Source organism: Patagioenas fasciata, chromosome 4 (genome assembly GCF_037038585.1).
Source record: "Patagioenas fasciata isolate bPatFas1 chromosome 4, bPatFas1.hap1, whole genome shotgun sequence".
Lineage (NCBI taxonomy): Eukaryota > Metazoa > Chordata > Aves > Columbiformes > Columbidae > Patagioenas > Patagioenas fasciata.
In genome coordinates, this window is record NC_092523.1 from 76,799,306 (window position 1) to 76,869,185 (window position 69,880).

Consider the following 69,880-nt stretch of genomic DNA (forward strand, 5'->3'; position numbering starts at 1 on the left):
GGAATGAATATATAGCTGCAATCCCAAATTTTGGCAGAAGTGAGCTCCCGAGTTATTCTTATCATGGTTTGTAAAGGCATACTGGTAATAGTTATATTCATACTGACACCTCGCCTAGCTCTGTGAAATCGGTACTTTTCTCAGTATAAAACAGATCCTGGGGCTTGCAGTTCTTTGTTGCAGGTGACTAAAAATGAGAGCATGATTATTAATTATGCATTATTCAGTGATGGCTGTGCTGACTGTGTTACAAGCCGGGTTACAGTACAGGGCCCCCTTCCAGCTGTAAGCCTAAGTTACTTCTCCACAAAAATCAACTTACACCACAAGTAAAAAGTAAACCAGGTTGTCAATCTAGAGACAAATGATGGCTTTGGTAGCTGTCTCCTACCAACAAAGAAGAATTTGATCCCTTCCACCTGCAGTGACTTTGGCAAGACAAGGACAAGCTCCCCAGTGAATTTTCTCTCTGCTCTTCTAAGGGGCACATTGGCATCTGCTTTTCCTTTCATCTTTGTGGAACAAAGTTGTGAAGAACCATTTCCCGCTCCTGCAAAGGGGCATTTTGACTGAAAACCTGGAATAAGCCACTTTCAGGAAAACACAATTTTCTTTCCCTTTCTTGAATCGCACGTTTCTCTTTCCCTCCTGCATTGGTGTGGTCAGGGCTAGAGGTGCCCAGATACTGCACCTCAGTGGAAAAGTGGGTGACAAGCGCTGGAAAAAGAACGTAAAGAGTTAATAGGACAAAGCTGCTGTTTGGGAGAGATGGTGATTAGACTGAAGTCCCACAGAGAACAGAAAGGTTTTCTTTTCTAAGGATTGCACTGAAAACCAGATGCGAACCACTGCCGTAGTCCTATTTGGTTCTTCACTTTTGCTACTCTTTGTTCCAAATTAACTGGTATGTTCTAGTGAGCAGACTGATTGAAGAAACACAATTATTGAAAGAATCATATCGTATAAATCCTTGAAAGAATGAACCAAAATAAGACATGCTTATAGCACACTGGCCATTCAAACTAAACGCGGTGACTTCACCACCTCAGACATACACTGTTTACAATGTAGGCTTAGTCTGGGAGTCGTGCTGGATTAAACAAGAAGCGATTGGCCCAAAAAAGGTTTTCCAGGTTGCTTTATGAAGAAAATAAATTGGCATAACCAAATTGCTACAACTGATAAGAGCCTATTTACTTACAATGTCCTCTGGACATAGGTATCACAGGGCAAATTAGATCCATCTTGAGAATTCCTCATCTTGGAGTAGATCCTTGCATATGGCTTTATAGCACAACACAAAATATTACATAAATATTACTTCAGTTACCATACTGAACAGAGCTCAAATATGGGTAACAGGGAGGACTGAGGCCTGAAGCAGCAACAAGAGAGAGGGGGAGGATGAGTTTCTGCATGAGACGGTGGGAAGGATGAGGATAGGGCTTTCTGGCCTCTCACAGACCTTTGTTTCCTTTTGCCTAACTGGCTATGGCTTCCTTTCACAGCTGGTTAAACAAGAGCAAGATAAAAATCCACTCAGACTAGTCCTTATGACACCCTTAATAGCAGATACAAGAGCGTACAATGGACACCAGTGTAGATACACGGGCAGTCCAAGTCTCTCTGAGATCAGTATGCAAGCATTAACCACAGATCTATTACAGAGACGTGCAAAGCTGTTTCCAGATACCAGATTAACAAATGTGTCTGTTAAACCAAACACTTGCATCCATTCATCACTACGCACAGCACAACAGTGCAACCGGAGAGGACGTGATCTTCCCGAACCCAAATACAGCAGCCGGCAGGGAAACCCAACCGAGCAGAACCCTGTTATTTGATAGAGGTTCTGCAAAAGGGCAGCAGGGAAGCCCTCAGCATGGGGGCAGGACCCCAGGGGCAAACACAAGCCTGTACTGTAATCGATCTCACCATAAAAATAGAGTCTAAACGAATGCAAGCAGTGGTTACAGATTTTTTAAAATAGATAAATAAGCAAGCAAATAAATAAATAAACACAAACAAATCTACATTATTCACCTAAGGGGGAGTTAGGCCAAAGCTAGGCATCCTAAAAACTGTATATTAAAAACCAAGCTGTCTCTGCTTAGCTGTCACCTAAAGCAAATTAATTTCCCAAATGCTTTCCCCTGTGTGGCTTTGAAGTTCCCCAGATATTCAAGTTTGTATCCCACGAATACCACGGCAGAGCTCAGCAGCTAGGTGTGTATCTCCCATACAAACTCGATCAGGATCCAGAATGTTCCTTGAGGAATGTGATAGAAAAAGCTTTTTGCGAGCACTTCATACATTTGTCTATTAATGGAGATGATCTGCACCATTTCTGCAGAAACTAAAACCCTGCAGGAAACAAATTCAGGAGAGAGTCCAAATAATACCAGGTTCATGAGTTAGTGAAGGGTAAGAAATAGTCTCTGCTTTAGAGAATGTGTCCGTATTTTGGAGGCAGGTAAAAATGAGTGTTAGTCTCCAAGGAAATCATATTAAGTAGTAGACAGAGCAGAAAGGAAAAGCAGCACTACACCCCAATTCTCAGCACATCAGGATTGCCTGTAATGTGCTACAACAAAAGGAGGTCAGTCACAGGATTCCTAACACAGATGACAGTTTAGTACAAATACAGCATCTTGCAATGAGAAGCATCAGAGAAGCGTAATAAAGCAGTGGCACCAAGGGCTGGGTAAATGATGCAAAGTCCTTCATCACTGTGGCCTTTCAGATAATAAAAATATAGCCCAGCACACTTTGTCACTGAGACAACAGGGTGTGAAAACCATTACACAAGTCCAGCTATCAGCAATTCCCTTTTTAGACCCACTGAATACTGCACCTTTCCTCACTAGGTTCCTTTTAGAGGGATTTTTTCACCTCTTTAAAAGTAGCTACCAATGTTAATTGGACCGATAAAAGCCAATTACTGTGCTCTGTCCCCCTTGAAGCATATCTTCTGTCTCCCCCATGAGGTCGTTACGTTATAAAAACTGGATAATACACTGGGGTGGTAGGCTTGGGGTACTGGTTTCGTTAGGGAGATAGAGGTGAAAATGTATGTGAGATTGAGGTTATTCGTGCTCACAGCTAAGGTTGAAGTTGCTTTGGGGTTGTTCCTGCTATACCTAAATCAGCCAAAATGTCTCTCTTTAAATAGCAGGGCAGGGGGGGAGTCCAGGTTGTAGCTGTTAGAGAGGGTTGTTTACCAGCATAGGGTGACCTGGCACTAGCTCTGTGTTCTCTACCTGCCACATCTCTGACCTGATCTATTTGGTAAATACACACCTTTGCATTAGCACAACCTTTGGCGTTAGGCTGCCTTGCCCGCCTAATCCCAGGCCTAAGGAGCTCCGAGCAGCTGGAAGCGTGCAGCCTAAGCTCACGTGGGAAGCAGGGAACATCTGTGTCTGGGATCCACTCCATCTGCTAGGAGGCCTTTTTGTTCCACTCCTAGCACTCCTGTGGACAAAAAAAGGAAGGGGGTGGTGAAGGGGGGAAATAACTTTATCTCCTCCTACATCTTGAACACTGTTCCCAAAGGGCTTCATGGCCCGCAACTTGGTTTCTCTTGCCTGTGAGGAAAATTTCAAATGTATCCTTGCTGCAGACACTTCAGCCAGAAATAATTTTTAAATAGCAGGTTGGATGTAACCTTATCTTCTGCGGGGTTCTGTAAAATCTAGAGGTTTGTTTTTAAACAGTAAAAAAAAAAAACAACATAAACCTTCTTCTTTCTTGCTGAGGAGAGCATAAACAGCTAATGCTTCAAACAGACAGAGGCACCAGACAGTTATATAAAAACAAACCGCTAGATTCCTGCATGTGGGAGTGTGTGCTCTCAATTTGGTGCCTGTGTCTGGAAATGGGTCTCCCACAAAATGCCTGAACCAGAACTTGGGTGTTGAAGGCTTGGAGGACATGGCCTTGGGTTGTCTGGGGGCTCAAGCAAAGGGTCCTTTGTAACCAGGGGATCAAGGATCTGGGGTCAGCCGTGGGAGTGGAAGAGCCACAAAGTTTTACATTTTTACTATTTTAGTAAACAGCTGAAAAAACCTTGAAGAGGAGCTCTAGGGATCAGCATGTACCCTCCTATCCTAGAGCTCTGAGTATTGTGCTTGTTGTAGACCTGAAGAAAATAAAAACGTTACAGCAAGCAGAGTCTCCTCACAACTTTATCGCCCATTGAATGTCTATCTGCAAGAGTAGTCATCATGCTGGGTACCCTTCAATATAAACACATTCATTAACACCTACTAAAGTGGTGTTTTTATGGTCAGATTGGTGAAGCACATGAGAGATTGAGCCAGTCTTCCCTCTGAAGAGCTATTCAGCCTTAGAAGGGCCAAGGTTTCTCCCTGAGCTTGTTCCATACTCAGAGATGGCCTGGGCGTCTCTCAAGATCTATTGAGTTCTGGAGTAGCGCAATGAATTGTTACTTTTGTGGAGATGAAAGAGGTAGATTCACTGAGCTCTGAGGTTAAATGGATAGCCTGCCTTTTATTTTTTTTTTTTCTGAAGTAGAAATAACTGTGCTGTACTGAAAATGGCACCTAAAAATGGGGATAAGGCTTCATTTCAGGGAAATACAGTCAGGGATTTGAAGTGCTCAAGCTGAGGACATCTACACTGCACTAACTAAACATTACATGCAGAACTGAATTCGTGACGGGCAGGTTTTAACCACGGTTTCTGACACATCCAGTGAGAGAAATGGGTCTGAGGCAGGGTTGCCCTTGGTAATCACGCATCTCTTGCGCAAGACGGAGGTAAAAATAAAAACCAGAGCACGTGTGTGGAGTTGTTGGCCACACACCCAGTGCCACGATGAGCAGATGCCACATCATCCTTATTCAAACAGCACAGGGCAGACTCCTGTCTTCGCTAATACAGTCTAATAGTTTCTGATCCCAAGCCCTGAACATAATCTCCTTCAGGCTGGTTCTGAGGTGCTTTGGACGCTAAGTCAATTAACTTTATTGGAGAAAGCTTCAACCAGCAGCATGGTGGACCTAAAGCAACTGGAGCGAAAGGCGAGGCAGAGCTCAGCTCGATGCAGGAATGGGCCCTGGCAATTGATAACCCTTCATGAATGAGTCGGGGCACTTGGTGACTTGTGGCAACCACCTCTGACACCGCAACACTGGCCGAGGGCGGTCGGCGGGTCTCCGGGCCGGGCAGCTCCACCAGGGAACGCCAAGCGGAGCCAGGGCGCTGGCTGCGGCACTGGGGCAGCCCGTGGTCAACACTCCCCGCGCTGGGGCCGCCGCCGACCGCGATTCACCGCCCCCAGCCCCTCGTCCTCTCCTGGGCCGTCACACTGAACCACCCCCCGCCCAGGCGCTTGTCCCTTTAAATGTGGGCGTGGCCTCTCCCGCACTGCGCATCGTGAGGCCGGCACCGCCCCGCCCTGCCATTGGTTGTCGCTGGGGGACAGCGGCCCGCCCCCGCCCGCAGCCATTGGCTGGGGGCGAGGCTGGGGTTCCCGGATGCAGGCGCGCTCGGCGGTTATAAAGCGCCGGGGGAAGGCGGGAGCGGGCGCAGTTTGAATCGCGGTGGGTCGGGGCAAGTCGGCGTTGCCGCAGGGGCGACGTGCGTGTGGGACGCTCTTTTTCTTCTCTCTGCACCTGTGCGGCGCTGCGCTGCGGTTCGCGATGGTGAGGAGCGTCTGGGGCCCGGGATTCGGCTCCGGGTGGGGGCGAGCGGCCGCGCCGCCGGGGGGTGTGAGGGGCTGAGGTGATGGCGGCCATGGGGGTGAGGCGGGAGCGCGGGAGAGGGCAGCGCGCGCCGGTAGGCACGTTACCTGCCGGTTGGCGGGGAGAAGGGGGCAGGGTGGAGGGGGGGTGAGTCGCACGCGCACTAGCGCAGCCGGGAGAGGGAGTGGTGGGCGCGCATGCGCATGTGGCGCTGGGTGCAGCGGGAAGCGCGCATGCGCTTGGGCAGTGAAAGGGGAGGGCGGGGCGGAGCGAGCGCATGCGCGGGAGTGGCGCTGCCCCCGTGGGGCCTCGGCTCTGACCCAACTCTCTGCCAGGCCGGGGGTAAAGCTGGGAAGGACTCCGGGAAGACCAAGACCAAAGCGGTGTCCCGTTCTCAGCGGGCTGGATTGCAGGTGAGTGGGGTATGGGTAAAGAGAAGTCATGTTGGTCTTCTATCTCTTGGTTGGTTGTACTGTGTGGAAAGTGCACAGTCTGCCTTTTGTCTGTTGTGCAGAGTGTTGTAAGGATCTGTTTGACCCTTGAGTGTGTTAATGTCTGCTTTGAATGTTTTTAGACCTTTTGTGTGGGAGGGAAGAGAATTCCCTTGTGGCTGTTGCTGGTGGTTAGAACTGTGGAGCTGCTGATGTGAATCACAGCATCACAGAATGTCAGGGATTGGAAGGGACCTCAAAATCCCCTCCAATTCCCCTGCCAGAGCAGGAACACCAGATGCTGTTACACAGGGTGGTGTCCAGGTGAGTTTTGAATGTTTCCAGAGAAGGAGACTCCACAACCCCCTGGGCAGCCTGTTCCAGGCTCTGCCACCCTCACTGAGAAGTTTCTTCTCAAATTTAAGTGGAACCTCCTGTGCTCCAGTTTGTACCCATTACTCCTTGTCCTACCATTGGTTGTCACTGAGAAGAGCCTGGCTCCATGCTTGTGACACCCACCCTTTAGATATTTAAACATTAATGAGGTCAACCCTCAGTCTCCTCTTCAAGCTGAAGAGATTCAACTCCCTCAGCCTTTCCTCATACAGGAGATGCTCCACTCCCTTCAACATCTTTGTTGCTCTGCCCTGGACTCTCTCCAGTAGTTCCCTGTCCTTGAACTGAGGGGCCCAGAACTGGACACAACTTGGCACACAGTCTTATTAGCTGGGCTCCTGAGTGTTTAAATGTAGCCTTGTTCCAGTTGTACTTCTGCCACTGGGATTCTCTTGCCCAGTGTGAGGTTTGGAGTAGTGCCTTTCTTTTTCTGTCTCTGTCACAGCCTGTTCATACTTCTGTTATTTTCCAGTTCCCTGTTGGCCGCATCCATAGGCATCTGAAGTCTAGGACTACCAGCCATGGGCGTGTAGGAGCGACCGCCGCTGTGTACAGTGCTGCAATCCTGGAGTACTTGACAGCTGAGGTAAAGCTCCTACAAGGGGTGCAAGCAAGTTGGTTGACTCTGAAATAGCATCATGACCAGAGCCTGCCATATTTTGCCAGTGTGGACTAGGCTGTGAACCATTCACTTCCTTTGAGCTAGTTTTAAGTTGTGCATCATCAGGAGACTGTGAAGCACATGAGACCTTTTGCTCTGCAGTTTGTGTAGATCAGGTAGCTGTGATGTGCAGGAGAGATGGGAGGTGTAAAGTGTTTCATGAAATGTGGTAACAGTGTGTCATATTTGTCGTAAACACTCATTGGGAAGACTAAATGAAAGGGAAGAACTCTTTCAAAAGAGGCATTGTTTGCTGACTTGGTATTGCTAATAGTGTATTTATCACAGAGAATAGGATAGCTTAAGGCCATGCAGTTGGTCTCATTGACTTTTATAACTCAGTTTAAAAATTATCTTGTCCTCAGGTTCTTGAGCTGGCAGGAAATGCATCCAAAGACTTGAAGGTGAAACGCATCACTCCCCGTCACCTGCAGCTTGCAATTAGAGGAGATGAAGAATTGGACTCTCTCATTAAGGCAACAATTGCTGGTGGTGGTATGTAAATTGCTCTCTAACTGTTAGAGCTGAGTGGCAAGAACTCTGACATGGCACAGGTTGCTTAATGCTGTCATTTGTTTGCAGTGCAAAGTTTAGAAAAATTAAGAGAAATAACATGGTCTTAATTGTTCTTTCTTAGGTGTAATACCGCATATCCACAAGTCTCTCATTGGGAAGAAAGGACAACAGAAAACTGTCTAAAGGATACCAGGATTCCTTGTGATCTCAGGACTCTAAGTACTTAATTGTCCAGTGTTGGTGATTCCAGTGGACTGTATCTGTGAAACACAATTTTGCCTTTTTGTAACTTTGAGAAGCTTTGAGCTTTCTAACAAACCAAATTTCTGCATTGAAGTCTTAACTGTATTTAAGTGTTACCATGGCTTCAGAGAAGCTATTGTATTTGTAGTGGGTTTTGGTTGAGCTGACTGCTTTTGGATTGGCTTAAATAAAGGAAATGTTTGGTTTTGTACAGACTTTTCATCCACTAGAGTGGAAATATTCAATAAATGTTATATCAAGACTGATGGTTTCTTGTCCTCTAACTGAAAAATGTTTCGACTGTGCAGCTCAGAGTTGTTCCAGGAACATGTGACTCAGACAATCCTACCAGCTGTGCTTGGGCTGTCTGGAGACACAGTCCTAGAATACTGCACTTGGCAACTGCCATCAAGTGTGATGGTATGGGGGTTTTATCCTGCAGTTGTGTGACAGTTGCCTATAGTAGCAGCTATGCTATTTAAAGCCAGTTTTACTTGATGTCAGCCTTCACAGAGGGAAGGCGTCTGTTATGAAAGAGGAAGAAGGTAAACTGAGGGGATGTTGAAGAACCAAAACTGATTTTCGTTGTGGCAGAGCCTGACTCCTTGCTGTTTTTTCTTAGAAAATATCAGAGAAGTGCATAAAAAACAGGCTGTACTGCAGCAGCCTCTGCTAGCTTGTAGGGTATGAACTTTTAAAGAATCTAAAACTGTTTCTAAGGTCGTAGGCAAATGGCTCTGTCTTGGTGAGGCTTTTCCATGGGTGGGCTTTACTAATGTTGGTTGTAGGGATCTGAACTTGGTTTCTGTTAGTGGTGAACAGCCCAACTACACAATTAAAATGTAAGAATGGGGTGTTACAGTTTCAACTTCTGCTGTATAGCAGCAGGTAAAAGGGATTCTGGTCACATCTTCACTTGTGCTTCTCCAGCTCTCTGCATGTTTATCCTTCACAGGGAAGGCCTGGCTGTTGCTTTGGTGAGGAGAAACCTCATCCTTGTGGTGAGGTAGAAGCTGTCAGGCCTGGGGCTGGGGGCAGCAACATCCAGAACTGCCCCTCCAGCAGTTAGATGCTTCCAATAAAGCTGCTTCTGCATTGAATAGGCTGATGTGTTTCTAAAGCCTCTTTCAGGTGATAATCTCTGCTGCACCACTCTGGCTGGAAGGTGTTGACCTAGATCAGAGAAACAGGCATTCAAAGATATAGGAACGATCTCAGATCCTTCATCTAGTTAGTCAAGATAATACATCATGGCGATTCTCAAATTTATGGGAGAGGCTCATTTCCTGGCCTCCCAACCTAGCTTGGCTACAATCTTTATTTACAGCTTAGCGGGAATATTAGTTTTAGGGATACTGGTCTGTATAATGACAAGGTGTTTCTTGTGGTGTTACCAGAGTACTGGAGATACTTATAGCAACTGGAAGAAACATCAGAAGTTAGAATCTAGTAAGTATTTTGCAAAGACACTAAATAAAAATCATCATATTAGTGAAAGAATTTACTAACCTCTTAGAAAAGGGGGGATTGATACAGGGAACCTAGATCAGAGCTGTTGGTTAGACCCGTATTAACTGCACTGGGGCAGCACCTGCGTGCTTTCCTCCCAGCAACGCTTTCTTTGCCCGATGCAACTGATGTTGCTAATTATAGTGAGTGGTTAAAAGGTGCTGACAAATACCTCAAAGCACAGTTTTAAGTGACGACGCGTGGGCTTCTGCCCCCGTGCCCGGGCCGCAGGGAGGCCGGGCGGCGCGGCGCTCCCCGGCCCGCAGTGCAGCGCAGCGCTCGCACACGGCGGCGCCCGCTCGCCCGGTACTTTTCCACCGCACCGGCTCCCTGGGGCGGCTCCGGGCCGGGACCAGCCCGGCACGGCCCCTTTCCGGGGCAGCTGCTGGAGCCCCGGGGCGGGCGGCGGCGCATGCGCGGCGGTGCCCGGAAGCAGGCGGCGGGCCGGGCTGGCTGCCGGGGCTGCGGTACCGGCGGCGCGGAGCGGAGCGGGATGAGCCCTGCGGAGTGAGCGGAGCCCCCGGCCGCCCTCCTGCCCGCTCCTCTCCGCTCTCCGCCCCGCCCGGCTCCGCTCTGGCTTCAGGCCCCTTCTCCCTGCGCTGCGGCGGGCGGAGGCGGCGGAAGGAGAAGCCCATGGAGGGGAACCGGGACGAGGCCGAGAAGTGCATCGGCATCGCGCGGGAGGCGCTGGAGGCCGGGAACCGCGACCGTGCCCTGCGCTTCCTCGGCAAGGCCCAGAAGCTCTACCCGACCGACACGGCCCGAGGTGAAGCCCGGTCCCCTCCCGCACCTTGCGGCCGCCCCTCCTCCCCTTCTCGTTTGGGGGCCCGCGGGCGGAGCGGGGTGTCCCCCGGAGCGGGGTGTGCCCCGGAGTGGCCGTCACCCGGCGCGGCCCCGCGGGATGAGGCGCTGAGGGGACCCAGCGGCGCGTCCTCCGCGCTGCCCCCGACCCGGCCCGGGGTCCCCGGCGCTGTGCGGGGCTCGGCGGGGAAAAAAGGCCCAGGAGGAGCGAGTAGGGTTCGGGGAACTCAGTGTCAGTGGTGGCTGTGGCGATGGGATTGGGGTTGGGGTTGTGTCCTGCCTTACCGGAGGGTTTCCCTGAGGCCAGCCCAGCTTCTCGCCTCAATTCCTCCCCTTTAGCCATCACTGTAAGCGTAGTCTAACAGACTAGGCTTAGACCCGATTAACAGCAGCACACGCCATGCTGGGTTGGCTTCTTTTCTGTCACTCCGAATTACCTCTCGCTCACAGCTTGTGATAAGAGCTGCTTCGAACTGGGCAGCACCTTCATCCTCTAACTTTCTTGTGGCGTGGGTTTTCACAGCTTCGTTTCCCATTTGGTTGTACAGTAGCTATGTAAGAATTGCACACGGGTTTAACTTGCTTGGAGAAAATGGGATTGGTGGCTCCTCCTATGACTTAGTCGGCTCTGTGGACACTTGCTGTATTAAGACTTGAAAAATAATTAGCATCTTTGTAGCATAAGGTGCTCGCAAGTTATTTTTTTTTAAAAGAAACAATAGTAAGGTTTGAGTGTATGTAAAGTTGTTACCCGTCTTGGAGTCTGTGTCACAAGGTACCTCAAAATACCTTTGGATGCATCAGTGACTTGTTTACCATTTCTGGAACATGACTTTGGGGTGAAATCCTGACTGGAAGTGGTCTCTGCTCCATTCTATTCTATAGTGAAGCCTTTAAGTCAGGTGAGCTGATTCGGTCAACATTTTCTGCCCTCTTATTTCCTGACTTTATATGCAAACAATAAGTGAAAGCCTCATCAGTGCTTTTCTTTGTAGCTTTTTTGGGTGGTTTTGGTTTTTCCTTCTGCAAGACAGGATGGATGTTGCTGGTAAATCTCTTGGAAAATAACCACTGCTTTGGATCAAGAATGTGGCACTGTTTGTTTTCTTGCCACGCTGCATACTTTTCTGAAGTAAAAACAAGCAGAAATTTGCCATATCCCTCTAAATTTTTCTGGCTTAGGAAGATGGCATGAATGAAAATACTTTCACCTTTTTGAAGCTGTGTTGATCAATAGGCAGGAAAGTTGAGGGTTTAAATTCAGCTTCTTCCACCAAAGAGAGTGAATAGTTTTGCCTGCTTCACATAACTTATTACAGTCTTACACCTCGAGAATAAGTTATAGGAGCTCTCAGGGAAAAAGTCTCCATCTGATTTATGTTTTGAGTGCTTTTGTTTTGTTTTTTTTTTCTTCTTAAGTAGGACTGCTACTACATAACCACCATTGTAAAGAACTCAGTGCAAGAAATAGATGGCTAATTAGGCTATTGTCTGTAGGACACTTGTTTTATTCACTGTGGAAATTAGCAAAGTATGTCACAAATGAGGTACAGATACCGTGAAAAAAACGGTAGTGTTGTGGTAGTGGCCTGTGATCTGGGGAACTGTGTACTGAAACTGAATGCTTCACAGGATTTCTCTGTGATGTTAAATAAGTCACTTGGCTTGGTTTCTGTCAGTGGCAGCTAATTGTTTGTGCTTCATTTTTCAGGTATTCAGCTTGAAACAAGGGCCTGATTTGTGGAACTGGTGGGCAGTTAAAGCTCCATCTGAAGCTAGTGAGAATTGCAGATGCCCTAATACCACTGAAAAAAATCAGGCCCTAGGCCTGATTTGAACTAGGTACTTAGAAATTAGGAGACTCAGGTAACTCGTAATGTTTCCATACTTCAGTTTTCTAGCTGTAGAGGTTGGTAATTCTTTTTAATTCTTCCCATTTCCTCCCAAAACAACACAAATTCACTGATTTTATTTTTCTTTAAGTTTGAGCCACTTAAATAGCCCCATTAAAAGCATAGTAAGCTGCAAGGACACAGAATGTCCTGTTTCCGGGACAGGAACTGTAAGGTGTGCGATAAATTAGAACTGGAATTTTACACTGAAGAACAAATGAAATGACTGCTTCATCATCTCATTGTAGTCTTTTAGATCAAAAGTGAGGAGTACACTTAAAAAAAAAACCCACACAACATTAATTCATTAGATAATTAAAAATATGTTGTAGCACATACCCAAGAGAAGGAAACAGTTAAGGTTTTGTAAGCTCTCTTAGTTCTGACACAAATTATTTTACAGCCGTAATGTGTTTGGTTTATATGGCGGTAGGACAATGGGGTGCAGCCCTAGTTGTCACTGTGCTCACTAATTTTTCTCTTCAGGGTATGGATTAGAAGGTAGTTCGTATCTATTTGTCACTGAAGTCAGGGATGGTTTGTTGTATCTTTGTTATCCTTTTGGGAACAATTGCCCACCGTTTCACAAATGATGTTCCATCAGTGATAAAAGCAATGAGAACGGTAGCGCTCAGTCTTTTACTGATGGGAGCTTCTTCCTCCTGATGTTATAGGGGATTGCGAGCAGGTTTTAGCTATTGTCTCGAACACAATACTATGTGTGGTTTGGTGTTGATGATATTTGCATGTAAAGTGCATTCAGCACTAGTTCAGTCATCAGTGAAGTTTAGTTTTGCTAAACAAAGCTTCTGCCTGAAATACGCTGACTGCAGCAGTGCTATTTTAAGGCTTTACTAGTGTGAAATGTGAGGTCGGTGCTTATTTAATGATACTTCGCTAATGACTTCATAGCAGCAGCGTTCATGCTGACATCATTCTTTGCTAGAAGACAGCTTTACAATTCAGCTGTTCAAAATATCGTTTGATTATGATTTTTCCTAATGATTTGTCTTGCGACTGAATGGAAACTAAATTGCTTTGTCTGGAAAAGATTTGTAAGTGTGGATTTAAAGATAGCAAAGGACAAGATCTCAGTTTAAAAATTAGGTACTGTTCTTTCTGGCGTTGAAGGCAGAAAATGACGTTAAGGACAGCTTTATTTTTTCAGTACTGCTTAAGAATTTCTTGCATTATTTCTGACGCTGCCTGTAAAACCAAGCTTTTCAGTAGTACGTGAGCTTAGTTTTTAGGGTGTCGTGTCAGCGTGAATTCTGAATTCAGCCGTTCTTCCATTAGTGAAGGCGAGGTCATGTTCAATGCATAATGGAATCAAATGCACTGCAAGGATCTTTCATTCATCAGCAGGTAACAGTGCACACAAGAGAGCCTTCGGACACATTTGGAGATAACATTCATTGTCTTACCTCCTAACAAAATAAGTCTTTGGTTCCTGTATGTCCTATTTTAAAATACCTAGATGTACAGGTGAAATTTTCTTTAATACACTGTTAGTACTACAGTTCTAACAGCTGGTTTTAGCACCAGCACTTCACGGAAGAGTCAAAGTTCTTTCCGAATACCTGAACTGGATCTTTTATTTGAAAAAAGCAATGGCCCCTGAGCCTTTGTATGGTTTTCTTTTTCAACACAGAACAATAGCACGTTTGTATGTGCTGTGTCTTGCTATCTTAAGAAGTTAATACTTATGGATTTTAATTTGTTTTTTGCAAGTGTCATGCCCTGTCTTCTCAGCAGTGCAGCTCCATTATGGGGACAGGAGGTCTCAGAAAGTGATTAGGAAGTAGTAATTTAACAGTGTAGTGCAGCCAAACCAATTCATTGAAAGATTTACCAACTAAGCTTGCTGTAAATGAGACACTGGGTGGTAAAAATGTGAATTGTTGCCTATACCTGTGTTTCTACCATTATTGCTACTACAAGCATTAGTGCAGGGATGTGGAATTTCTAGAGCAGGATTTGCAAAACTGTCAAGTAAGCATTTCTAGAGGAGAAGTCAGAGTCACATGTTTGATAGGATCCCACATGATACTGTGGTTAAATATCTAATGTCACTGAACAGAAAAGGAGTAATTTTGGTTTCGGTTATCACTTGTCTGGAGCACATTCAGACAGAAAATGTTTCATTTCGAGGGCGCTGTCTGTTCGTATCTCTGTTCTTGATCAGTCCTTAGCCTGCACACGCAGTCACCTTGTTGGAGTTAATACTTCATTTACCTCAAAACTTTAAATGCCATAACGGATAACATCAGAATAAACTGTTGCAAATACTTGGATGTGCTTCAGCTGTAACCCATAATGCAACTAGAAGCTCTCCTGTTTTCCAGAGCTTCATTTGTGGTGAAAACATCCTCTCGGTGTACATCCCAGTGACTAAACATTAGCTTTTTCTTTGTTTCTGCAGTAAAAAGCCTGGTCTGATGGATTGGGGAATCTTGCCGAGGCAGGCGCGAGCACAGGACCAGCACTGAAGTCTCATGACTTTCTTGTTCAGGCCGAGTGTAGCTTTTCATCTCCAGCACTTCAGACTGCTGTGGCTGGCGGGTAATAAGTGAATTAATAAGTAAAAGCAAATACTGGAGGGATTTTAAGAAGCACATCTTAGGGAAGTGGTTCTTCTGCTCTTAAACAAAGCTCCGCTTTCTTTTCTTGCCCGTGCTTCTGAGAGATATGAGCTATAATGTGTAGGTTCCTGATTTTCTGCTGCTCTGTGGGAAACCACGATAGTCAGAGGAGACGTTTTAAAATTAGATATAGGAGAAGAACTTGCAGGCTGCATCTCACTAACTTCTAGAATAAAATATGGGTTTTTTATCAGTAAACTGTAACGTGCTTTCACAGCGAGTGGGACATTTTTCTTTAGGAGTTCTTATTCAGGCATTTTTTAATGCAGATGGTAACTCTCAGTTGTTTATGAAGCAAATTTGGCCTGTGTAGTTTGCCACCTTGCTCCAGAGGGATCTCTCTTCAAGAAGGATAGACGATTTAATAATCTTTGATCCACATTATGCTTCATGTGCAGTCTCTTAAGTTAGAATGGTACTGTTTCTTATTCATCAGTAAGACACGTACCCCAAAATACAGGCCTGTATCCCCAAAGAAAAATACAAATTTGTGTTTGATGATGTATTAAAACTGCTAAATGTGAGATTTGTTGGAACGCGGAAGGAAAGATGCTTTCAGGATCTAGCAAATGCATGCTGGTTTTCAATATCCAAGTCTCAAGAGTTGGGTATAGTTGGCTGGTCCTGACTTACCTGTGGCGTTTAACAGTAGTTTGAATTTCAACTGGTGTTGCCTGCAAGAGGTATAGAGCATCAGTTTGTGTCCACTAATGGCTCAGGTTACAAATAGTGATGCACTGTAGCAACCTAAAAGCGCTTAGTCTCCGTATGGAATAATTTGTAGGTTCTTTAGAGTGTTAGTTTAGTTCTTATTTTCTATTTACAGTTGCTTATTCGGGTATTCTGATGTTTTCACCCCAAAGAATGGATTCAGTGCCTCTAAAAATTATGTAGAGATGAAGGACCTGGACAAATTCTCTCCAGTATTAAATTTCGTTGGCAGAGATGGAGGGGAGTCCAGCCACTAATTATGAAACATTTTTCCATCGTTTTGCCATGAAAAGGAGTTTCTAGGCTGGCTTCGGAAACATTTGCGTTACAAAGCGGCGGTCAACAGGGAAGGAGAACGTAGCAGATAGTCTTCTACAATGTGGTGCTCCCATTTAAAATACTTGCGAGCCCCGACTTTATCACTAATGCCTATAATGATACTATGATATACTGTTGTTTTATAGTTTTGTTGGAAGCTATTATGAAGAATGGAAGTACTGCTGGGGGAGGCGCTTACTGCCGAAAACCAGCCAGTAGCAATGATCAAAGTAAGCCCAATAGCACGAAGGAGAGCAATGCATCTGCTGCAGGTGAGAGTGGAAAAGGCTACACCAAAGACCAAATGGAAGGAGTATTCAGGTATGGACTTGCTTAAATACATCACTGCTTTTTGTTCTGTGTATCATGTGCTTATGCTTTCAGCTCTAGCAACTAAAGAAGCGATGGAAAAGTCAAGGTTAGCTGAGAGGGTTTACTTGTACTGAGCTGTGACTGCAAGGAAGAGAAGAGTTTTGCTATGTTTAAGCACAGTATGAGACTCTGTCACCTTCTGCTAGAACAAGGATACTCGGCTTTATATAAAGTAACCTCGATGGTTTAAAAATAAAGTACTCAAAATAATTATTAAGTAGATCTTCTTTTAAATAGAAGAAGTGGTGAAAATTCTGCAGCGCAACTTGCGGGACAGTGTTTCTTTTCCGAAATATTTTTTTGTATTTGTGATATCTGAGTTAACATGCTCGCTCCTGAAGTTATTTTCAAGCTAATCTTGCCATACAGGCTGGTCTTAGACCGATGTTAAAATTATTGCCTTCTAGACATACAGCTATCTGAGAAGCACTGAAGCACATAGTCTAAATTGCGTTATAAACTCTGTCTGAACTTTGTGCAGCGTGACAGTATTAAGATGGGGTAATATCAGGAAGGGAGGATGTGCAAAAAGAAACAAAGATGGATAAAAATGTCCTTTTGAGGCAAGTAACTTATGTTATCATTACAGACTTTTGGGCTGAAGGAGTGAGAAAAATATTGTTTGGTATGTGCCCTGATTTCTGCTAAAGAAATATGAATACAGCCAATTTAAAACTGCACACCTCCAAACCTGCCTGTATTTTCAGATAAACCTAGCCCAAATAAAGTGAACTCAAGAGATCCTCGTCTCCTCGTTTGTGTAGGTTGGGTGGACTGCTGTGCCAAACAGAAAATTGTGTGGGGTTTTTCGTGTGTGAAATATGCGTTACTGTTCATATTATCTTGGGATCATTTCCTGAACTTGAGTAATCTGTTCATCTGTGCTAACAGTGAGGAAAAAGCAGCTTTTCGTTGTTGATACAGCAGCTCTGCATTCAGGCAGGTAGACAGCAGCATCTCTGACACTGTTATCCTTTCCATGTTGCTATTTAGTAGAGCTTTTCATTTACCATCATCTCTGCTTAATCAATGTTATTGCCCTTCGTGATATATCTGAAGTAAAACCTGAATAAGCATGTATGTTTTTTCGCCACCTTGAAATATTAGCTGTTAAAGCGAATGCAAAATGTGTGTGCACGCTTGTGTGAGACAAAATATCCAGAAGGAAGTCCTCTGTAAAACGAGACGTAGATCAAATTAAGACATGTAACGCATTCCCAGAAAGCTGCTATATAAGGCAGGTTTGTATCAGTGCCATTCCGAGCCGCAGTCTGCTTTCACATCAGGCTCCCTGCAAGTTCTTTCTTGTTGTTGTTTTTCTATTACCAGAAAGTCGTGTCGCCTACTTTTCTCACGAGTAAAATGATGCTGTAGAGCCAGCTTTTCTCCATGGTGTGCTCTCCTGGTATGGGGTGTTGCTTCCTTGAAGGAATTCGCTAGATGCCAGATATTACAAAATTAATCCAGTTTGTTGAGATCAGAATCAGAATTAGGGGTATTCATGAAAGTTGCATATTAAGGATAATCTCAATGCGACATTGCTTCTTAGTACCTATTTCAACAATCTGCTTTGTGGATATAAAATTTGAGTTTTTAAAAATTACCCACATGTTTGCAAATATGTTCTGCAGGCTATTACAATTGCTTATTTGTTTGTAATTTACACACCATTTAGAAAACCAGCTGTTAATATCTTGACCTTAGCTTGAGTGATGCTACAGTCCTTTGGTGTATCAGTTTATAAACCTTTGGAGAGACTGAATTTCGGGTTAGATGTGCAGTAATCAACAGAACAAGTCCCCAGTTCTTATTGGAACTTCTGTGAAGTTTGTCATGGTGTCAGTCAGTGACATCAACGCGCTACGTAGAAAATTTGTGGTTAGGAATTAAAAGCACGTGTGCCTCGCCAAGGAGAATAGGATTAAATAGAATACAAACAGTGGGCTAAAACTTACTGGAAAAATATTGCATGTTCAGTGATGATAGCTGAGGGAAAGTTTGTGTTTAAACCACAGCGAGAATGAGCTTTGTAGTTGGAAACATGGTGGGCTGCATGTGTTACTGCTTCAGGCTTTTCCGATTAAATAAAACGCACCCTCTGGGGAGGGAATTCTTCAGAGTAGAGCTTGTCACCACCATATCCTTCTGCCATACCACACTGGAATGGTTTTCAGGCCTGTGAATTGGTTAAGGAAATACTGTGTGAAAAGTGGTGATTTTAAATAGATTTTTTTTTTTCCTATAAGGGAAGAAATTTCTAGATGGCAAGGCAGCGAAAGTGACAGCTTTTAATACATTCTGAGCCTTACGATGAATTTGACTCTGTCAGACTAAGTTGCTTTGTGTGCTTATGATTTGAAAGGTGGTCATTATCCTCAGGTATTCTTCCCTCTAGCAGTTTTTGGTTCTATATTAGTAATTGAATATAGACTGAGAGAAAACATTCCCGATCTAACTACACATGCCTTTTCCAACCCTTTTTTATAAGCTCTGGTGAGCGGTCAGACTGACTCGGAGGTCTGTGACTTGGATCACTCACGAGTGTTCCTGGAGTTGTCTGGCTGTCTTGAATTTGCTTCTGACCACAGATTTAAGAAGCGTAGTGAAGACACACTTGGAGCACTACAACTAATTTAACTGCATTAATTTGTGTCGAGGTGACTCTAGTAATGCTGGTAGGTCTGAGTACAAACAACACCTCTGTGCTGTCTATTTTTTCCGCGTACACAGGGGACAGTGATCACTAGCAAGCTACCATAACACTGCTGTCGAGCATTACGTGAGCTTGCAAACAAGTTGCTCGACAGGGAGAAGTGGGAGATGCAATGTCTTTCCACTGATTGCATAAGCACTGGGTGATGCTTTGTGGGAACCAGCGCTATTTCAGTGTGGCACTTTGAAGCTTGGGAGATCAAAAACCACTTTGTTAGTTTTGAATTGAAATGCTTTGAAAATACCACCTGTGGCGCATACGTCCTGTTCTTAATGATGCTTATCTTTTCACCAAGGGCTGGGTCAAGTTGCCTTAATGCTTCAGGTGACCTGTGTATCACAGATACTGACAGGAGACCAGCAGAAATATATGTTAGGACCCATGATAGACTTATGTCTCTTCAGAGCAAGTGCCGTAGAAGTCTGTAGGCAATCAAATGCTGTTTGAGCAATGTCAGCTTAAGATGAGTGCACGGGAATCAAATGCACGACAAAAAAGGGTGAATTTGCTTTTGGGATGCTGTGGTCTTTGCTTTAAAGCGATTCCTTCACTGTTTGATGTAGGTTATTGGCATTTTCTTGCTGAGATAAATGAAGTATTTGTATAAGAAAGAAAATTTAAACTTTTTTTTTCCTTCTAGTTCACTTAAAACAACTGAAGAAGTGCTCATCAGTATTATAGTTAAAGAGTTCTTAATTTCCAACATTCTGTTTGTCATATCTGCCTTCTCATACCAAGCATGCAGACCTTTTGGAAAGGTTTTGTGGATTGTCATGAAATTGAAATAAAAAAATAATCAGTTACCTGCTTTGTATTAATCTTTCCCACTTCTTTTTATGCTGTCAAGGCTGTATTATCTGTTGTTTACTACAGGATTAAACAAGATAGTTTTGGAGATATAGGTTGTACACTTTACACAGACTCCCTTTAAATGATCTTAAAATTCATGTGGTGTCTGATGTCCCTCTTTAGTAAATAAGGCATAGCATAAATTCTATATAACCTTTTGGATATCTGAAAGATAACCACCATCTTGAGTAGTAGGCTGGATTTGGATTGCTGCCTTGTGAACACTGTGGTGTAATATGGCTTTTCCAGGGCCTGCCCTGAGGAAGAGAGCACAAGAATGGAATTTTGTGTTTGGGCCTCTGAGCTAGAACCAAACCAATAGAGGCATGAGGGCTGTAGCAACCTTGCAAGGCAGGGTTAAATGTCATCCAGTAGTGGTCAAGAATAATCAGCAGTTTGATTTGAATTGATGGAGTAAACCAAGAATTTGCCTCTACACATTTCATGGATCAAACTAGAAGGAGCGTCAGTTACGTTAATTTTTCCAGGCCTCCTGCTGAGACTTCTGCAAATTCAGCAGAAGTTATACCATTACTTTAACTCCATGTCAAGAAGATAAATAACTGGAAGTGGAATACTAAGAGCAATCCACATGTGCTAAAATGGAGGGAAAAAGGGGGCAAAGAAATGGGGACGTGGCTTTAATTAGGCTGGTAGAACTGCTGTGAATTGTTGAAATATTCGGTTGAATGCTTGAGAAAGTCAAGGTGGAAATCACAGTCATAGAGCCTGTCATGGAAAAGTGGCACAGAAGATACAGTGAACTTAATCAGAAAGCTCCTGTCTTTAATCCACACTTCTTACAGCTAAAATGAAAGCTTAAGTATGCTGATGTAAACACAGCCGTGAATAATTCATGTAATATACACAGGAGAGACAAACTGACCAGGCACACCCAGGAGCAAGGTAGCACACCAAACACCCTAATGTGTTGTTGAATCTTCCAGTAAAACAGAGACCCAACATTTCTGGTGCATTTGTTGCAGAAACTGTGGGGGTGCTGGTACCAGCTTGAGTTCTTCAACAATACTGTAACTCTTCCAATTTGGAGCCCTTTGCGCAGAACATACCTAGGTGATCCAAACTGTGACTGGCACATTTCCCAGTTCACCTGCAAGATGCCATTTGGCATCACTGGAAACTTGAGCCTACGTAGAAATTGATGCACATTTTACTGTGTTTTTCTGCTTGGCTCTGGGACCAGAAGTCAGCGTAGGTTCCTCCTGCTCAGCTCTTTGTCACTAACATCCACATTGCTGCTCAGCCATTGCTTTGGGTTGAGATCTGAAGACGCCAACAAGGCCGAACACCGAGCAGGGGTTGTGTGTCTCGGCGTTGATCCTGTGCAGAAGAAAGGAGGGCAGTGTAAATGACCTAAGGATTGGTTACAGCTCTGCAGGCAGCGAGCCCTGAGCGTGCCCATCCTGACAAGAACACACAAGGGCGAGTAGAAGCTGGAGGTGACCGTCATAAATTCACAGGGGCTTCTGTGTTTGAGACTGTTCAGCCTAGGGCAGCAGGTCAGGGTATGAGGGGGGTTGGAATATTGAATCCTAGCTTCGTACAGAATTAGCAATGTATGTTTGTAGAATATTTTGCTTATCAAAGCAATTGCTAGCAAAGACTTAAGTAGAAATGTGTTACGCCTTGGTAGAACACTTGTTTCTTGACAAATGTCTGATGAGGAGCGGCTGAGGGAGCTGGGGCTGTTCAACCTGAGAACAGGAGCTGAGGGGAGACCTGATCGCTGTCTGCAACTGCCTGGAAGGAGCTTGGAGCATGGAGGGGTTGGGCTCTGCTCCCAAGTAACAAGTGATAGGACCAGAGGAAGTGGCCTCAAGTTGCGCCAGGGGAGGTTTAAATTGAATATTAGGAAAAAATTCTTCCTGGAAAGGGCTGTCAGGCATTGGAACAGGTTGCCCATGGCAATGGTGGAGTCACCATCCCTGGAGGGGTTCAAAAGGCGTTTAGATGAGGTTCTTAGGGACGTGGGTTAGTGCTGGAGTTCAGTTGGGTTATGGTTGGACTCGCTGATCCTGAGAGTCTCTTCCATCCAAAATGGTTCTATGAAACAACAAGAGCTCATTTGTGGCCCAGGTCCAGGACAGCTGTTATGTGGTGACGTTCACCCCTTTGGGGGACAGGAGCTGTGCACCCACCAGGCAGGTTTCTCCCTGCACGTCCCCACCAGGATGTGGCGCTGGTTTGATGCGCTGGCTCTGAGCAGATCCTGGTGTGTCATGTGCTGACTTGGATGTCTTCTGCTTCATACCCACCATTCCCGCTTTTCCCATGAGGGCTTCCCAGTGGGGGTTTTTCACTGGTTGCCAATGGGAAGAAATTCTGGGGTGAGTTTTTGAGGGTTAGAAGAAGAGATTGGCATTTCTTGGGTTGTTATTTTTTCTTCGGTTTTATTTTCTCTTCTGCATCCTAGAGTTGTAAATAAATGCTTATCAGGTGTGTAAAGAAGTAAGCTTTTTTTTCATGTTTGCTACTTCCATGAGAAATGACCATATGCGCTTGGGGAAAAAAGTTGTTGAGGACGCACAGCGCTTAAAAACACTTGAACTAACATTTAACACTATGGTTTTAATGCTAACAACGTAACTTTGCTAAACATGGGTGACTCACTACCTAATTTTATATCAACTAAAGTTCTGAAGAGTCTGGTCCACAAACAGATAATTCAGATGCTGAATTATTGACGATGAACTTAGATTGGCTGCTGAGATGGTGATTTCTTGAAATAAAAGCTTAGTTTGATACTGTTACACTTTTAAATAAAGCTGTCTGTTCTTGATACAGTTCATAACTAATCCAGTGTTTGAGGGTAAGGATGAAGATGTTTTTACACTATCAAATTATATTTCTTATTGTACAAATTAACAAACAAAATTTTCCAGTATTTAGAGTATATTTAATGTGTTTTCTTTCTGTTCTGCCTTGATGATGGATTCGCTGTGTTCTTTTTAATTAGCTCTATCAGTTTCCTAACTGGTGCTTATTAAATGTTGCTTCAATGTAATGAGCTATATTTATTTCACAGGATGTTTGCGTTGGCAGCTACCTGCATACATTCACTTCAGCATTACAGCGAGACTTCCATAAAAGCTCGTGTTATTTGAACACAGGAAAAGGGAGCCCTCAAATGCAAGTGGATTTGATCAATCTGTGAAGGACCACAGGCGATGGTGGGGTTGTATTTTTCATGTTAGCATTACCCTAATTACAGGGTACCCATTCTTCTTTCATGAAAATGCTGAAAGCTCGCTTACCCCTTTTTATTTTTTCCACTTGGCTGTGTATAAGTCTTTGTAACATTAAACCCATATTTATGTAGAAATCTGTGCATTTCAGAGAACGTGGACGCAGTTACAGCCATGTGAATAAACTCACATAAAGTTTTTAAAGTATTTATGGGTGTAGTTCTGTTTCTTGCTGAGACCAGCCCTTTTCTTTTGGGATGCACCCAGCATCAATGTGCCTCATTCCTGCAATGCAAGGTTGTCATTCGGCCTTATATCTGAATTCTTTTTAAGGTGTATTTATTGGTTTGGTCAGCATTCCTGCACACATAAAATTAATGCTCTTTCCACCCCTGTAACTGCTCTTTCTCTCTTCTGAGTATTGAACAACTTACCCAACTATTACCCCATTTCCAGATTTTGCTTTTCCTGTCTGACTAGAGGAAGAATATTTCTGACTTTTTAAAATTGCTACATTGAACATATGAGGTGAATCTGTAATTGCTGGAGCTGTTACTGTTCTCTGGATTTATATAAATGCTGACAGAAGGTTTGTTAAGCTCCAGGTGTGTTCCCAGCAGCAGAGGTGTTCTCACCTGCCTTATTTCCTTAAAAAGTGAATGTTTAAATGGTGTTAATGCAGAAGGGGAGGTGTCATTTGGTTTGTATCATGCATACCAAGGTGCACTTGCAAAGTGAATTTGGAATCTTCATTTTATGTATTATTAACAGCAATATTCATAGAATTGGGGCTGAGGAAATGCTACAGTAATCATAAACTGAAACCTTTTATTGCAACTGTAGTGGTTCTAACTGTAGAAGAAATATAATAAATGTATATAGTAACTGATTTTGAGTGCAATAGTTTATTGTGCTTAATAGCGAGTTTATTATGAAAAATTGCATTCTTTGTTTCTAGAGTGCAATTTAGATATATTTTAGATTGAAAGCAAGAGATGTATTGCATCAGCACGATGTGTTGCCTCATCCGCAGCTGTGTTCTAACATACTTTTACATCTTCTTGTTGACAATATTTTGCTTCATTTTCTTTTGCAGTATAAAGAAATGTAAAAACTTTTACGAAGTCCTTGGGGTGTCAAAGGATGCAGGTGAAGAAGACCTCAAGAAGGCCTATAGAAAACTTGCTTTGAAATTCCACCCAGACAAAAACCACGCACCCGGAGCAACAGAGGCTTTTAAAAGTAAAATACTAGTTTTACTTACAATTTATTTTATGGTTAAACTTTGTCAGATTAAAAGAAATTCATCTGCGTTGATCACTTGTCTTTTTACAAAAACGTGGTGCTTTGTTGCTAATATTAAACTGACATTTTTATCCAATAGAATATTTGACCTTTATTATCTTAACATATACCTAGAGGTATAGATAAATAATGAGGGGTTTTGCAGTAGGGTTCAGTTTGAGAGGACCGACTGTAATTTTCAGGTACGGGGGGCAAATACTTGATCTGTGAAACCCAATTGCACTTTATTACTGTTGTTGACTTAATGTAGCAAATTGAATCTTACTATCTTGAGCTTGAGAAAACCAGAGTAATACTTGATAGCAAAACACAGTTTTTACTGAATTATGTGCCACGCTACGTTACCTTTTCCTTATAATTCCTTGTATGTATGTGGCTTTAATACTTTTTCCATACAAAACCATTTGGTTTCAAACCTGGCCTTATTAATTAGTTGCCTTTGACCGTTTCTTAGGTAAAATTTACAGCCTAATTTGACCTGATCTAAGGCTGCTCAGCTTAGCCCTGCACAAGGAGAATTGTTGAGGAAAAGCTTTTTAAAGAAAATTGCCCCTTTTTCTCAGATACAGATGAATTAAGATGTGAATCTGCAAGAAACGATCATGCATAAAGAAGTGTTCATGCATCGATAAATCAGACAAAACTCTTAAATTGCATAAGGGGAAAAGGGGAAAAAAAAGAAGTCCTGAGCAAGTCTGTTGATGCAGATTTTAAGGCGTAATTGTAATAATATATTACTAATTCCAGATGAAAAGTAGATAGAACACAGCAGGAAAGTTGATTGCTAATGATTGTTTTAATACAGCTATGTGATGGCTTTATCTAAAAAAGAGATTATTCTTACAAAATTGTCTCCAGTGCTATGAATAATTCTTCTTTGTTAATAGCATTTTAAATAATCTTTAACGTGTAAGAAATCAATTTCTCATTATTTAATGTTTTATTTAACACAAGCACTTTGTACAAGTTTGATTTCTTCAGCTTAATTTCATTATCTGGCTCTTGGCCAGATGAGTAAACAAAAGGAACATATTGGAGGGGAATCTTGTTGGCTAAAAATTAATGAACTCCTGCATTTTTCTTGCCTTGAAATTATTGAATTTTTATGATCTAGTTTCCCTTTAAATGTGTCCTATGAGTTTCTAACATCCAGCTGAGAAAAGGAGGTTCATAATAAGTATTTCATAACAATCTTTTATTTTAAGGAAAGGTCCCATTAGAAGACAGAATGGAGTTTGATGTTAGGCAAGGTACTTACTTAGATCTCAAGCTACCTTGGACTCTTCTGTTGTATTGTCTCCCAGAGGTTATATTTTAGATTTAAAAGTTGTGCAAAACTTTATTTAATGAAAAATTTCTTTAAAGAAAGAAAATTATGTTTGAATCAAATCTGTTGTGAGTTGGCATCACATAATCCAAAGCAACTAGTCAAAAAAGATTGCTGACCGTACCGTACCAGTGTGGTGTCTTCACTTTATGTGCATTCACCTGATTTATGTCTCTCTAAATTCTTAATTGTTGGGAAAAATGTCAGTTTTTACTATCAATTTTATCCTTGTGCTGAGTAACAGAGGGTTTTTTAGCAATATTTGGTGTCAGTAGTGTACATCATGCTCTCAGTGCATATTACCAGGCTTCATTTCTTTCGGTTCTCTTCTCCACTCAAATCACTAATGATTATTTCTAAGAGCATTTTAAAAGGCACAAAGCTAAGGCTTGACGTTTTTTTCTTAGATTGGATAATGTTGAAAACATTAATTATGCGAAGTCATAGCCTAATCTGCCTGTGTTGAGCTTATACTGTTGCACCTTTCACAAAGTTTTGATGACTGATGGCTTTTCAACACTGAAAAACACGATCCCTGTGCCTTGCGTTGGCTGCTAAAGCAGCTTTTTGTTGGAGGGGCCTGGAGGAGAGAGAAGAAAAGGAAACCTGGACGGGTTTAATGAAGAACTGACTGAGTGAGGATTGTTCACACTCTTTTAGACAATAAAGCTGATGTATTTGAAGTCACCACTTAGTAAATGAAACCAGAGAAAACCTACCGAGTCTTACGATGTCTTTAAGCTAGGCTGCTAGAGCAAGTGTTACTACTGTAATGTAACAGTAAAGGACACAATTTGCTGCCTATTCTTGACTTTGAAATTGCAATTTTCATACTGGAATTCATACCATTAATACTGTTCATTTATGGGAGTTGTATTTTATCCCTTGCTCCAGAGATCGGACACGCGTATGCTGTGTTGAGTAACCCGGAAAAGCGAAAGCAGTACGACCTGACGGGCAGCGAAGAGCAGACCTGCAGCCACCCAAGCAATGGCAGATTCAACTTCCACAGAGGCTGTGAGGCAGATATCACTCCAGAGGATCTATTCAACATGTTTTTTGGAGGGGCCTTTCCAACAGGTATTGGTATAACCATCGGGATACTGCACAGAGCGACATCAGAGTTTGTGACATTATAAAACAGTAAAATTACTCCAACCCGCCTTGGGCCCCAACTTGTCAGGCTGCATCACAGTTTATTTTGCCCCAAGTGTTGCTAAACCCCAAAAATGTGAACTCAGTTCTTTGAGGGGTGATTCTGCAGTACGTGAAATAACAAACCAGTTGTCTTGGTGCTTAAATATTTCTTTTAAACAACTTTGAAATTGTAAGATATCTTAAAGTTGAGTTACTTTATATTTTTTACGTTACTTAAATGTGGATATTTCTTTCCTTAGGTAGTGTACATTCATTTTCTAACGGTCGTGCTGGCTACAGTCACCCTAATCAGCACCATCAGAGCGGGCATGAGCGGGAAGAAGAGAGGGGTGATGTATGTTTAAGCACCATTGTCTTTAAACTGTGGATTGTGAAATTTGCTGGTAGTGGCTTTCAGTGATGTGATTGTGCTCTGTGCTGTAGAGGAGGATTTGTACGTGCCAGTTACGTATTTTTAAACTTTGGCAGGTCTTACTGATGGTAAATAGACACACAAATTCGAAACTGTAATAGCCTGGGTTTGTAAATCTATTGTTGTATATCACTAGCTTACTAGTGACTGGTAGTATTAGCCTAAATAGACAACTGGTTCTTGTCACTAATCCTTGTATGCGTTTAAAAATCATTTAGGCCGAGGAATAAATTGTACTTAAGGCTCAGTATTCATATATATGAATTATATATAGTTGTGCATAATTACGTATCACTGCATAGACGAGGCCAAATCACGGCATACAATGTAACTGAATCCAGCTGTTAATTTGATTGTGGTACGTGCCAACCTGTCAACTCCTGCAGTCCGAGCACTCTGTGAATATTGTGTATGCATTGGAAAGTTAAGATAACATCACAGCGTTGGCAGCTTTGTGGTTTTAGTTTTCCCAGCAGCTTTTGACACTTAAGGCAGAAAGTCATGCTAAGCATTAAATCTTGTCAAATTTACCTGTTTACCGATGCTCTTTATGAAATACCTGAATCTATTTTGTTCCTTAGGGAGGCTTCTCTATGTTCATTCAGCTGATGCCTATTATTGTGTTGATCCTCGTCTCCTTGTTGAGCCAGCTGATGGTATCGAACCCTCCTTATGCCTTATACCCAAGATCGTAAGTAATGCTTAATTACATCAGCTTCAAACACGAGGTGGGATATTGGAATCACCCTCTCCCGCTTAGAAGCGTTTAGAGAGGCTTCCGTTAGTTGGTCCTTGATTTCCCACAGTGAGGGAAGTGAGCAAAGGTATAGATGAAGCAGAAATGAAGCATAACAAAACTTCAGAGTTATGTACTAAGAGCATCCTGTGAGAATGTTGCGGAGAAAAGAGGTCAGCGATACCTGGAGTTCGGGGGGTCTTCTAATACAAGGCAGTGGGTCCATGCAACGTAAAGGCATTGGCATCTCCAGCAGATTTAATAAAATCCTCAAACCTGCTAAGGCTCGTTATTCTTTTAGGAGTCATCTGTGCTTGTAGCAAGTGAAGTATTTGAAAGCAGCTTTCTCATCTGTAGTGGTAGTAAATTCGACGAATCCAGACGCCGGCATAAGCTCTTTGATCGAACGGGCGGGCCGGGCGAGAGTAAGGAGTCTAATTCAATGTGAATTTACCATCCGTACTCTTTAATGAACTCTTAAACAACACTGAATATCAATGTCCCCGAGACCACGTTTTTTCCAAGCCTTATATACTCTATACCAAAAGGCCATGCGGCAAGTGCAGGCTACAATTGGTTACACTCACAGTCACTCATCCCCCCCACTATGGTGATTGGCTGCAGGGCACTGTTCACAGACTGTTCATGCGCAGCGGCAACGCCCCTCCTGCAGCCTGGGTCGAGGGCAGAGCAGCTTCTGTTTACTTTCCTTTTGTCTCTGGTGTCTCAGGGAAATCCTTCCATGTAGCACAGCCGCATCAAGCCCTGGCTTGTTCACAGCACACAGCCAGAGACTCTCCACAATTCCTCCTTTTTTTTTTTCTTTTTGGACAAGCCAGGATTGATTAGCTGTGTGTTCTAATCCTTTTTTGATATGTGATAAAAAACAACTTATACATAACATATAAATAACAACAACAATCAACGTAAACAGTGCACTTTGCAATAAACCTGAGGTATTCCATTGCCGTTTAAATATCGCAATGGATTGATTAAACAAATTCCAAGAACTTTGGTTTAAAGATACTCAACTTATAACAAACGACGTGCTGGGTGTTGATAAACTTACTCAAGAGGTAGTGGTGTTTAAAGATCTACTTATATAACTATAGTACGCATACATGTCACAGCTAAATCAATGCAAAGGTTACACCTCACTCTGTGACCTCCGAAGGTTCTGCTGCAGGGAGTTGACTTGGTTGAGTTTGTTTCAACTCCGGCTTTACTGCTCGGCTTGGAACCCACAATGGACCTTGATCTGTGGAGAGACACAATATACCCTCTACCATTAAAAATAACAGGTACTGGTCCCTTCCACAATCCAGTGGTGGGATCACGATATCTCACCATGAATTCCGGTAAAGTGTTTTTCCTTCCTAGTCTGATCTGATAATGATGAATGATCACAGGAGGCTCCTCATGATCTCCAGTTAGACATAAATAATTCAAGGTAAACAACACCTTTGCTAAACGCTGTTGACAATCTAACTCTTCCTGCTTCTGTTTGCTCAAATACCCTTTAATCATTTGATGTGCTCTCTCGATGATTCCTTGGCCTGTTGGGGAATGAGGTATACCTGTAACGTGTTTCACTCCCCATTTCATTAGAAAAGTTCTAACTTTCTGGCTAACATAGGCAGGGCCATTGTCTGTCTTAATCTTTTCTGGGACACCCATTACAGCAAAACAAGCTGTGAGATGTTTACATACATGTAGTGCTTTTTCTCCTGGTAAAGCAGTAGCCCATATCATTTTTGAAAAAGTATCAATTGTGACATGCACATATTTAAGTCTTCCAAATTCTGGCACATGTGTCACATCCATTTGCCATACTTCTAAGGCTTTTAAACCTCGAGGATTGACACCGATTCCTATACCTAACATCTGGCTTCCACACTGAGGACATGCCTGTACAATACTTCTTGCTTCATTTAAAGTTAAATCGAATTGTCTTTGGAGACCTCTGGCATTCTGATGAAAGCTCTCATGACTTTGTCTCGCTTGTTGGAATTTATCTGTTGGAGGCATGTGCTGTACTGAACTTACTAAACTATCTGCAATTTGATTTCCTTCACCTAGACCAAGATTCCATTGATGACTGCGGATGTGAATCACACAACAGGGTTCTTTTCTTTGATTTAAAATAGCTCTCAATTGTACAAACAATTTTCCTAATCGAGGATTATTCGATTGTCTTAACAGGGCATTTTCCATTCTGGGTATTACACCTGCTACATACAAAGAATCTGTGACAACATTTAAAGCAAATTTCAGCCAATTATTTAAGGCCCATATTACTGCTGTGAGCTCTAAAGTCTGCAATGAATCCTCTTTTGAACCTTCAATTAAATGCTGTTTCCATTGACTATTCTCTTGCCAGACACATGCTGCCTGGTGTCTTTGTTTTCCTGCATCTGTATATACTGTAAGGCCTTCAACAGGTTTTGCTTTTACTTTGCTTCTCTCTAACCACTGATTTGTTCTAAGGAATTGCCATAGTTTACCTTTTGGTTGTCGTGAATGTACCTTGCCTATAAATCCTAATAATGCATTCTGTATAGGCATCGAATGTCTCAGCCACCATTCTAAATCGGCTCAATTTATCGGAATACTGATGTCATCTGGTTCCTGACCGCTAATTTCTAGTATTCGAGATCTTCCTTTTCGAATCAATTCTCCAATTGCTTCTGGTCTCGTTTGAATACTGAATTTTGGTTGGACACTAAGAAAAATCCACTCTAATAATTGCAAATCATTTTCTGTTTTCAATCTGACAGTGGCACAAAAGGAAGAATCTGTAGCAACATCTATGGGGAATTCCCCGTTTTTGTTTTGCCACTGGCAGATGATTGCACACGGATGTTCTAGAGTGCTAATAAGGAGGGAAATTGGTCGATCAGAAAGTCTTCGGCTAGACCAATTTGTCTGTACTTTTTGTATAATATCAGAAAGACATTTGAGATGCACGGACTCTAAGCTTATTTTCTTAGCTGGATCACCTCCTTTTAGAAGTGAAGTAAGAGGTGCTATATCATTGTTAGTAATGCCTACGCAATTTCTAATCCATTGTATGTCCCCTAATAATTTTTGGACATCATTTAATGTCTGTAAATCAGTATGTAATTCAATTTTTTGTGGACGAATCTGTGCATCACAAATGGACCAACCAAGGTATTTCCAAGGTGCAGACTTTTGAACTTTCTCTGGAGCTATGACCAACCCCTTTTCTTTGAGTTTGATTGTAATTTGGACTATGGAACTTTCTGTGAACTCAGCTTGTTGACAGAACAGAATATCATCCATATAATGATAAATAATTGTTTGTTTCCATGATGCACGAATAGGTTGAAGTGCCCATGCAACATACATTTGGCACAGTGTAGGAGAATTTTTCATACCTTGCGGTAGCACTACCCACTCATACCTTTTAGCTGGTTCCGCTTTGTTTACTGAAGGCAGTGTAAATGCAAAACGCTGTGTATCTTGCTCATGTAAAGGAATGGTAAAGAAACAATCCTTTAAATCTATAATTAGAATATGCCAATTTTCTGGTAACATTACAGGTGATGGTAATCCAGGCTGTAAAGCACCCATGGCTTGCATTTGATCATTTACCTTTCGCAAGTCATGTAATAATCGCCACTTTCCACTCTTTTTTGGTATTACAAAAATTGGGGTATTCCATGGACTAGTAGAAAGCTTGATATGGCCTGCAACTAATTGCTCTTCTACTAATTCACGTGCCTTTTGCAGTCACTCTTCTGTTAATGGCCACTGGTCAACCCAAACTGGGCTATCTGTTAACCAGGTCAATGGAGGGTTGGGCAACTGCTTTCCAGTGACCACTAAGGAAAAGGTGAAGTAGTTAACACGGCACCAAGTTGCCCCAAGACATCACGGCCAATAAGCGCCTCAAGGCTGCTTGGCAATTCCATTACATACACCCTAAGGGTAACACATTGACCTTCAGGGAAACTAATCGAAATGGGATCAACACTTATATTTGGAGTAGTTTGACCCCCTACTCCAGCTACAGTGGAAGAGATTGATTTTTGAAGTTTCCAATTTCGTGGCCATTTGAATTGACTAATGATGGAGACATCAGCTCCAGTATCAAGCATTGCATTTACATCTACAACAACAGTAGAATCAGACTGAAATAGTTGCACACGTAACATGGGACGCTGAGTCATTGATGAGGTGAAGCAAACTGCAGGACCTGTCGATCCAAATCCTTTATCACGCCTTTCTGTTGAGGATGCTGGAGGGACTCCTGGAAGCATTGGTAGGCAGTTTTCCAGTGCTACTACCTGAGCTATTCTACTCCCAGAAGGAATAAAAATTGGCGGATGCAGAGTGTAGGCCAGGATTTGAACAGTTCCTGTGAAATCTGCATCAATTATACCTGGTATTACTATAAGACCTTTGATACTAGCAGAAGAACGGCCAATCAATAGGCCTCCAATGAGACTATCTTGTCGAAATAAAGGTCCTTTAGCATTAGTTGGTATTCTATGAATTGCAGTATTGGTCAATGTTATATCTACTGCTGTCTCCACATCAACTCCGAGGCTTCCTGCGGTGCTTGGCTTGTTGAGGTGAAAGAAGCCTGGTTCACGGTTGGTCGCTGATTGTGATACAGGTTCGGAGATGTTCTTTGTGTCCGGTAGCTGCTGAACGTATACCATAGTTTGTGATTATTTGTTTTGCTTGTTGCAAAATTTTCCAGTCATGTGGTTCCCATACCGCTGTCTGAGTGTTCATATTTTGAATTACCGGTAGGGCTAATTTTGCTGGAGACCAATCACCTTCTAGGATGGCATCTTTGATGACCCCTGACCATCTGCCACGTCGGGGCTGCGGCTGGTCAGTAGAATCTATAGGCACCTTTGATTGCATTGTTTGTGAAGGGCAAGCTGGTTTTTGAAACTCAATTTGTTCCTTATTTTTCTCTACATTTGACACTCTTAAGTTGTTCAAGCTTGTTGGTAATGACTTGCAGTAACTGCTCTACTGCTTGGGGTGAGCCCAATGATGTAGGAGGAGGCTCACAAAAAACTTCCGCGGGTGCTTGCGGAGGCAAAGTTTGAGGCGGCCCCGGCCCTGGCGGCGGCGGTCCGGCCGGTCCGGGCCCGGTCCCCACGCTTTTCTCGGAGGGAGGTGGGGCGTCCGGCTCGGGGCAGGCCAGAGGCGGAGCGGTAGGAGGAAGGCGGCACTCAGGGCCTCCCACATCCGCCTTCTTGGCACATTGCCCCAGAGACTCGGAGGGGGAAACTTCCGGTCCTTTGTTTACGAGCTGCAAAGTTTCTAATCCGCGTTGCAGATCGGATTGAAAGTATTGGCTGAGCCGGGACCCCGCGACCACCCCGAACGGCAGGCAGACCCCACAGAGTAGCCCACAGGCCCCTCTTTTCTTTTGGACAAGTTTTATCAGTCCAGGTTTGTTCTGGGACAAGCGCCTCCGCGGCTCTTAGGGCGGCACGTTGTTCCGATTTCATAATTTCTAATGATTCTAATACGGTTTTCCACAATTCTCTCACAGCTTTAATTTCTTTCTCTTCTTCCCCTCTGATAGTTTTGTCCCACATAGTGTCCGCCACTGATCTCCATTCCGTTGGGGAAAACAAAAGTGGAACTTTTCGAAAGTGTCCCCACTTCTGAGCTAAAAAAATCAATGTGATTAGCTTTTCCTGTGACGATTCAATACCTCTCTTAGAGAGAATAGTCGTCAGCAGTGCCGCGGCTGTTTCAATATCCATTATCTTATCAGCACGATCTTAACGTAGGATGCGAGTGGCCAGCTCGACAGGTGTTTTGATATCGGACTAAGCACACTATCCCACACCCCGGCTTGGCTCCGTTTTTATGAACGCTGCTCACCGCAGTAATGTCGATCCGGAGCGTTATGCTTTGCTAACGATCCATCCTCTGCTACCAATTGTAGTGGTAGTAAATTCGACGAATCCAGACGCCGGCATAAGCTCTTTGATCGAACGGGCGGGCCGGGCGAGAGTAAGGAGTCTAATTCAATGTGAATTTACCATCCGTACTCTTTAATGAACTCTTAAACAACACTGAATATCAATGTCCCCGAGACCACGTTTTTTCCAAGCCTTATATACTCTATACCAAAAGGCCATGCGGCAAGTGCAGGCTACAATTGGTTACACTCACAGTCACTCATCCCCCCCACTATGGTGATTGGCTGCAGGGCACTGTTCACAGACTGTTCATGCGCAGCGGCAACGCCCCTCCTGCAGCCTGGGTCGAGGGCAGAGCAGCTTCTGTTTACTTTCCTTTTGTCTCTGGTGTCTCAGGGAAATCCTTCCGTGTAGCACAGCCGCATCAAGCCCTGGCTTGTTCACAGCACACAGCCAGAGACTCTCCACACTCATCCTTATGTAAGTTTTGAACTAGATGAGGGCTGGGGAAATTGTCTGTTCTTTGCTTCTTTCCAGGTGATGGTAAAATAGTTTATCTTCATTTTTCAGCACGGAATTCTACTAGTGAAACTCACCTGGTTTGTACAGTAGGATATATAAACCTTATTTTCTCGAGAGAAATACAGAACTTTAATCAAGCATGCAAGTAGGCTTAACCAACTCACCACAACTGCTTTAAAAGGCCTTAGTTCCTTACAGAGCTCTCAGCCCCACAACAGAAAGGTTTTTCTCCTCTCTTATTTTTCAGAGCTCTTTATTTCCAGTGTGGTGTCTTTCCCTCCTGCAACTAAGCTGTAACGATGCTTATAAACGCTTCTCTGCCAACATGTTTGAATATCTTTGATATTCAATCCACAGAATGCCAGCAGGAAAATGGATTTGTCAGGGCTGGTAGACAACACTTTAGAATGGAGATGCCAGTATTGGGTTGCTACAGAATAGTGACCTCTTTGTTCCTTCTGTTGAGTTTGAATGTAATTTTCTATTAACAAAGCTTATATTTAACTAAAGAGGTATGAAACAAGTCAAGTGTTTTACTGAAGTGTTGATTTGGTCTTTTGGTTTTCGTTGTTTTTTTGCAAGATCAAAGGTTTAAGCAGCAGTAGTTGAACGTTTAGGTAAATGTAGTAATTCTATTCTCTGCCAGATTATATAGCCATTCATTGCATTACTTGCCTTGAAATGGCAAATTCAGTGATGTGCTGTTCTTCTGGAATAGCAATGTTTTTTTAAAAGTGTATTTGTAGTGCAAAAATAAAATCAAATAAATATTTAGTCACTCTTTTCCCCCTCCCTGTTTTTTGCAGAAGTACAGGGCAGACCATAAAAATGCAGACAGAAAACTTGCACGTCGTTTATTATGTCAACAAGGACTTTAGAAATGAATACAAAGGAGCCTCATTACAGAAAGTGGAAAAGAGTGTGGAAGAGGATTACGTGTCCAACATTCGTAATAATTGTTGGAAGGAGAGGCAACAAAGTAAGTTTGGTAATACGTGTAATTTCATGCACGCACGCATTCTTCATTCAGGAAAGAATGAAGTGCTTGTATTATTCAAATATCCGAATAAGAAAGCAAGTGTAGGGTTTCCTGCTGTTTCTCACTTCTAAAAGTGTCCCCAGTGTCACTTAATTTCTGTGTTTTACTCGGTGACCTAAAAACCATCTGCAAATCATCAGCAATTTTAACCCGCTTCTCAGAAACTTGAACACTACAGTGAATTGCTAATGAGAAAGAAATTGCTCTAAGTTAAGGATGAAAGCTATGAATTCTAATATCTTCTACATTATTTTCTCATGGCAATACTTCATTTCTCTAAGTGCTTTTATGTAGATAAATAAAAAGCTTACATAGGTGTTTCTGGAGAAGGAAAAAACTAATCTGCCTTGGACCACCGTACATACAAATGCCGCTTTTCCAAAGCATGTGCTGTAAAACTGCATAAGCTGTAAATCAGTGCTTAATCTTTTGCTAATGCTGAGTCATTGTTCTTCCCGGGCTTGGTACTTTGGCTCTATCAGACCTCAGAAACAGGTTTGTTGGGTTTTTTTTTAGTTTACCATCTGTTTAATTTAATATTATACAAGGAGCTATTTTCTCTCAGAAGCCTAAAATTCAGTGTGAAAGCACGAGAGTGCTGAATAGCGTCAGGAAAGAACTGTGGGCAGAAACCTGTGCCGCTGGGTCACACGTACACAAGAGAAACACCCAGTACATTGGGAGACAACTTTGAGATGAGTGCCAAGAGTACTACGTTTGATCAGGACAATTTTCCCCAGATTTTTCAAATAGAGCAAAACCATCAGAGAATTTTTGGGTAAAATTCATAAGCAAATATACAGAAACTTGTATTTTTCCAGCCAGGTTGTTCTTCCATCTTGAAAAGTTTGAATATTTATTGCTACTATTAATGAAATCAATACCTAATTTTTCAGCTACAAGATGAATCATTAGTAATCTTATAATAAAACAGTTTACAAAAATGATTGTGCTTGTTAACAAAAAATGAAAGACAAGATATAATCCAGCACAATAAAAAAGCACATATTCTTTATACATTTTTTCAGCAAAGTGTAGATCTGGAAGGATATTTTGCTTTTTTTGAGCAATTTGTTACACTTAGATTTACTGACATGACATGTTTGTGTCTCCTGTAACATATTTACTGTGTAAATACCTTTGAAAATTTTTAGTTGATAAGTAATTTCTATCTGGGGATGAAAAGAGGAGAAAGAACACCCTTCCCATTTTTCAGCATTTATTCCTGATACAACCACTTTAAGCCTGATCGGAGTCCTGGACAACGCAAAGAGGCCCACGATTCCATATGTACATGTTTAGTGGGAAAAATGTGATTACTAGAGAAACATGTCACCCCGATATAAAGCAAAAGAATAACCCAAAGGTGGTGACTGCCGTGTTGTTTGCTATTTGCAATTTCTCAGGTTGTGAAAACTACCCAAATTGATTTTGAGAAAGCGGCCCCTAATAGATTTTTCTCTATTTATAGAAACAGCTGATTTTGCAGGTTTAAGGATTCAAAATACCTGTTGTGTGTTTGATCTCCTTGACACTCACAATCTTTCCAGCGCTGATTGACATTTAAGCATGCCTCGCTAATCCATTCTGAGCTGAAGGGCTGACAAATATTTCACAAAATTAAAACGTTCAGCAACGTCAAGCTGTTGAGCTCCAGTATAACACAGAGAGGTCTTTCATTAATGCCTCTGAGCAGCGGCCGTCTGAAGCAGCATGAGTCGAAGTAATGGGCTTAATATTCAGAGTGGATTTTTGGGCACAAACAAGATGCTGGAGCCGTCAATAACACGCACAATCACTGAGCGTGGCCTATGTTTGTATTGTTTAATGGGGTCTGGCATGAGTTTTTTTGTTTGGTTGGGTTTTTTTAAATCAGAGACAGCTCTGAGCAGGAATGTATCATGTGCGGAGTATGGCGTTTCTAACCTGAAAAATCTCTCTTCTCTTTTGTTCGTTAAAGAATCAGATTTACTTTATGCAGCAAAAGTGTATCGGGATGACCGTCTCCGAAAGAAAGCAGACTCCATGGCCATGGACAACTGCAAAGAACTAGAACGGCTGACCAGCCTCTATCGAGGAGGATGAACTACAATTATAGACATACATCTTTACATATGCCCTTATCTCTTGTAAATTAAGAAGAGATTTAGTTTCACCATGAATGCTGGAGAAGAGGGGTGGATGTAAAACTCTACTGTGTAGCTGTTTCCAGAAACCTTATGCTGAAATATCATTTAATGGCTTCTTTACCTACTGTGAAATATAGGTAACTTTAATTGTCTAGATTTTACTTCAAAGCTTCTGTGAATTCTTTCAGCAGAGAGAATAGCCCAGAAAGGATGCTATACTTGTAGAGACTTAGTCATAGTGGTTCTCCTCTAACATATTTGCCATGTAAATATCTGTGGAAAGAACACTGTGTATATATGAGTTAAATTACTTTCTATTTAAAATCTCAGAAATTTAGTTCCATACAACATTTTGTCTCACTGATGGAATAAATAGTATGATTACATCACTCCTATTCAGATGTCAAGTGTGTGGAGTTGGAATAAGAATTTTTAATATTTTATCTCTATGTAAAATCTTCTAGGTTTACCAGCTTAGAGGAATTTGGTATTTTTAAATATAACGGCATATATTCCTAAATATCTGTTTGGGTCTATTGATCTGGTGTAGAGTAGCAGTTCGCTGTTGTAGTTTTTAGCGTTTCTAAGCAATGCTGAGAAGACTAAGAACTACACTGATCTCTTTTCAAAGTAAATATTTGCACACGCTGTACAGACCATTATACGCATTGCTTTTAGTACTTTCAACAGTTTACAGCAGCTCTACCGTTTGGTATTCCAGTGGTAGTAAGTCCATACGTATGGCTGACTGTACAGACCATTATATGCGTTGCTTTTAGTACTTTCAACAGTTTACAGCAGCTCTACCGTTTGGTATTCCAGTAGTAGTAAATCCATACATATGGCTGACATGCATCCATAGCTTCCTTAATTTCGCTGGAAAGGTAAAGGAAAACATGCAATAGTAAAATCCTAAAGCTCAACAAAGAAAAGGCAACCTAATTTTTTTCCTAAGAGGCTTCCATTTTCATACTATTTTCTTATTTCAAGCTAAGTCCCAATCAATGGGCACCATAAGCGGAACAGGGAGATATTGCTAAGGACTATGTGCCTTTTTGCCAACTGTTTAAATGCTTCGCTAGTTCGCAGTGCGCTCCTCCGGTATCATAGTCCGGCGCTGGGGGGTGTGCGCTTCTCTGGACCAGAACTTTGCTGCACTGATCTCCGAGGAAGGAGCAAACGCACCTGCGAGGTCACGTAACCGGTACGTAGGCACACCTGCTGCTGCAGAGGTGTTGTGAAGCGGCTGAGTACAATGTACTCAATCAGAAGTGGGTTACAAATGTTTTGAGGTTCAGTAGCTGATGTTTTTACATTTTAACAGGACAATGTTTCTTGTGTTTGAAAATGCTGGGCGGCTCGTAATAAGAGCGGTATTTTTTTTGCTTGAGAAAACTGCTGTCTTTGAACAAAACTATTGGTTTATGTGAAGCCAGATTTTCCTCCTGAATTGAAATTTTAAGTACTTGACTGACTTCATTGGGACTGCTTCTAATTTAGAGCAGGGTTTGACTTTAGAAATGCACTAAATGCTTTAAGTGACCCAGAAATCATTTTGCATTCATACCTTTTCTGAACTGTCCTCGATTGAACTGGCGCGACACGAGAGTCGAGCGGCTCAACCAGCGTTCAGGGTGGACATCAAAGCCTGGTGAATGATGCAGAGCTAAAAGCTGCTGAAACAAAACAAAACAGGTTGCTGTACTGGGTGTCCTTACGAAGATGACAGGAAAAATGTGAAGTAGTGATGGAAAGGCACCCAATTGTTTGAAGTTTGCAATAGAAATTTATGGAGAAAACGTGATTCCCTGGATTTTGTAACTGTCCAGAATGTATTGTAATTATACTAATGAAAGCAAACTATCAAAGTACGTGTTGGTACTCCTGTGTCTTCTTAATAGGAGAAAATTATTCCAAAGGCTTTCACAAGTACTTAGACCTTCTCATTCAGAAATGAGTCTGAGCTTGCAGGCGATCTTTTAGTTAAGAAGAAAAAGGATGTATAATGTATAATGGAGCTGTGTTATGTTGGTTCAACTGCCGTCAGGATCTTTACAAACAAATAACGCAGTTATAGCTGCATCCTATGGCAACACAGACATCCCAGGAGTTTAAAAGTGAGATGCAGAACACTATTATTTCCTGTAGTATAAAGATTAACCTGCTCCAAATATGGCCTGAAAACATTGCTTTAATGTTCCACGTGGGTTTTTCTTTCCTTGGGATTGATACTTGGGATAGTCTGAAGGTTTTTTTCTTCAAAAATGTCATTGTTTCCCCTGGTTTCATTGAAAGAATCTGGGAAGTCCAGTGCAAATTTTCTTGTGAGGAAGATGCTAATTGAAGAGGTTGGAGCACTTGAATCTTCTCGAATGACCTTTCTTCAGAAGGTGAAGTTATCATTAAAATAAGTTCATGTTTATGTTAAACATGATTAAATTTGACTTTTAATAAACAGTCCTGATTCTTCTATAAGTTTGCAAGAAAAGGCTGAACATTATAATCACTAAAATGTCGCAGATGCTTTTAAATAGGGAGCGCCGACAAGGTTAAATTCCATACATTTTAAATATAATTTTGCAATGAACGCTGTAAAAGGCTTAAAATGAGAGGGCGAGAGCAGAGTTTAAGGTTGGTTGTTCCAGAAATGTCATTGATTCCCCTAAACAGTTGTTCTTTGTTCTGGAAAATGTAATAGTCAGATTTCTCTGTATTTTTAGAAATAAAATACATGTAGTTATGTTGTTATCCATTATGAAACTGGAGACAAAATTCCCATTAATATTAGCAATACAGGAGCCATCTTATAGATACTTCTGCACGGCTTTTAGCCAGTGTTGCAGGGAAACAAGTAAAATCCATCACCGAGCATCAGACCTATAGTTTTCGGTTTTAAAGTCGCATTTTTAAACATCTTTTTGTGTGCGTGGTAGAGGGTATTTTAATAAATTGGCTAAGGTTGTCCCTCAGAATGCTGCCTAAGCAAAACTTTCAGGTGCTCAGCAGGCGTTTAGACACAAAGCGCTGTGACCTGCTCAGCAGAATCGGGTTTTAAATCGGGTTTTAAAGCGGCTTTAAAACCAGCCCAGTGACCAGCCGGGCGGGGCGGGGAAGCGCTTCCGGTCCGGCCGGGCTGCGCTGTCATGTGACAGAGGCTTAAAGGGGAAGCGGCGGAGCCGTGCGGGTGGGCGCTTAGGTTGGGGGCTCTGGGTAGCGACTCCCCCCCCCCACCCAGGTACGACGGTGGTCTCGCCCCAACCGTTCTTCCTTCCCGGGGCGGGTGGGGGTGGCTTGTACCACTGCGGCTAGGCGGGGGGAGGCGCCCCCCCACACTACGCCGTTCCCCTCCTTCGAGGGGCAGCTGACCGGGCGCCCTCTCGTCTCGCAGGCCCGCGGAGGTGGCGGAGCGCCGGCAGGGCCCCAGCCATGGCCGATGTAAGTGCGGGGGCTTGGGGCGCGGGCGGAGGCCTGTGGGGAGGCTGGGGCGGAAGGAAGGGGGAGCCGCCCGCTGTGGGAACGCGTAACGAGCCGCCGTCTCTGCCCGCAGGACCTGAAGAGGTTTCTGTACAAGAAGCTGCCGAGGTCAGTGGTGCGGGGCGGCGGGGCCTGCCGGGCTCTTTATGGGGGGGCGGGGGGGGGCGGCTCTTTTTGTTGATTAAACGAGCTGGAAGTGAAGGCAGCTCAGCCTGGCAGGGGCTCCTTTGGGAAGAACTGAAGTTCCGCCATGGGGAGTGAGCAAAACATCCCTCCTGACACGGCTGATCGTCCGGGATCACCCCCTCAAACAGCCACGGACTGGGTTGTGTGTGAATACAGCGAACCGGGCGCTTGTTACGTGAGAACAACGTTCAAGGGCTCTTCCTTGAGAGATTACATTTGATTAGTAGTTATTTCTGAAGTGGAAAGTTCCGTGTGTTCTTCTCTATATTTATTTTCTTCTCTATATTTATTTATTTTCTTCTCTATATTTATTTTCTTCTCTATATTTTAGTCTCTATATTTTCTTCTTCTTCTCTATATTTTCTTCTGTATTTAATTCCTTCTCTATTTTCTTCTATATTTCTGTATATGTCTTCTATATTTCTATCTATTTTTCTATATTCTTATTGTATATTTCTTTTTCTGCTGCTCCAAGAAACCACCTGTACCAAACAGTCCAAGTCCATTTCAGTAAAATATTAGTTTGGTGAACACGTCAAATTTTTCCATATCCCCCCTCCCCCGCCTTTAATTATTTGTTCAAAATAATCTTTGCTATGAGTTATTCTGGTTTTAAAACGGTCTCTCCGTCTTTTCACAGTGTTGAAGGTCTTCATGCTATTGTGGTCTCAGACAGAGACGGCGTCCCTGTTATCAAAGGTAACTTCAACTTCTTACTGTGCCCTGCGACCGAAATCCTGATTGAACAGCAGAGGGTGGACAAGTACAACAGAATCTTCTCTGGTTACGCCCAATACCTGAATATCTGAAGTTGAGGAATTCAATTAGATTTCTGTTTTAAGTTCAGTAGTTGGCTCTGTACCTCTTTGAATTTATCCTTTTATTTGTGTGTGTGCAGTGTCCTCAATAATTGCAGGTGACAAGTTTTCCTTGGTGAATAGTGTTGGACTGGTTGCATCTTCAGGTCACTCGCAGCCTGATACAAAGTCCTAGAGAGAGCTTATCGGTGTTTTGTTGACTTGGCTGGTCTGTACTCAGAAGCAATTGCATCCAACATTTATACTTTTTTTTTCCTTTTTGTATTGTAATTTTTATCCTATCTCTGCAGTCTTTGTTTAAGATGTTTTAATGTTGTGGGTAAACTAGTTTAAGAGTACTGAAGACTACTGTTTCAAGTCCTGCAGGTTTATTTTTTAATGTCCCAAAGTATTTAAACACCTAGCAGAACTTGCACATCCTCATCTGTTTTCATTCAGGGGACTTGGTGACAGCAATGAATTCAAAAGCTGGAGCTGGTGCGAAGAGCAAGGGGCGCAGAACCGAAGTGCCCTCAGCACAGGCTGAATATCGTAAAGGAAAAGCCTATTTCTTACGTGTGCTAGGGAGAACGCTGGTAAAATGAGCACTAGTCATGTACAGAATATTAAGTGATGTATAGCTCTTGAAGATTGTCCTGTACTTGTTGCGGAAGCGTCTAAGATGTGTTATGGTTCCCCAGCACCAAGCTGGATAAGGAGCTGTGATACAGCCAGACATATCATGTAAAAATACTTTCTTGTTTTATTCCAGTTGCCAATGATAATGCTCCAGAACATGCACTGCGACCTGGCTTTCTGTCCACCTTTGCCCTTGCCACAGATCAGGGCAGTAAACTAGGACTTTCTAAAAACAAAAGCATCATCTGCTATTACAATACGTACCAGGTGAGTAACTTCTATGTGGCCTGAGCTGTTCTGAGCAAGGGAGAGGTGACTTAAACTCTTCTGGATTTCCACTTCGCTGCTATTTAAGTATTTTTGTTCTAGTTCTTATATTGCTTACATGGCCAAGCTAAACTTTTGCACTGTTTGTCAAGCTTCTCTTACATTTCTCAAAACAGAAATGTACTGGTTGAAAAGGGTGAACTTTTTCTGCACGGGTAGTAATCAGGAATTTGCAGCAGGTACTGCTCATCTGGCCTTCAGGATGTTACAAAGGATTTATGTTCTCTTACAAACAATATTGTTTATAATTAGTGACTCTTAAATTTAAATAAGCACATGCAGCCTACTTCATTGCTCCTCTTGCTGCTAGTATGACTTTGAGGTAAGAAAGCTTTGAAATACCACTCACATTTTTTACAAACTGGTTATTTGTGTCCTGAAATCCACCGTCTACTAAGTTTCTTCTCCTTATCAAGTTCTAGGGGTCTTGAGATCTTTTTATTATGACTACAGTAAACTTACCAACTGTTTAGTCCACAGTATCTAGTTTGTTTGCAAAACAAATGGGTGAATGAGTTAGTTGACACATATTGGGTACATTGCTCTGCTTCTCTTGGTGTTAGCAGCTTACTGTCATGCTCAAGGTTCCAGTTTCCTGTTAATGGAAGAAGAGGTACTGCTGTACACAGAATAGCGTTTTAAAACAACAAAACCTGCCTGCTCTCTTGTTACCATGCTCTCCACAGGGTGTTCTGGAGTGATTACAGGTGAATGATGCCGCAGGACACAGGGCAACACCAGGCTTTCCACGTGCAGCTCCCTGTACTGTGGTGTGAGTTCTGTTGATGTTTTTAGCTGTGAATTGTATGAAGTAGATCACACAGAGAAGTCCTAGAGCCGCAGAATGTTAGGGATTGGAAGGGATGAATTTGTGTGCTGGAGCTCTGACATCCAACATGTGTTAGCTGCTGGCTGAACACTGTTCTCTCTCCTTGCAGGTGGTGCAGTTCAACCGCTTACCTTTGGTAGTAAGCTTCATTGCCAGCAGCAACGCCAATACTGGTATGTGTTAATGCGTGTTTTAAATAGTGCAGTGTTTTAATGCCTGGGTGTTTAAATAATTGAAAATCAATTGCCCAAATTTACATCAAGGAATATTAACTTTGCTCCTGCTATGAATTTTGTCAGTGTATTGTGGAGGGGAGAAGTGAAAGTATGAGTGAAAATTCGTAGATATTTGTAGGTGACTTGCTGAAGTTGTTCTGTTAGAAATATATTTCTCCTGTGTTTAACCTTACCCTTTGCTGTGTGAGAGTGTTCACTGCACCAGCAGTTATTGTACTGTACAAACCAGTTGTTTGGTCTCTTTCTGTCAGTTCCAAGTTATGTTCTGCAGTAACATGCAGCTTCTCAGTTCTGTGGGATGGGGAAATCCTTCACCAGGGCACCTGGGCTTGCTCGTTGAGGGCGTTGGTTAATGAGAGCTGGAGCAAAAGGGATTTGATTCTCACACAGCTGTGTGTGCCTCAGCAGCTGCAGGAAGCAGCAGAGTGATAGTGGAAGCAAGCAGCACCGTGGAGAGCTGCGTTACAGGGCTGTGCTCGTGTTGGAGCTGGGGGCTGCAGGCACCCTCCCTCAGGGTGCTGCCCACCATTCATAGAATCACAGAATCATTTCGGTTGGAAGAGACCCTCAGGATCAGCGAGTCCAACCTTGTTGTAACTGAACTCAGCACTAACCCATGTCCCTAAGAACCTCGTCTAAAAGCCTTTTAAACTCTTCCAGGGATGGTGACTCCACCACTGCCCTGGGCAGCCTGTTCCAATGCCCGACAACCCTTCCTGTGAAGAATTTTTTCCTAATATCCAATCTAAACCTCCCCTGGCACAACCTGAGGCCATTTCCTCTTGTCCCATCACTTGGGAGCAGAGCCCAACCCCTCCATGCTCCAAGCTCCTTTCAGGCAGTTGCAGACAGCGATCAGGTCTCCCCTCAGCTCCTGTTCTCAGGCTGAACAGCCCCAGCTGCTCCTCCCGTGGAGGGTGAGAAGCTCAAGTGAAAGATTTTGTGTTTTGGAGAGCACTGCCTGTGACTCGGAAGTAGAGGGAGTGGTGTGGTTTGGAGAGAAGCTTCTCGGTCATGTCGTTTGATGGGATGTTGTCTCTTCTCTTTCCAGGGCTGATTGTGAGTTTGGAGAAGGAGCTCACGCCCCTGTTTGAAGAACTGAGGCAGGTTGTTGAAGTTTCTTAACCTGATGGTCTAGCCGGAGTGCAGCATCCCTCTGCAGCCCAGTGGACAGAAAGATTCAATAATCCTCAGTCAAATAACACGTCTCGGAAGAAGTACCACAGCTCCTTAGTATACTAAGTAAGAGTAAATTGTACATAGTACTGAATCTGAAATGATCTACTAGTGTGTTGTAGGTGGATGTTACTTTAGGCCATGCTTCTTGTATTGTGCAGTACTGGAGAGACCACCGGAATAGCTCCCATGGAGTTTAGCTCAGCCAGCTGAGCCAGATGTGCATGATGCTCAAACGAGCAACCCACAGATCTCTTGCTTTACAGGGAACCAGGCACGTGTGGGCTTTATCCTCAGGCCAGCTACTACTACATGTCGGAAAGCAGATGAGTTGTATGGTGTTCTGAAAGATGTGGTTGAAGGAGTATTGTGAGAGCAAGTTTACAAGCAGTGATGTGTTGGTACAATCAATAAATATCTCAGCTTTCTTATGTGGGTGATACTTTGGCAAGGGAATGCTACTACTCTGGATGCTAGCTGCATCCTGCTTCCATTAAGAAGAAAGCTATTTCTATGAAAGCTGTTGCTTTAGGGGTTTTCCTGATGCCCAGAAAAAAAGCACCCAATAAATATCTCACTTCTTCATGGGTTTTTTGCGTAATATGGTTGTGAAGATCTCATGTCTCATAGTCTTTGTGTGGGTTCATCACTGGTGACACTCTCAGCTCATTTACCCTTAGGTTTTCCTAAGTAAATAAATATAAATAAAATACAGTATTTTTAAATGACAGATCCTGGTTCAGTCTTCTGTTGCACCATAATACTCTGCTGCACTTCAGCTTTTCGGTGGCGAGAACAGGCCTCTTAATGTTTGTAAATGTACAAAATCCAGGAGTTCACAGGCTGAAAACCGACCAGCGTGTCCCTCGATTGGGTGATACGGATACAGAGTCCCGCGTTGGTGCAGAGGTCAGTGCTGACTGCGATCCGCTGTTCCTTTCTGGACCCACCTCATTCTCTTCCTGATGCCTCCAGTGTAGACATCCAGCGCTAAAACCAAGCACCGCTGGTAGAAGGAAGAGCTCTTGGCAGGTTTCTGCCTCAGGCTGGGAAAGAGGGCATCATCCTCCCTTGCTTACACCTTGCCCACCTTCAGCACTGGGCAGGATGAGGGGAAAAGGTGGTGCTGAAAATAAGGACTGGGAATTCTTGGCTCAAAAGCTCTCTCAGTGTCCTGGTTTTGTTAAAAACAAGTTTCTCTTTTAGTGAATTTGCCTGTCAGCTAAAGCCTTCATGTTAGCTGCATTTTCCTGGAGAACCCAACACATGTTTTGGTTAAACCTAGCAATGGAATGCAAACTTATTGATAAGCACGGATGGACATCTCGCGAGAGGGGCAACAAGAAACCGGTGACCGAGAGACTGACCAACGGTGTATAACATGCCATTCACGTGAATACTTCATATAAAAGTGGGAGATCACGAGGATCTCGTCCCTTTTGCCTTTTTCCCTTTTGCCTTTTTCCCTTTTCTTCCTCATGGCTGACATTAGGAGAGGACCTTGCTGGTTGTCCCTGCGAACTGAGGCCTAGTGAGAGACTGAATCCAGCTCCGGTTGGCTACAGAGTCTAATCCAGGACTTTAGGTGCTGGCTCTGCAGTTGCTGAGACTTACAAGATTGGTTTTGTATATTTTGTATTATTTTCTCTATTCTTATTAGTAGCATTAGTAAAACATCTTTAACTTTTCCAACTCTCTTCTCTCTGTCCTTCTTTCCCTGTCCTGAGTGGGAAGGGGGGAGAGGGAGGGGCAAAAAGGGGGAAGTGGGGGGGGAGAGGAGGTTAACAATACATCTGCCAGGGTTTGATTGTCACCCCGCAATCTTAACCCTCGACACTCAGTGATTAAAATTTGTCAGTCAACCCATATTCCTTTAAATAAGCTCCTGGGTTGAGTTTTGTTGCTGGTCACTACAGAAGCAGCTGGAAACAGCCCCAAGAAGCCTCTGTGTGTATTTCTGGTAGAACGCATTCGTGTTCCAGCTAAGGCCTGCTCTTGCTGAGCCTCCGTTCAGCTCCTTGGTCTGACTCTGTCTCCTAGACCAGCCAAACACACTTTCTTTTGCTGGCTTCATTTCCTGACACCATGTGCTGAACTTGCTTCTAATGGTTTGTAGCACAGCCTATTCTTGTGAAAAAGGGAAGGCTGCTTTTGTGGTTACACTTTGAGCTCCGTTTCCAAGCCGTTTTCATAGAAGAGTGATGCTGTTGGAGAACATAGCCTCTCTCCCCTTTATGCTGCCTCCCTCTCGCACAAACTCATCAAAGCTTTGTAATTAAATGAGATGCCAGTTTGTTAAACCACTTCTTTAAGGGCGAAAGGAGGACAAAGCTTTAACAGGAATATTGAACACATTAGGTGGTTTTATAATGATATTTTATTCAGAAAACAGTCTGTATAAAAAAATATTTACAAATATTTTGAAGTTGAAATAAAATGCTATTCTTATGTTCAAATCTGGGTTTTTCTTTTCTTCCAGTATGTTTTACCCTTTCTCCTCTTCAGCCTTCTCACAGTAAAGGCATCTGTTGGACACTGCCCTGCCACATCTTTATGTGGTGCTTTTCTGTTACTCATCTTGTTTAATATAAAGCAAGCAGCGCTTAATTCTAGAATGTAGTTCTGGACAAAACCTCATTTTGAGTTCTCTGCGTGGCAAAAAAGTACAAAATTCAGCCCATTTTCAAGGGGGACTGTAAGTGACCCAACCTGTAAAGCTGTGAACAACGCTGGTGGCTGCCACAGGCAAAGGCTTCTGCAGAGCCCCGTCACCCACCCCTGGAGTCCCGTGGCAGCTGTGTCACACGTGTGCTGGGAAGCAGGCACCTGTTCCTAGTCTGTAAGCAACTGTGCTCATGTGATGCCGCTCGCCATTACCTATAGATGCTGTTCAAAACAACTCTTCATCTGTAGTCATCACTGCGGTATAATCCTGAACTGCAAAAAACATACTTGACCAGAACGGTTACTCATCCATCACCTTGAAAAGGGCCTCGAAATACTCTCTGGATTGTAACATAGATACTGTTTACAAAGGTGTAATTACTGCTGTCATTTTTCTTTGGGTTTGGAGCCTAAACAGGTAGTACAAAAGGAATATTTAATGTTTCCAGAAAGGACCGCTTTTAAACAAAAGGGCCAAGGTTACAAAACATGCTGCTAATGGTTAGTTGTGATGGAGCCTGCAATAAGTTATCGAGAATGCTCTGAATAACCACAAAAGTTTTAAACAGTGACTACTTCTGTGATGAGTTAACAGCTGTTTGAATCAAGAGTGCACTGCAGACATAGACCACGCATATCAAACCAACGCTGATTTTGCAACCATCTCCACGTGTGACTCAACAGCCTGAGAGCGCTGAGCTGTACGAATCCTTTGTGTGCAGAGCTGCAAGCAAGTGTCCGTGTGCAGTATCCACGCACGCGTGTGCCCACCGTGAGTACTGGGGACATTGGAAACCGTCCTCTTGTAAGCGATGCCCTCCCCTTGGCAAAGAGGAGCAGAGGCGCTGCGGGCACGGCTAGGAACTGACGGTGGAGTTACGCTGCTCCACTTGCTTCCGTATTTGTGCCTAGAACAGAAGGACAATCCGTTACTGTTTGTCTGCAGGCAGGTGGATGTGGGCAAGTACAACCAACCCAAATTCCGGTATTTTTAAGGAAGTAATGCTTTCAAGCCTTTACATTGTCTTCTCATTGTTTCCTCCGTGACCTGACACGTGCTGCTCCACCTTGTTTACCATCTACACAATGGCATCTTTAAAGATGGAAGCCAATTCTTCTTCATGATGAATATATGCTAAAAGTGCATCCTAAAAATGCTCAAGTGTGTTTGCAGGTTTATACAGTAAGCGAATCTACATGTTCCAGAACAATTTTTCCCTTCTTGCAGACAAGGAGAACTGTAGCGCTCGGGAGCTGCAGTATTGGGGGGCTGATGATGGCCGCACCGAGGGTGCGCGTCACTCACCAGTTTCCATCGCAATATTTTAATCCATTCATCAGCTTCTATTCCAGTTTTCGCGCACAGGTAGTATGTCCTTAGCGGGAACACTAAACTGTAAGTAAACAATTTAAAATATTCATTATATTGCTAGAAGAAAACAGTAGCTCTTCCTAAAGCTGAACCCAGCTGGCCTGCACCAACAGTTGTTTGGACAGGGCAGGGAGGCTGCGCTCCTGTTCAGTCGCCAGGTTTATAGGCAAGAGTGGTTCACAGTCACTCACAGCTCAGGGATGTGCTGCCCCAGGCCCATATGGACAAAAGACCCACATTTGGGCACAGAAGCAGTTACTGTGTGACCCGTAGCCATGTTTGAACTGGGAACTGGACCATACCTAAGTTCCATGGGTCTAGGGGATGATTATACATGCTTACAGAATTAGGAAAAGAAATGCCCACTACATATAGACCTACACCTTCCCTGCCAAGAAAAAGCTCGTTTGCCAGCAGTAATTTGGCAAAGCCATGCAGAAATGACAGAGGTTGGTTGACAGAAACAGACTTGTGAGTTAGAGGAAGATCAGGGTTGCAAGGCAGCTTTCAGAAGCATCCGGTCATTACACTGCAAACTTCCCTGGCTATTCTGACCTTTCCAGCGAGGTGGAAAAAGCTCAGCAACTCACCAGAAACAATTGACTCTTTCCTGGGAATAGTCAAATTGCACGGCTGAGCATTCAGTTAAGTCAAGTGCTCGAATCGGTTCTGTGGCCTTGGAAATAAAACAGTTTTAAAATGGGAACAAATGAAAACAGAAGATAAGGCTGGTTCAGTTCAATGCTTCTAGGAGGCACACTAGGTTTTTCCAGGCATAGGTAGGCACAATAGCTGTTAATGACATAAATCCAAACTAGCAAATGTAACATCAGCGCTGACATGAGGTGAATTGAGCTAAATATATATTAAAAAAAAGGACAGTCAGTTCAGATCTGGACAAGCAGCAGAAGAGATCTCTACTGCAGGAAAATTGGAGCTGGATGCAGACTATTGAGGGTTTGGTCAACACATTCAAATGTAACTGGCACAGCAGCAAATCTGATATCATGTTGAGGAGACAAGGGGATGGTTATAGGTCTTACGTGGCCTAGCCAGCTGTTGGACATTTAATTAATTCCTAAGTGCTTTAAAAAGATGAAGCTGGGTAGGGGCAAATGGGGCTGAAGTGGGAGTGATGAGCCTGGCTGTATGAGTGGTGCATGCTCATCTGAGTCTTGGGACAGGTCCAAGAGTGCTCAGGTGTAGGGACATAGACTGTGTTTGACTACAACACCTCTCCCTGAAAACTTTGCTTTTCCCTGAAGTGTGAGGGTCTTTCTTTGATTTGTTCCTCTCAGCCTCACACTCTTGAGCACCTCAGAGGAGGCAGCTGAAGCAGAACAGCTCGTTTTCTGCCCAAATGCCCTCAGCTGTTCCCATGGTCCTTCATCAGGTGTTTGGAGGCACCTGGTGTTTTCTCCCCTCTCCTAATGTTTTCCTCTGGTGTAGTGCATAACTCACAGCCACCACGCCAGAGGAAAGTCACTTGTGTTGGGGTGTGCTAACAAATACCATCCCATGGCCAGCAGGTTGCTTGTTTGTTCGTATCTGCAACCCCACAGCAACAACTGGAGTGCCAGGAAACACCAGAGGAGGCGGCTGTGTTCCCAACAAAGACACCTTGCCTGGTAAGTCACAAATGCTGCCCAAACATTTTGATAGCTGCCCTTTGAAATGTTATCCCAGAAACTTAATGCAAGTTGGGTTGAAATGAAATGAAAACTGATGGAAGATCCTGTAAATACTGTTTATAAACAGTGATGTTTGGTGAGAGAGGGCAGTTGTGTATGTTGTTGTATTAAAATGTGTCAGAGACTTGAAACAGAGCTTGGTATTGGGAAACAGTTTGGCTGTGTTTATAAAGGAACCTGAACTGGAGGTATTGCAAGGGTGGAGAACCTCTAGAGTTATTTATTTGTTTAAATTTAAGACTGAAATGGAACAGCAACTGTAAGGGCACGTTGTTTTCCCCCAATGCAGCAGGTCAATCTATGACAGAGTGCCAGGATGGCAGCTGTTTTAAATTGAATGGTTTTCTATGCATGCTGTGTGATCACTTGAAATAAAAGGATGAAATCAAAGAATTCTGCAAATACTAGTAGTATATTTTGCAATGTTTTAGTAGCGCTGCTCTCTTGTTAGGTTGTGTGTCAAAGGTACTGCTGAGAGCTGTGTTGTGCTGGTAGCTTAAAATCCATAGAACAAAGCAACCAAAACCACACTGTAGACAACAACTCTATTAGGTAGGTGAGACTGACAGAGCACAGTAAATGTTTTCCAACTGTAAAACTTTCTCTTGTTGAAGTCATCAGCAAAACCCTGACTTTATTGGAGAGGTACAACCCCTGGGACAGAGTGGGAGCTTTAGCTTGGGAAGCTGTGTCGTGGGTGCAAGAAGGCAGAGAGTTATGAGGAGGCTGCAGTTGCCTCTGTAGAGGTTTTAAGAGTAGAACTGGTGTTTGCTACTTACTGTCTGGTCTTTGAAATACTTAAGTTCATTCCTATGCAGTGTAAACCATCTCGTCTTCCAGTTCTGAAAGAGGAGGAACAGATGGTAATTGTCTTGTGAGAATTTAGTGTAATGTCTCTGAGGACAGAAAAACCTTTAAAGCTGTTGACTCATTCTGGTTTACAGTTGTGCTTCGTTGTTGCCCAAACACACACTGTTCCCCTCTGCAGGTGGAGCTACTTCAGCTCTGCATTGCCTGTGGCTTCTGCGGGTGATTGAAAAGTGGAAGGAGCAAGAGTTTTCCTTACCTTGACTATTTTGCCTTGTTTTATCAAATATCCTTCTTTTGTGCCAAGCTGCGAAGTAACAAGGGATGCGGGTTAGAGACTGAGTTCTGCTTCTATTTCCCACATCCCCCCTTTGCCCACGCCCCTAGGATGGAAGAGCAGCCTGTGCTGGGGGAACCTTCTTGTGGACGCGTTTCTTGTTGTCACTCGGTGTGGATGGGTCCACCACTGAAGTCAATCTCTCAGACCATGCCTCCCCGGCAAGCTGCTGGTCTGAATCTGGAGAAACTGGTTTTTGAACTGTTTCTGTGTCCCATGAGCCACCTTACGACTTCTTAGATACTCGCTGAAGCTCTGTGTAAAGACTTAATTGTGAGGCTGCTGACCTCTGAAAACCAAATCCTTCCCAAGCTAATTGCTACTTGCTCTTGATGAACTATTGCCTTTTTATTGGTTGTATGTGGGAGTCGAATTCCTTTGGAAATTAAAATGAAACTTGGCCATGAAGGGCTGGCTGTGAGAGACATAAAGGACGTTCTTTTATCAACTTCATTAACCTGTATTAATGTAACTCTTCCTCTTTTTCTCTAAAAATAGAGTACGTCATTAAAAACTTTCCTCTCTGTTCTGAGCAATGCTGTTCTTGACAAACCACCTGCCTCGCTTAGATATGAATTACTGGGGATTTAAAGTCTCTGATTACTGTCTGAGTCACAGATGTCAGAGCAGGTGGCCCAAATGGATATGAAGATGTTCTCTTGTTTCTCACACCAGTACGGTGTAGCTTTTGACATGACACAGCTTTTCACTGGGCTCAGAATTACCAGGGCTGAAAGGTTGGAGGGTCTTCTCTGTCATTTTGCTCTGTTGTGGGTGTAAGTCTGTGTCAGAATACAGCAATGCCATCTCCCTGCTTTGAGGTGAGTCTAAAGTAATAAAGTCCAAATGTGAAAATGCCCAAAAAACCCTTTTGAGTAATGTATCTATTGGGATATAGGTACTGTCATTAACTTGGTTGTACCATGTTTCAGTTGGAGTTTCATTTGCCAAATGCATCTCTGCCTGTTTTGCACATCTTTTAATATATATGTGTGTGTATATATATTTTTTTTAATTTTACTTTATTTTTTACCAAAGGATCGCTTTTTAACTGACTTAGAAATTCAGATGCGCTTTCTTTCTTTCCTTGCGGTTAGGAAGGAGGCTGTATTTTGCTAGCTGGGCACAACAATTTCACCAAACCAAAAAGACTACCAAAAAAAAACCCCTAATAAATAATGAGTTTGTCTGTCAAGACTATCTGTTTCTTATCAGCCAATCCTCATACTCACCGGGTAAGACAAAATGTGGTAAATTCCGTAGCTTTGATTTTGCTATTTAGTGTAACCCTCACCTGTTGGGGGAGAGGGAGAGATTTCCCACTGGCTGTAGAGGATGCTTGGCAAAACAAGGGCTTACTGTGCAACACTTTGTGTGTTTACAAACATATAAAGGGATGAATTCCTGCTGTTATTCCGATAATCACACTAAACTTGGGCCTGGAGAAGCACCTCTCGTACCAGAACGCAACTTACTGAGGGAGCGTTTGGAACAAGATCGCTTTCTGTCCTTCCTGTCTGCATCGCCGTGTGAACTCGGACGGACTCGTAAATGGAAGGTTCTTCCACTTTCCGCGGGTAGGGATGCTTCAATACGATTAGGGTTCCTGGAGAGAAAAAGAGCAGGGCTGAGTCATCTGGAAAGACAGTCTTAGAAAATAACTGGTAGTAGCTGCCTGTTTGTAGAAGGATTGGCTTTGGCTCTTGTACCTTTTTAATTCTAGGGAAAGGTAATAAACTCCTCAGGATCCCTGTGACGCTCCCTGTAAGGGGTTTTCCTTAGAAGGGGGCAGGACTTGGGCCACATCCATCCCAGAAAACAATCAGATGCTCTAAATGACTCTGCCATCCTGATAAAACTAGACAAATATTTCTAACACATATAATATTAATAGGTTACACTCTGTGGAGGGTATTTTGTACAAAAATCCACCACACAGACTGCAGAGTTGGATTCATTTGCCCAGTCTCACTTTCTTGGCTCTGTTGTGTTGCTCAGCATCCTCAATGGTTGGGACGCTTGTACCTTGCTTAATTCCCTTACCCCTGTACGGTGGGGTCAATTTGTTCTTACATCTCTGAAAACAAGACTGAAAACCCTCTTCACTACTCCTAAGCTGGCTGGGACACTTGTACCTTGCCTAATTCCCTTACCCCTGTACAGTGGGGTCAATTTGTTCTTACATCTCTGAAAACAAGACTGAAAACCCCCTTCACTACTCCTAAGCGGTGCCTAATTAAACCCCTTCTGCAATGCACGGTAAGTGGTGAAAAATCAAGACGACAGCAGAACAGGACCATCAGACAACGCTTAAAGGCAAGTGTTGTGTCCTGCTTGAACCTGCTTTCCAGTTGGGAGTAAGTGGGTAATGCAGAACAAATTCAACCACGGGTTTCACAGTTAGATCTGAAATGCAGACCAACAACCCACTGTTTGCTGTGTAAATCACTTAATCTGTCAGAGCTTTGGATACAGGCTTCCCAACAGCAAGCACACATTGCCACCACCTTTAACTGTTTTACCATAGATCTTTCCAGTTAATAACGTTTTGATTATAGCCATTCCTTTTTCTCCAAAAAAAGTCATGTTTATTGCATGTTCTCTACAAAAAGCTGCGTTCTCAATAGTGAATCTATTACACTATTCACAATAGTGAAGAACCTTCTTAAAACAGTAATTGCTGCAGCATCTAATGTCACTCTTTAAAAATAAAGTCGCGCCACACCAGATGCGGCTCCGTTTGCATTTTATGCCGATATTGTCAGCTCTTCAAAGAGAAGGGATGATAGAATTGGTAAGAACTTGGGTTTGAAACCTACAGCTGACTAATTTAAAAGCGAAATAACGTTTAAAGTACATTTTGTAATGGCCAGGGGGACAAAGGGAAGTGGAAAAGTTGTATCTGAAGTACCCAACTGGAATCAGTTTGCAGGCGCCAGGGGTGTATGCAAAGGTGAACTATTCAACTGGCTGTTGGCGAAAAGTCAAAATCAGTTTAATTCTCTCTGGCCTTACAGAAAAAAACGCTTTATCCTTTAGAATGAAACTGAGAACACTCCAATCACCACTCTACAGAAACTACTCTTAAGCTGTTGCAAAGAACCAAGAGTAGCATCATCTGTACACCATGGACGAAGAGCCCTGTTGCAGAACGAGGACTCGTTCAACATTTTGTGCAATACTTGCTTTCTAGCAAGTTCTTCATGTTTTTTCTCCACAAAAGATAATTTTACAGAATCATTTGATTACTGTAAAAAAAGAAGTAGTAAAAGCTGCACTGTAGCAATATTATTCTTGCATATTTGTGTGTGATACCTGTTTTTAAGGAAGAATGACAATTAGTCCCATTGCTGGAAATGTTAGCTTCAAGTGACTTTGGCTTTTTTGGTCAGGGTAATGACTTAAAGTTTTTATACATTTTCAAAATATTTTAGGTAAAAACTGACAAAGCAAGCATGTAAAAATGACACGTTGGCTGTGTCACTTTGAAAAAAGATAGAAATATGATAGTACGTTGCTCTAACCTTGTTACTGACTAGATTCAGCTTGCCTGTTCACTAAGCTGCTATATCTCGCAGAACACAGTGGCCACAATTTCCTTTGAATTATCTGTAGTTCAGAAGGAAGTGTGCATATTACTCTGCAGAAAAATAGATGCAAGGCCATGTTCGCCATTTGGAGTGCCAAATGAAGCTGTAGTGAGACCAGGTTTGTTGGGCTTGAAGCACAAACCTGCAGCTGTCCCAGTAAGAAGGAACCGCTGTGCCCCATAGACCAGTTTGCTGTGTGTTCAAGTGCTGATCCAAGTCTGGTGTGTCTCTTCAGACACAAAACTGGCTCCAGTGAGACCGAATTTAAATGGAAAATAGTGGAAACTGTTACATATTCTGTCTTGTGGGTCTCTGTGTCTTCCTCTCTACTTCTATCCATGGTAAGGGAGGGCAGGAGGTTTCTTGATGTGATGTTCAAATGGCTTTTCTTGTTCTGTCCTACATCCAACTTAAAGAGGTTTCACAGAGCCAGCAAAATCTGATTAGGGAGCTTTAAGGCGACAAGTGAGCCCATCATTCAGCAGTGTTGATCCTGTCCACAGAGGTCACATAACACCAATGCCTTGAGTACTAATGTCTGCAACACATGCAGTGAAGGAATGGGGAAATACGAGTTTTATATGTCAACCGTAATCTCCACAGCGTTAGGCCTGGGGGTGCATGTCTGATTTCACAGGAAAAGTAGCTTACTGCGCAAAAGATACACGTAGGAACTCTGTGTTTGAAACGCTCTTAAAAGCCACTTAAAAAGAGAATGATTTGGAAGATACAAGTGCCATATTGAGTGTGCCACTGTGTTCTTCTTGAGGGGGGGGAAAAATTGTGAAGCAAACCTTGAATTTAATGCTTGTGTTACAAGAGCACTGGTGCGTATTTAGCGTGCGACATATTAGTTATCGCATGTACCAACTATTATTTAGCTGGTTGCTTGCATATATAATTACTACTACTCCTCTATGAGTTATTTGCATATACTCTCTACACAGGATACTGAAGTTTTTGGCACTAACTTGTGCTGATGCATCTTCAACTCTTAACATTTGAAGCTAAACCTGAAACCGGCATTGTCATGGTTATAACTTCTGCTTCTCCGGGGATTCCGGTCTGGTGGTGTTCAACACATTTGTACAAATCAAGTTTAATCTTTTGACTCTTAATTCAGGTAGCACATAGGCTTCTTTAGCAGTCAGTGCTTTTCTTTGTCTTAAAAACAAGACAAACCCCTGTGATGGCAGATGGTACCAGTAGGTTGATCTACTGTAGACAGAAAGGGAGAGGTAAAACAGGGCACTTTCCCTACCGCTGTAGACTTCTTCCTTGGATGAAGAATAGTGGAGCTAAACGATTTCAAGTCTCTTTTCCATTTATTCTCATTGGGGGATTTCAGCTTCATAGTTGAACGTGTATTTCCTCACTGACCACCCTGCTTTGGTTTTGCCATTGTTGAGAAGGTTCCTCTCCCCCCAGTACATGTGTATCTTGAAATGCCTCCTTCTCTCACCCTGATTAGCAAAAACCCAGTAAGCTTACATGTAGTTCATCTTCAGAATACTCGAAAGAGTTTTTGAAGAGGAACATCTTAGAGAATTGAGGTTAATACAAACGTGAATTTCTGAAGATGAACGCTTCAGTGGTAAATCTACCTGATAACACATGGGAAGATCCTTAGACCTGTGTGAAGCACGGCTACAAATATGTTCATACAAACATGTGGCTCTCCTTACCTGTTTCGCTGCCGATTAAAGGCTGATTTGCAAAATGCATGACTAATTCCTTCAAGCTAGAAAATTCATTAAATCCGAATTTGAATGAGGTTCCTATGTGTTCAACGTGGAAGTGTTTCACGGAATCTTTTCCCCTAAAACACACACACAAAAAAGGAAAAATTGTCAAGGCATTTGGCATGTACAGTTGCTAAATAGCGGCTTCCACTATGGCAAATCTGGCCCAGATCACAGGCTGAAAATCGCTGTTCTAGCAGAAATGCTGCTGCTATTACTGCCCCCCACTAATACTCAACACATCTCAGACTTGGGTTTATTAAGAAAAATCTAATTATTGCTTTACAGATATGAGATGATGAAAGCCTAGAAAGGTCAATTTAAATGAACTCTTGGGGCTATCAGTAAAAAGACTTACCAATGAGGTTTGCAGTCCTGTGTCTAAGCTGGATGATACCCCTTTGCTTACTAGCCCTTAGTCTTGATAGTGTAGCTGTATTATTTTGTATGTCCCTTTTCTTCTCATTAGAAATGTCTTCTGTTTCTCTTTCAAAAATAGGCTGCCTCCTTTTTGCATGCAAACGGAGATTTAATAACCTAAGTTTAGATACCTAAGGCTTTAGGATTCGTCTGCTCGTCTCTGTACTCAGGCGAATGGTTCCTCTATGGTGGGCACTGTCAAATATGAACCAGGGTCCTTTTTGGTTCTCTTTCTGTCAGGGAAGTAGCAGCACCTGTTTGTGAGAGCTGATGGTGTTTAGAGAAGCGTGCAAGGACTCGCTTTCCAGATAGGGAATTTAGATTTCAGAAGTCGGTGAAGTGCAAGTATCTCTCCTGTGAAAACGTTACTTCTGTTAATGTTACTAGCACCCAAAATTGTCCGAAGAAAACCTTGTCTTAGGGAAAGTGTATGTAGCAAATATACTGAAAATATAGTGAAGAAAGGGATTTATAGTGTCACTTTCATTCCAGGGGAGGTTTAGATTGGATATTAGGAAAAAAATCTTCATGGAAAGGGTTGTTGGGCATTGGAACAGGCTGCCCAGGGCAGTGGTGGAGTCACCATCCCTGGAGGGGTTTAAAAGGCGTTTAGGCGAGGTTCTTAGGGACATGGGTTAGTGCTGGAGTTGGGTTACGGTTGGACTCTGATCTTGAGGGTCTCTTCTAACCAAAATAATTCTATGATTATCGTCGCTTCCACAAGAGATTATAATTTCAAACATGTATTTGAACAACTATTTGAATAGTACTCTAGTATATGTCATGTAGTACTCATGATATTGTGTAATAGAACATGCCTCCATCAACCTCCCACATGTGTAAGCCAGGTGCAAAATAGCTGATGTGACTTTGCTGCAGGGTTTTCATCTCTTCATTTAATTTCATGGGAAATACCACGTTGCAATGAGAGCAACTTCTACTCCATTCCCAGTTCCTTTTTAGAGTTGGCTAATGCAGCTGGGGAGGGGATTTCAGGCAATGTGTGATCTCTCTGCTGCCTCTTACAGCTGCCAATAGAACCCTCAAGGGATGTCTCTGAGCATTGTTTCCTTTAAAAAAGCCCTATAGTAATGACTGAAGTTCCTTGTGAGGCAGAAAGTAAAGTAAAAGCTGTAGAATTTTAGGAAAGAAAATGACTGCTAAGATTGCTAAAATTAGGCTTTACACAAAAATGTATCAGAACAAGTGTGACTTATTTCAAAATGAAGTTTCAATATTAGTCAAAAAACGGTAAGGAAAACTTAAAAGAACAGTAGCAAATTATTAAAATGTTTTAAAATCTAATTCAGCATTTCAAGGGAGCAGCTTCATCAGAAATTTCTGTAACAGAATAAAAGATCAGACTCCAGTTTGGGACGTTCAGTTCACATGGTAATGCAGAAAGTGACTCTTATTCCTACATGAGGAGCCAAACTAAAGACTGGAATTGGCCTGTAGCAGAGTTTGCCAGGTCTTTTAAGGCTAGAGAATAAGTTTGCTGCTTTAACAAACACTTTAGCTTTTGTTTCCTATTAAGAGAACAGCTCTTCACATTTTATTTTATTACAATAGATTGTTTCCCGAGTGCCCTTCACAACTACCTTCAAGACAGATTTATTTTTAATTGTTCGAGGTAGATTAAATAATATTCAGTTACATTTTACAGTCAAAAATATTAACCAGAAAAACAATTATTAATTTAAAATATATATCTATTTTTTTTTAACAGAATACTGTTACTTATAAATGCGACTACTCTCTTTCCCAAGACTTGCATTCAAATCAGTCGTTGCTACTCTGAATACTTACTTTGTAACATCACCTACAGATCTACCAGGCACCCCCCAAGCTTCTTATATAAATGTCTATCTATAGCCGTAATAATTTCAGCAGTGTATGTATGGGCACTCTTGCTCCTGCGTCTTCTATCAGAGATGAGTGAAGTGAGTCATATTTGCCTTTTATAAGAGGGAACATGCAAATTGCATTTTCCTCAGTTTCCAAGTGACTACACTTCCAAATTACAACAGCTCCTGGTGCTGACCATGCAGAAAGTCACAATTTCAAGGGCGTATGCTGTGTCACCATCTATTAAGGTATTGAATAACTACCACCATTATATTGATCAAAGTGACTTTAGCTGAAGAAGTTATGGTGATTCAGCTGAGCTGTGGTCACTAATTGTTCAGTGTGAGGCAGAAATGGGCTTAAAGGCACTAGCTTTAACTTTCATTGAAGGGGCTTAATATCTCATACAGTTACCAAAGGCTAAAAATGTATTTAGGGCTGGTTACCTCAATCCAGCCGACATGCAGCAACTACCTTGTGTGTCTAATACAAGCACCTTTTGTATGGTCTCTCTAAAACATTGTGGCTTCTTGGGAGATTCCTTGAATGTGATTGAGTGGTGAATGCCCAGGCCTATAGGCTACCTGTGCTCCGAAATGCCTGCATCCTGATCGGATGTAAATTGCAGTAATTCTGATGACTTCAAGGGCCCGATATCTTGGGAGATGTTGTTTGAACTGGTTGTGTGTTACTGGCTAAAACCAAGTCTTAGCTCAAAACTGAGGAGTAAAATAATCCAGGAAAACATCGTATTGAACCTCGGATGATGGTTCCTATACAGCGATCCAGAAACTGGTGAAGTTTTTGCCTGTTAGCTGGTATATTTACCACAACACTCATCATGAAACTTCTCTATTCCCATCAGCTTTTTCTTAAACTCTTGTAACTGACGTAAAGGTTTTTACCATGCAGACTGAACACGTACAGGAGACCCATTCAATTATGGTTTTGCCAATAAGATTAACTCATAGTTTGATTTGGAAATTGCTCTCATTTTTGCAATTTTATTTTTCTTCTAACAAAACAACCATTCCGCTGTGTTACATCATTAGGAATATGTTTCAAAATGGCTCAAGCCCTAGTAAGAAATCTCAGGTCATCTCAGTGTGTGAGACAAACTGAGAGTAAGCGAAGATTTTAAAACCGTTGGATAAAGCGACTTCTGTGTGCACCGTACCGTACAGAAAGGGAGTACAAATCTTCTCTTTCATTGCTCTTCCTCAAGAGATAACTTCCATCCTGCCCATTGGAAAGCAGCAGCGCTTCTGCCGCATGTCGAGTGAGGTTACCGTGGTACCAGCTGGGAAGACACAAGGTGTTAAAGCATCGTTAGCTCAGCCCTTGACCGGTGGTTTCTGCTGCTAACACTGCTATGATTTTGAGTTACCATCCTTCTCACAGGCACGTGCACGTTGCACAGAACTCTACCCCTTTCAGCAGCCTCCTTTTGACAAGCTCACAAAACTATTATTTATCGGTTTTTTTAGCTATGAAGTTGTGTGCAAACAGCTGACGTTTGCTTTATCTAAAAAAAAAAACCCTTGCAAAAGCAACAATTTACCCAGGTTTCTGCTGATAAACTGAAAGCAATTGGGGGGATGGCGGGTTGCAGGATATTTTGCCTATTTTCAGAATCTTTACTTCCTGACATATCTACACGCTTTGCTACGTTTCCTCTTTTGGGGCAAACTCCTCCCAAACTCTGTATTTCCCAAACTCAGTTCACGTGCACTGCTAAGATCTGCAGTCAAACACAGGGTTTTTTTGCCTAAGCTTAAAAACTTCATTTGCAGAATAATCTTTTGGCAAGAAGCAATAGAGTAAGTTTAACTGATGGAATTTGAGGTGAAAATTTAGGAAATCTTGCCATCATTCCCGCTCGGCTATACGTGGTCTGAACTATGCAGGGGAGCTTCTAAACACCTGCTTCATTTAACTTCAGTTTAAACTAGCTTCATTTATTTATTTTAATATGGTAAATCCTGCCAGAGATGCTGCGTGCAGATATTAAGGATAATTATATACGTGCACCAGAAGCTCTGGTGCAGGAGGGGATGCTGTTTGACTGAAAGCAATAGTGCGATCGCAGCTCTTCCTGCCCTTTGTACCATGATGATCTTCAAACTGCGAGGAGGTGCAGTTGTACACTCTTTCTCCTTATCGTTCATTGCAAGTCACCACTAAACTTGGCATCTCCCACGCAGTTCTAACTCTGAGCTGCCTATTTGAAAGGCCAGCTGGCTGATAAATTGCTATATAAGAGACTCCAGGCTGTTAACCCTGTGGAAGACAAGCCCCACATGAAACTCAATACGGTGTTGCTGCTTTGGCTTCAGAACGTGCTCCAGGGACCATCTACACAGTAGAATAAAATAATGACTGCTTAAAGATCAACGTGTCATCCTCTGAAACACCTGTTGGCCAAAATCCGCTTTGGGATTAACTGCCCAAGTAAGTAACAGGCAAAGGTCAGATGGGTCCTAATGCGATGAGGATCCTATCGGCACCCACCTTATTTCCAAAAAGCCTTTTGAGATTTTAAAATAGAAGTTAATTAAGTTTAAAAAATGTTGTGTAGAAACTCTTGCTTTACACATAAAATGCCAGTGACTAATAAAATTTTACTGCTATACAAAAAACCCACACTCCCACTTAACTGGGAGAACAACGTTTCAAAGTGCAGTTTTAAATCTTTGCTGACCAGGCTGTACCATTCATTCTTTTTGCCTAAATACGTTGTCTCAGACAAAAATGCCTCAAATTTTACCGTGTTCCTCTTGCTCAGCTTAAAAAGTAGAAGTGGATGTTGAGACAATGCTACAGATGTTGGTGCCAAAGTCACTGTGTTATACATAACTATTTATTCTCCTCCTGACTGTCACAGATGGTTCAATCAGTAACAACTGTCAGGTTACTTGGATATTCCGCTGTGAAAATGGTCCCTCAAACTTTGTTCCACTTGCACAAACACAGGTAAAATTTAAGAATGTTTTGGAAAATACAGCGTTTGACTACCAGGAAGGTAAATCAATATCCAAACAGTCTGCTCTCCCAATCAACTCTGCCCGATGGCACAAATAGAAGTGAACAGGACTAAAAAGAAACCGACTAGAACACTACTCCACACACTTCAGTTGAATTTAAGTATTTGCCAGAGGGTTTATCTGTATCTTGCTTAGAAAAAGATCTTTTAGGCAGTTCTTTTGAAATCTGCAGGCAAATCAAGGTGGGAGATACGGCTCATTGAGCAAGATGCTGTAAAGGGCTGGCAGCTTTAGCTTTGGTTATCTTCTGCGTGGAGGAGGAGGAAACTGTTGATAGAAAACATCATACTGTATCTTCTTGCCTTCCTAAAACAATAAATTAATAAAATCAAAACGCATTAAACACCATCTGTTTGAAGCCCCTAGCAAGTCCTTCAAAAAGCTGCATTATCCTAACTCTTTCATTTTGAACCACTGTGCATATCACAGAATGGACTGGGTTGGAAAAGACCTCAGATCATCCAGTCCAACCCTTGGTCCAGCTCCAGTCCATTGACCAGATCACGGCACTAAGTGCCATGTCCAATCTCAGTTTACAAACCTCCAGGGTCGGTGAGTCCAGCACCTCCCTGGGCAGCCATTCCAATGCTGACCACTCTCTCTGCACAGAATTGCTTTCTAATCTCCAGCCTCAATTTCCCCTGGCAGAGCTGAAGCCCATGCCCCCTTGTCCTATTGCTGACTGCCTGGGAGAAGATATCTTGCATATCTTTCTGAAGGTCCTTCCAAAAGTCAACTTTATTTGACCCAACTTACAGAGTCTTTTATTCATTACAAAAAAAAATCAGAAATATGCCCTGTGCAGTCACCAGACTGAAAATCACCAGTAGTGTAGAAATTGTCTGGGGCTACTGATTCAGATTTCTCTGAAGAAACACAAGGAGAAAGAGTAAAGTCCATCCCTGCTTCAAATCTGCATCTGCTGGGTGCCTTTGGCCTTGCACACCCTCCTGTCTTGCACACATACATACTTCTGGGAGGCTTTTCTTTTCTAATAATTGCATTTCTCCTACTAAAAAACCCCACAGGCTCCCCTTTTTCGGTTCCTTATAGCGGATTTGACTAGCAATCTCAGTTTGAGTTTATAATTGCTGTCATCCGTTCTTGGCACTTTGTCCTAAATTACATTAGATCTCTCTGTCCCATACTTGTAAGTGTGTTTGTGTTGCTGGTGCGTGTTGTGGAAAGACCACGCTATTTTTCCTGCTTTTCGGAGTGTTCATTTGTTCTTTTCTTTAACAACCCAAGATGTTTCAAAGAAAAATGGTAATGAAGCTTCATTTCCATGTCCCCTGCAGATCAGACAGCCCTTAGGTATGGCAACTGTTTCTGCTAATGCTGTTGACAAAGAAACCATATGGATATTTTGCAAAACATTTCTGCCTATGTAAATAGGAGCTGGTGAATAAACCTGCAGCTGGCATCAGGTGGATTAACTTTTTTAAAGTATCAGAATGCACAAGGAACGCAAACGCTCATCTGTGGTTAACACGAGGATGAATGTTGAGTGATGTATAGTTTCAAAGTGTAAGAAAGTTAAACTCATTGTGGTAGAAGATTTGGGTTTTAATATTAAAAAATAAAAGATGCAAAACCTGCCATCATCTACTGCCATAAGAAACCACCCAGCATAAATAACTGCTCTGAATAACACCGAGCCTCAAGGATGTATTCGCATCTTAATTTGAAGGAGAAATACACTGCACTGTTTGATGGAGTGACCAACAAAGCACTGACTTATTTCATTTGGCTGGACATGATGATTTTCATGTGCCTTATTCCAAAACTGACCCTACAAAATAGCCTCACTAGTTCTCTATTCTCAACATGCTGGATCTTGGATCGGATCTGTCAAGGTTTCTGGTGGATGTTTTGTTTGTTTATTTTATTTTGACTTTTTTCCGAATATCAAACCCTAGAAGTGTTACCTATCATCTGGAAGTCACAAAGGGCTCTCTTTCAGTAGTGAAAATGAAGTTTTAGCGACATTTTTAATGGTACACAACCTGACAGAGGTCGAGAGAACCAACAAAAGGGTGAGAATGACAAGATAGGTGGCATGCAACCAAAACTGATGTTTATCAGACATCCTTTCATTGTGTCACACTGAAACGCTAAAGCATACACCTATGCAAAGTACTTTGTTGGAATACAAGGGTGTCATTTCACAGGAAAAATAATTTAAAAATAGAGCTATGAGGAAATAACATCGGTATATCCAGTCTCAAATTTCATGTCTTCTAACTGTTGGCTTTCACTGGTTCAGCTTCTGCTTTTCGCTTCCATTTTCTCACTCCCTTCTCTCAACTGCCTTTGTTCTGATTTCCACCCATTTCTTTTGCTCGCTTTCTAGCTGTTGTAATTTTGCCCTTGTTGCCATGAGAAATATAGATGAAAGAAAAAAGTTCTTATGATAATTTGCCCTGTCCCAGTCACATCAGTTCCTTAGTTCTCCAGTTTTATCATCATCTGGTCTAGGCCTGTGATCCAATTTCTCTTACCAAAACTAAGCATAATGTGTATCGTCCAGTCTTATCAAATACCATCTGTCAGTGTATTGTCAAACCTGGAGCTGGAGGAAGGTAAAAACTGTGCTGCAAGAGATGGCAAAAACCACTTTGACTGCGCAAGGAAAGAGGTTACAAAAACTTGTTTCCTCTTGCCCCATCGCTCTCACCTCCAAAAGACAAACAGCGTCACCAATGTTGGGACAGAAGCCGTGTTACCAGACCAGCCCGTAACCACTCGTATGACAGGATATTCCACATTCTCATCTCTTGTGCAAATAGAGTGAATTGCAGTCTGGAACTCCCCAAACTCAGGTTATATGTGATCGGCCACTGCAGTGGGTAAGGTGTCCTTAGAGCAGTAACAGCAATAATGTGATTGGGAAAATAATTGGCCTCAGAAATAGCCAGAGAGACCCTCAAAGAAGATTCACAGTGTCCTTTTCCTTTAGGCTAAGATGCTTGTGTCTCCTTTGAGAAACTTCAGTGCCCCCCTTTTAAGTATTTTGGTAGATTTAGGGAAGAAGTTAATGAATGAGGTAACATGCTTTTAACAACGTGTTCTGATTTTGATCTAGCTCTTTGCTAGGCATTAGTTCCACCTATAAACACATTGACAAGGAAGCTGAGAGAATGTGAATTTCAACTTTGAACTCTTGATTGACCACCCAAACTCTCCAAATAAATATAAGCCACTTCAGACTGAACAAAATAGTTTGGGTTTTTTGGCTCTCGTGTGGTTTGATTTGGTTTTTGGTTTGGTTTTGGGGGGTGGGTTGATTGGGTTTTTGTTGTGTTTGTTTGGTTTGGTTGTGTTTGGTTTGTTTTCTGTGTTTTGTTTGGGTTTTTGGTTGTTTTTGTTTTGTTGGGAATTTGTTTGTTTTCTAAAGCAATGCCAAACCCATCACTCTTGATTTCCTTTGTTGTGGTGTAAAAGGTCAACAAGTTCATCCTTATAAATACTGAGGCTCTGGAGAAAAACAATCCAATCTGAGCAACAGCTGTAGATATGTCTAGTTCCTTCAGTGACTGTGTAAGCCCAACAATAAGTGGGATTCTCAAATCTTATTTCTTGATAGCTTTTTCTGTGGCATGTGGGTTATCTCTAGAGTGGGGTAAAATGAAGCTGCAGTTTGTATCTATTGACTTTTTCCTCTTCTCCCTTCCTCCAGCTCTGATATTCTCAGTGTAATTATAAGAGTATTAATCTAGAACAGCCCAGCAAATACCAGGTCCTCCAAACCCAGCAGGGAGTTAAACAGTTTTTTATGCTCTACACCCATCTACATTGCACTCAACTTTCCATTTTGATAACTGGTTTTCTGAGTAAAGTACAAGGATACCCTGGTACCCACTCTCCTTTCTCTTACAAGTAAAGCAGCACTTCCCATTTTACACTTCTTCAAACCTTTAACTACTTTAATTTTTGAACAGTAAAGCAGAAGCTCTAAAATAACCTGTTTTGGATTCCTCCCTAAAGGAATGTGAATGTCAAAGCTGCTCCTAATTTGAATGATCTTTGTATGTTGGTCTTTACTATGGCAATGACATAATTCCTCACCAGAATTGGTCTCAGTTGTGCTAGATACTGTGTCAGGTGTAAGGGGAACTCAGCACTGTGATAGCATCAGGGACTAAGTTTAGAGTAAGAAAACAATTGTGGTGGCTAAGAATTTAATGTTATGGTCAGGAGAGTGATACACTGACTTCTCACAGCCAAGGAAGTATTCACATTAAGAGATCTTTTAGACTCTGCTACCAGGATGTTTGGTGTGTGAGGGCTTCTATTTGGGGAAAAAAAAAAAGTGGCTTTCGTATCAGCCAAAAAAAATTGTTTGTTTAATGATCTGAAGGGAATCTGTGCTTGGCATTGCCTATTCTTCTTTAGTGAGTTTAACTCAACTGACAGAGATGCTTAGCACTTTGTGGTAGGGTGAAAAGTCTGGGTTTTCAATACAAGTATAATTAAAATAAAGAAGTGACAGCTTTAAAAAATGCGTGTTTGTAGCCTTCTCATCCATACTGGTACCACACCAGGCACCACGTCAAGGTGCAGTCCTACAAGATCATCTATGAGGTCGAACTCCTTGCCAACCAGGGCGGCTGTTCATAAGCACAGGTTACTGGCATAAATCAACTCAGACTCTATAGTCTAAATGAATAAAAGTCTGGCAATTAGGAATCATCCTTCCTACAGCAGCTGCAGCTCTTTCTCCCCCGCTCCCCCGTAGATACTTTTTTAGGATGAGTGTTATCTTACAGATGTAAAAGAAAAGTATATGATGGCCGCTGGGTACCATTGCAAAATTACTTCCATTTCATATTTGTTAGATGCTTCAGAAACAGGGCACTTAAATAACAGGTTCTTCTAAATATGGGAAAATATCAGCAGTGTGGAGATACTAATTCCAAGCCTCTTTGTTACACTCCAATTTCTTCACTAAGTGAATTAATCACCTCCTCTTTGCCCCCAATGATTTGGTCCTTATCTGTAAGTACTCAGGAACCAATAAACATTTTATTTCATATTTATTCTTTTTGAATGCAGAAATTACATCAGAGACTTTTTGCTTTTCCAGTATCTTCATTGTCCTTTCTTATGCTTTGTCTCCCCTTTGCTTGGCTGTCACCGACCCTTCCCTCCCTGGCCTCCCAGTGCCACCTCTGCTGCTCCTCCAGCCCATGTTTCTCCTCACCCGCGGCAATGCTGCCGGTGAGAACACAACCCAAACCTTCCTCCTGTAAAAACCAAAGCTAACTGGCAGCCAACGCAGAGTCACAGTGGAAGGGAAACAAGTTCTGTTGCAACCTTTGGCCTTCCTTCTTTCGCTCCTCGGGTTTTGCTTTTGAGTGAGGGCGATACCCTTGTCAAGGCTGGGATGTGGGAGATCTCTATGGGGAGATGGCCAAGGGGACAGTGCAGCTCTGAGGACAAGCTCTGGGTTTGGTGATCCCTTGGTAGGCAGGTAAACAACATGGCACAACTCAGGAGGTTTCAATGTGGCAGAGCTTCTCTGGGGGAAGCTGTAGCCCTCTAACTGTCCACTACATTTGAAACGCCTGCCTGAGCTTTAATTTCATAGAATCATAGAGCCATTTCAGTTGGAATAGAACCTCAGGATCATTGAGTTCAACCATAACCAAACTCTAGCACTAAGCCATGTCCCTAAGAACCTCGTCTAAATGCCTTTTAAACCCCACCAGGGATGGTGACTCCACCACTGCCCTGTGCAACCTGTTCCAATGCCCAACAGCCCTTTTCGGGAAGAATTTATTTCTCCGACCCATCTGCAGCATCCTCTGCGCACAGGAGCCTGCCGGCCTCTCAAACACACCCCAGGGGCGAGTCGCTGGGCTTCCCCGAGGGGCTGTCACCCCCTCCCGGCCTCGTTAAAACAAATCCCAGTTTATGTTACACCTCGTTTCATTTCATAGAATCACCAAGAACTAGCATCTCCCTCCCCGTCGGGCAGCCCGGCTACTTCGCGCAGGGAACCCCTGGGGTTGGGACCCCCGACCGCCGCTTACCCGAGCGCCTCCAGCTCCTCTCCCGGCGGCTCGGCGGGACGCGGCTCCCGGCACTGGCTCATGGTTCGCCCGTTCTCGTCCCGGCCCCCGCCCCGCCGAGGGACGCCGGCTGCTGGCGGCCGCCCCCGCGGGCCGCTGGGGAAGCGAGGAAGTGAGGGAGTGGACGGGGCGGCGGCAGCGGGACCGACGGCACCGCCCCGGAGGGGCCGCCCCGCATCGCCGCCGGGGTGAGGAAGGGAACGGACCCGGGGGATCTTCGGGGCCCCTCAGCAGCGCCGGCCAGAGCCGCCCCCGGGGAAGCTGGGGGTGCTCGGTGTCTGCCATGTGTGTCTCCACTACTGGAAATGCATTATTCCCTGAACAATTAACAATAGAATCATTTTGGTTGGAAGAGACCCTCAGGGTCATCGAGTCCAACCACAACCCAGCCAAACTCTAGCACTAAACCATGTCCCTAAGAACCTCGTCTAAAAGCCTTTTAAACCTCTCCAGGGATGGTGACTCCACCACTGCCCTGGGCAGCCTGTTCCAATGCCTGACAACCCCTTCCATGAAGAATTTTCTCTTAATATCTAATCTAAACCCCTCCATGCTCCAAGCTCCTTTCAGGCAGTTGCAGACAGCGATCAGGTCTCCCCTCAGCTCCTGTTCTCAGGCTGAACAGCCCCAGCTCCCTCATTACGCTCCTCATCAGACTGTCAAGAAACAAGTGTTCAGCCAAGGCGTAACACATTTCCTAATATCCAATCTAAACCTCTTCTGGCACAAATACTTCCTATTACTTTAATCTGTGCATCCCAGAAGTTCATGTTCTGCAGCGTTTCACGTATATTCCTTTTTCTCTCCCAATGGATGTGCCTCAACCCTTCTGTGTCAGCCAGAGTGCTCACTGAGGAAATCTGTGGAGGTTTCTGGATTAAGGCGAATCACAGAATCATTTTGGTTGGAAGAGATCCCCAAGATCATCGAGTCCAACCATAACCTAACTCTAGCACTAAACCATGTCCCTAAGGACCTCATCTATGTGAAATCTGTATTTATTCTGTGAGTGTCAGGTGTTAAATACTGCACCCGCCCGACCCCGAGTGACCCATGGGGTTTGCAGTGCAGGTCTCCCAGGTGTGGTACCATTACTGGGGATGGCTTTGC

At 42.9% G+C, this 69,880-nt stretch overlaps 4 protein-coding genes across 5 annotated transcripts; 3 read left to right on the forward strand and 1 right to left on the reverse strand.

Annotated features, from left to right (window-relative positions):
- The first annotated feature begins 5,511 nt into the window (after positions 1-5,511).
- H2AZ1 (H2A.Z variant histone 1) lies at positions 5,512-8,217 on the forward strand. Its single transcript, XM_065836537.2, has 5 exons — positions 5,512-5,669; positions 6,044-6,121; positions 7,008-7,121; positions 7,562-7,691; positions 7,834-8,217. The coding sequence occupies exons 1-5, from the start codon at positions 5,667-5,669 to the stop codon at positions 7,893-7,895; spliced, it is 387 nt and encodes a 128-aa protein (XP_065692609.1). The 5' UTR covers positions 5,512-5,666; the 3' UTR covers positions 7,896-8,217.
- A 1,669-nt stretch (positions 8,218-9,886) lies between these two features.
- Positions 9,887-38,037, forward strand: DNAJB14 (DnaJ heat shock protein family (Hsp40) member B14). 2 transcript variants are annotated; one of them, XM_071808242.1, is made up of 9 exons: positions 10,134-10,230; positions 14,580-14,719; positions 15,975-16,149; positions 24,065-24,210; positions 26,495-26,680; positions 26,998-27,092; positions 27,752-27,861; positions 35,156-35,328; positions 37,349-38,037. In XM_071808242.1, exons 2-9 carry the CDS (start codon positions 14,653-14,655, stop codon positions 37,471-37,473), a joined length of 1,077 nt encoding a protein of 358 aa, XP_071664343.1. In that variant the 5' UTR covers positions 10,134-10,230; positions 14,580-14,652; the 3' UTR covers positions 37,474-38,037. The 2 variants fall into 2 exon arrangements, with proteins under 2 accessions (XP_065692380.2, XP_071664343.1); XM_065836308.2 differs by lacking the exon at positions 14,580-14,719 and having other exon boundaries at positions 9,887-10,230.
- Positions 38,038-40,654: 2,617 nt separating this feature from the next.
- On the forward strand, positions 40,655-45,911 carry LAMTOR3 (late endosomal/lysosomal adaptor, MAPK and MTOR activator 3). Its single transcript, XM_071808243.1, has 6 exons — positions 40,655-40,952; positions 41,065-41,099; positions 41,818-41,876; positions 42,747-42,880; positions 43,879-43,942; positions 45,057-45,911. The coding sequence occupies exons 1-6, from the start codon at positions 40,944-40,946 to the stop codon at positions 45,128-45,130; spliced, it is 375 nt and encodes a 124-aa protein (XP_071664344.1). The 5' UTR covers positions 40,655-40,943; the 3' UTR covers positions 45,131-45,911.
- A 1,629-nt stretch (positions 45,912-47,540) lies between these two features.
- On the reverse strand, positions 47,541-68,863 carry DAPP1 (dual adaptor of phosphotyrosine and 3-phosphoinositides 1). Its single transcript, XM_065836912.2, has 9 exons — positions 68,732-68,863; positions 60,830-60,952; positions 57,328-57,461; positions 53,528-53,658; positions 51,975-52,022; positions 51,688-51,750; positions 49,808-49,893; positions 49,152-49,239; positions 47,541-48,753 (listed from the first exon to the last, which is right to left on the reverse strand). The coding sequence occupies exons 1-9, from the start codon at positions 68,791-68,793 to the stop codon at positions 48,703-48,705; spliced, it is 786 nt and encodes a 261-aa protein (XP_065692984.1). The 5' UTR covers positions 68,794-68,863; the 3' UTR covers positions 47,541-48,702.
- Between the last annotated feature and the right edge of the window lie 1,017 nt (positions 68,864-69,880).

What these genes read in the sequence shown, in the direction of transcription:
- DAPP1 (XM_065836912.2), bottom strand. Translation starts at nt 68,793, where the DNA reads ATGAGCCAGTGCCGGGAGCCGCGTCCCGCCGAGCCGCCGGGAGAGGAG. An exon ending in TTTAATCGGCAGCGAAACAG is followed by an intron (nt 53,659 to 57,327) that starts GTAAGGAGAGCC and finishes TTTTCTCTCCAG; the next exon opens with GAACCCTAATCGTATTGAAG. An exon ending in AGTATTTCAAAGACCAGACA is followed by an intron (nt 49,894 to 51,687) that starts GTAAGTAGCAAA and finishes TTTATTTCCAAG; the next exon opens with GCCACAGAACCGATTCGAGC.
- DNAJB14 (XM_065836308.2), top strand. Translation starts at nt 10,098, where the DNA reads ATGGAGGGGAACCGGGACGAGGCCGAGAAGTGCATCGGCATCGCGCGG. An exon ending in CCCGACCGACACGGCCCGAG is followed by an intron (nt 10,231 to 15,974) that starts GTGAAGCCCGGT and finishes GTTGTTTTATAG; the next exon opens with TTTTGTTGGAAGCTATTATG. An exon ending in TTGGAAGGAGAGGCAACAAA is followed by an intron (nt 35,329 to 37,348) that starts GTAAGTTTGGTA and finishes TGTTCGTTAAAG; the next exon opens with AATCAGATTTACTTTATGCA.
- H2AZ1 (XM_065836537.2), top strand. An exon ending in TGGAGTACTTGACAGCTGAG is followed by an intron (nt 7,122 to 7,561) that starts GTAAAGCTCCTA and finishes TCTTGTCCTCAG; the next exon opens with GTTCTTGAGCTGGCAGGAAA. An exon ending in GGCAACAATTGCTGGTGGTG is followed by an intron (nt 7,692 to 7,833) that starts GTATGTAAATTG and finishes GTTCTTTCTTAG; the next exon opens with GTGTAATACCGCATATCCAC.
- LAMTOR3 (XM_071808243.1), top strand. An exon ending in GCTATTACAATACGTACCAG is followed by an intron (nt 42,881 to 43,878) that starts GTGAGTAACTTC and finishes CTCTCCTTGCAG; the next exon opens with GTGGTGCAGTTCAACCGCTT. An exon ending in CAGCAGCAACGCCAATACTG is followed by an intron (nt 43,943 to 45,056) that starts GTATGTGTTAAT and finishes TTCTCTTTCCAG; the next exon opens with GGCTGATTGTGAGTTTGGAG.